At 46.6% G+C, this 70,693-nt stretch overlaps 1 protein-coding gene across 1 annotated transcript; it reads left to right on the plus strand.

The window, feature by feature from the left end:
* Positions 1-24,881: 24,881 nt before the first annotated feature.
* Positions 24,882-56,058, plus strand: GALNT15 (polypeptide N-acetylgalactosaminyltransferase 15). Its single transcript, XM_081105857.1, has 10 exons — positions 24,882-26,098; positions 34,637-34,803; positions 36,734-36,938; positions 42,286-42,453; positions 44,890-45,007; positions 46,966-47,160; positions 49,597-49,728; positions 50,092-50,196; positions 51,937-52,080; positions 53,990-56,058. Exons 1-10 carry the CDS (start codon positions 25,569-25,571, stop codon positions 54,134-54,136), a joined length of 1,911 nt encoding a protein of 636 aa, XP_080961983.1. The 5' UTR covers positions 24,882-25,568; the 3' UTR covers positions 54,137-56,058.
* Positions 56,059-70,693: the final 14,635 nt, after the last annotated feature.

Consider the following 70,693-nt stretch of genomic DNA (forward strand, 5'->3'; position numbering starts at 1 on the left):
GATGCCTTTTAAGACATAGACTTGGAAGGAGTAAATTTTACTTCCACTCACATTTTATTGGCAAATAGCAAGTCACATGGCCAAGCTCAGCATCAATGTGTGTGGGCTACCCTCCCTCCAAGGGTACAGCCAGCTGGAGGTTAGACTGATCAGTGGCTTAAAACAAGCTTATATTATTTCTCATAAGTCTGGGGGTGGTGGTGGTGGTCAGGGACTAGACGCTGGGCTAAGAGGAGTGAATATTTGCTCTGAAATAACCTAATCTACTACAGATATGGTCAGGGCAGTCCTGGAATGGAGGGCAATAGCCCGGGCAGGATGCTGGCGGCTAGGGTTCCATCAAGTAGGGGTGGGACCCCAGGGAAGTTGGAAGTGGATAGATCCTGAGAATAAAGCAAACCTTGTCTGAGGGAGGGGACAGAGAGTCAGTGTGGTGAAATCCAAAAGGTCAAGGCTGTATCCAAGAAGAGCAAAGCCTGAGGGAAGACATGATTTGGTCCAAGATTGTCACCTGGGAAGCCTACAGGTTTCTTACCGGGGATTGGTCACATAGGCATGGCTGACTTCACTGTATGACTGATTTTGGTTTCCAGCCTCTTCAAGGGTTTAGCTGATGCTGTGAATCCCAAGGCTCCCACATAAATGACATTGTTAGCATCACTATCTGTCCTGATCCAAGGACTCCAGGTAAACAAAGAGACTCTTGTGAGTCAGGATTTTCTGAGGGCTTAAAGATTACCTCCCAGGAACCAAGACCAAGCCTAGGGCCAAAACTTTCTTTGGGATGTGCAGAGATTGGACCACTCGACTTGCTGAGTTAGTCCTTTATTGCACACTGTCTCTTCCATCTCATCCTCTTGGTCAAAGCAAGTCACGTGGCTGAGCCCAGTCAGTGTGGTAGGGCACACAGTTTCATAGCAAAGAGTGTGGATACAGGGAGATGAGAAGAAGCTGGGCCATTAATGCAATTCACCTTGAGGACATGCATGATGTGAGGACTGGACCAACACAAAGGCAGCCATGGTGGCCTGTCATGGTCTCATTGCTCCTAGGTCACAATACATGTGCTCACATCTCTGTGCTTCCTGTATGGTGTTCTCTACTTTCCCACAAGCCTTCATCTACATGGAAAGTTCCAACTCAGGTTGTAAAATTTCCCTCCTCCGGAAGCCATCCATGACCACCCCCAGCAAAGGCAGCCTCCTCCTCCTGAAGTGAGGATGATAAAGCTAATGAATCATGGTTCCACCTTGCCTAATGCTCTGAGATGGGGAGACAGCTCCTTTCCTACTCTCTTTCTGATTCTTCCTCTTCCTCTTCTCCTGATTATCCCTGAACTCAGTTTCACACAGGACAACAATTTACCCAGCCCCACATTTGCTTTAGAGACTCCGTGGCCCAACCATCTGCTTATATTTCTGATAGACCTGCTCTCTGCCAGGAGTGGAAAATGATGATCAATTCTTCTGACGGCTGTTTCCAATCCCCAGTTGTCACATTACCTCCTTGGTTCTTCTCCTCCCACATGCTGAAGCTATTTCCACTGCAGCACTGAACGAGTTAGAATCCTTTACAATCCACACCCCATTGCCCAGGCTTGTAAAACGCTTTATGAGCAAATATATTGCCTTCTCCTTGGTGCCCAAGGGTGTGGAAGTGGGGTGGCAGTACACATGGCCTGAATTAAAGCAACTCCTGGGCCTGTTTTAGAGAAAAAACAAGCCACCTGATTCTTTTACCTGACCCTGGAGATGTGAATGGCTTCTTCCCCAATGCTGCCTCCTTTATGTAACCTGGTACCATGTTTGCAGGGATCAGGTAAGGCATGGAAGAAGCTCCCAGGTGCTCTAGAGTAGTGCGGCTCAAACTTTAATGTGCATCAGGGGATTTTGTTAAAATGCAAATTCTGGCTTCAAGGTCTGAGGTGGGGCCTGAGATTCCACATTTCTCACAAGGTCCTGGGTGATGCTGCTGCTGCTGGTCCGGGGACTACATCTGAGCAGTGAGGGGCTAGATCAGCGGTGCTCCCAATGCTAGCTGCATGTTATAATCACACAGTGGCACTAAAGCAAATGAGAGAATAGATGCCCAGTTTAAAGCTCCAGCTTCCAGCTGACTGTGACAAGAATGTGTTGTTCGTGTTGCCCTCTGTTGCCAAATCCTTCTCTCTTTTTTTGAAGAGACAGCAAGAAATCTAAAATTTTCAATCTTCAAATTTTAAAATGTTGATGACTTACTAAAAAAAATATTCAAATACCATATAAACTAAACAAAACATATCTGGGGTAGTGGTCAGCCTACTGACCACTCATTCGAAACCTCCGGGATGAACTCAGCTAAATGACCAGGATACCATGAAAGCCATGGTTCAAAGGGTTTTACATCTCAGAAGCCCAGAACCCACTGGTGCTCTAGAATATTTTTCTTGGATGGCAGTGCCTCTCACTCACTGGAGCCATGACAGAACAGCTGGAAAGTGGCTTGCTGAGCCTGGGTTGGGAGAGCAGGAGAACTTGTGTGGACAGTGCTGTCATTCCAAAGGGTTTCCCCTCTTCTTGGAACTTTCTGTGGCTCGCAACTCAACAACCATGCCACCTTCTCATAGACCCTGGGGTACAAGGCTCTGGTCCCAGAAACTCCACTACCCTGCTGTGTGAGCTTGGGAGGTCAAAGAGAAAAGGGACCTTGGATGGAGTCTAATCCTGCATTATATGACCTATTCCAACCCATGACCTCTTTCTGATAGACATAAACATCTCACAGACTAAGAGTGTTTGATATCATCCCCACCCTCTACTTTGAGAAATCTTTTGTCCAGCTTTTCTTTCTGTAATTTATATTGTTGTTTTATGTTACAAATAAAAATTATATAACAATACTATATTATTGACCTTTCTTTTTCCAAACCACACACATGCCACATCAAAGAATGTGAGATACTGCCTCCACTCATTCATTGAGAATAAATGACCCAATTCATTCTTCCTCATTAACGCTTGAGCCTTGGTTTCCTCAACTATAAAATGTGAAGGCATAATATGGAGAGTGTGCTGGGGGTGGAGGGATTGATGGGGGTATAGATGAAACAAGATTAGCCTTGAGTTGATAATTGTTGAAACTGGGCGATTGGTGCATGGAAATTCTTTAAATGTTCTCTCCACTTTTGTATGTTTTGAAATTTTCCATGATAAAAGGGTTAAAATGAAGATGACATTACATACCGGTGGGTTAAAATTACTTTACCCAGTTCCAAACCTAGAAGCACTTTGACCAGCTTCTTTGTGTTTGCAGCCGTATCTGGCCTTGGATCCAATACTGAGTCTCCGCTCCCTGACTCTACCCGTTTTGCTAAACCAGAATCTCACACTGCTCCCCCTGAGGACAGATGAGGAACTGCAGCGGCCCAAATCCCAGATTGGAGGAAGCCCCTGATTCTGGGTGCCCTCACTCACCCTCTTGCCAGCAGCAGATGCAGCGGGTCCTGGCCTCTGAAAGTCCTCCCTAGCCCTTAGCACAAAAGGTTAACACTCTGTCCCTGAAATGACTGGGTTTCCATTTGGTCAGTGATGCCATTCAGGCTCTTGCCTTCCTGATGACTCTGTGCAGATCAATGTGACCGTGAGTTTCTGGTTCCTGAGAATATGGTAACTGACTCACATTACCCCTTCAGGAGAACTTATGACATCTGACTTCTCCATCCAGGTTGAAATAGCTAACTCACCTGTCTCCTGAGTGGTGGAGAAAAGGCTTCTGCAACACTGGCTGCTTCAAAGGATGGGCAGTGTAGCTAAAAACAACAACAACAACAAACCAAAGCCTGTGCTAACTAAAGAATCTTGGGGGAGGGCAAAGGAAGGAAAAATGGGGTACATCTGTAATACTGTCAATAGTAAATAAATAAATAATAAGTCTTGGGGATGTAATGTACAGCATAGGGAATGGAGTCAATAACATCATAATAGTTATGCAGGTAACAGATGGTTACTAGACTTACTGTAGTGGTCACTTTGGAAGGTATATGAGGTTGAATCACTATGCTGTTCACCTGAAACTTCAGTAATATAACACTGAAGAAAAAAGATTTAAGAAGAAGAGAAAAAAAGAATCTGTGGGACTTCCCCTACGGAGGGGAAGAGACAGGGCAGAACATGACTAATCCCATCTGTGACAAAATGGCTTCCAACTAATTAAACATAGAAAAACCTCTTTTAGAGAAGATAATCCTATTGGATCAACTTGCAAGATTTTTCCAGCCAGCGTCTGCCTCTTGGAGCTTCAATTAAAAGCTGTTTAGCAGATGGCAACTTCTGAGTCACAAAGTTAGGCTCTCTGGCAAGCATGTGTGCTTTCGGTATCCCAGGTGATCCTGGCCACACATGGCCCAGGAAGAGGTGTGAGAGCTCTTTCTTGGCACACAGTAGGGACCTCCACTCCCACCTTCACGGATGACGGGCCTTTCAACATAACCCTCAAGAGGGAGAAGAGGGATGTGCAGAGACACTTTCCAGATAATGCAGGAATTCAGGGGCTCTGGAAGTCAGAACGGATCAGAGCTAGAAGAGAGCTTGAACATTATCTAGTGCAGCCTCTTTTTTATTCTTTTTTTTTTTTTTTTTTTTTTTTTTTTACAGAATGGGGAACCAAGCTCAGAGAGGTTATGCAATCTGTCTAAAGTCACCCAGCAAGGGAGAGCAGAGTCAGGATCAATCTCACTTTCATTTGCTACAGAGACAATTTCTCTATTTACTTTGGGGCCATAATTCATTGCCCGAGCCTTTCCTTATACTCATGGAGCTCCTAAAGGATATTTTACCACTGGTCTAACACACTGGTCAGGAGCGGGGCTTAAAGGGACTTTATCCGCCTCTGCTTCATTGCAGGACAAAACCAGGACCCTCTGAAGTGGAACTTCATTGCTCTTCTCTTCAAAGCTTCCTACTGTGGAAGTCACAGCTTCCCTTAGGTGCTGTCAAAAAGAAACAAAGCCAGATACTTCTTAAAGGCAGTAAGAGAGATTTTATTCAGTACTACTGCAGCAGGGGAGAGACCTCAGCTGAACTCCACTGATTCAAAAGGCAGGAGGCTGAAAGGCTTTTGGGGTGAGGTGGGATGGGGGGGCGGTGGTATTGCTGTGACTAGGCCACCTGTGTTTGAAGTTAGGCTCCTACCCTCCCGCAGATACTGGGAGACAGAGCCCTTCTTCCTTGAGGATTACATTTCAAAGTGATGGCTTCCAGGCCTTTGAAAAACATTCCTCGCTTGTACAAGATATATAATAAAAGGCCAAATAAAAGATTTACAATTTCAGCCAGGCCAGTGTGGCTCAGTGGTTGTGCATTGACCTATGAACCAGGAGGTCATGATTCCATTTCCCGTCAGGGCACATGCCCAGCTTCCAGGCTTGATCCCCAGTAGGAGGCATGCAGGAGGCAGCTGATGCATGTTTCTCTCTCATTCATGTTTTTTTCTCTCCCCCTCTCTCTCTCTCTCTATAAATCAATTTTAAAAAGATTTATAATTTCAAGGTGGCTTTTTTTTTGTTTTGTTTTGTTTTGTTTGTGTTTTTGCAATAACACTTGTCAACTCCTTATCTCACACTGCTGGTTCGCATGTACCCATTTTCAAACAACTTTTCCTCTATGGAGTTTAATTTGGAACAAACAGTAAATTCTTTTGGCTGTCTTGAGCTTTGTCAGGCAAGAACTTAAGGGAACTGAGGCCATCATTTTAAAAATGTGCCCTTGAGCTGTTAGAAGCTATGCTTATGTTGTTCAAGTTTCTTAATGTGGAGGGTGGGGAAAATCATTTGGACTAAGGCTCAGAGGCCAAGGTTGAGGCCTAGTGGAGAGGCGGGCTCCATCTGGTCACAGACAGAGCTTCTGTCAGTCCTGATGAGACTTCCACTGCCTTGACAGTAAGGAAGTTCATTCAGAAATTTCCCCAGGTTTCTCACAATAGTTTAAACCTATTCTTCCTGTTCTTTACTGTGGCTGGAAGTTGGTCCATGTTCTACTTGGGATGACTCGTCATGTATTTGTAATCAGTCTTTCCCAACCTGGATATTTAAGTTGTTTGAAGGTAGGTCCTGCGTGTTTTAAAAAATAATATTCCATTATACCTTATCAGTAACTAACTTGATAATCATTCATTGACCCACATTCCAGACTACATTCCATTTTCAATGGTGCTAGTCAACATTCTAGGGCCCATATCCTATTTCTATAAACCTCGTTGTGATTTTTTTTCTCAACCCCCTTCCAACATGGGAGGCCGAAATAAGATTTGTCTATTTATCTCTGTGGATTTGACCAGTATATTCTCTTTCAAAACGTCCCCAAGAATTCAACTCATCAGACTGTTACTGAGTATGAGGTATAAGCCAGACCAAGTGTCCTGGGAGCTGGGGAGGAAGACATCAATAGGTCAGAGTTTCTGCTCTCAAGTAGTCTAATGGGGAGACTGACGAGTAAGTCCATGAGTCCAATACTTAGTTAGAAGCTTAGTGACAGAGGTGTGTGCATGAAAGAGGATCCTTAATTCAGTTTGTGTGGGAAATGGGTCAGGGAAAGTCTCCAGAAGAGATAACATTGCTTGGGTTGGGTTCCCCTAAAACAGAGCCTGAAGAGGGGAAATCTTAGACAAGTGATTTATTGATGGAGATCAGAGGAAACCTGTAAAGAAATGAGGGAAGCATAGAGCAGGGTGAGCAGTGAGGCAAAGATGTGGCTTCAGCTAAAGTCCAGTCTTAGTCTGATCCCATGGGGATATCTAGGGGAAGTGTGAACTGCACCAGGGTTGTCCCTCTTTGAGTCAAGGAGGCCCACTTTTGTACTCCTTATCAGTCAGTCATTGGCTACAGCCTGCTCCCCAGAAGGAGGGCGCCTAACCTCTTAGATACTTCTGTAATCTTCCTCGCCCAGAACTGGAAGTATGTAACCAGCTAACAGGGATCTAGCGAGAGCCCCACCAGCTTCTAGTACAATAGGCGATACATAGGAGGGAGGATGAATTCCTTCACATACATACAGTTCTGTGAAGAGGCATTTGATTTGTCCACCTGCAGCCAAACACCCGAGAAGCCCAACTATGGTCATTCATTACTCTGCAGTTGTTTACCCAGGTTGTCACTCTCGCTGGAGGCCCGTCGTTAGCTGGCCCTGGCCCTGAATCTATCTTCTTCTAGCCAAGCTGGGTGCTCAGGAGCTCAAGTCCCAATGGAATTTGCAATTTGATAAATTGGTGTTCTGTTCTGTTTTTCTCCTTTCTTAAGAAGTTATTTCCTTTTGAAAATATGGGTGCTGCGGTAGCTTTTTTTCTCCCCTCTGGGAACTCAGTCTCACATGTTCACATGTTCTCAAAAATAATAGCTAAGTGTTTTGCAATAACACTTGTCAACTCCTTATCTCACACTGCTGGTTTGCATGTACCCATTTTCAAACAACTTTTCCTCTATGGAGTTTCATTTGACACACACCTCTCCACATACCAGAGATAATAGTTATTTTGGTATGAGATTTAGTTAAATTATTTATAAATGCATTAATGAAGCTCATGAACCAAGAATCTACTCTGAACCTAACTCTTAAAGGTGACAAAAGATTATAAAAGGCCCTTGCTGGGATCGTGTGTGTTAATGTACACCCAAATGTGATTGGATAGTTGATAAATGCAAAATTACAAAGTAGCATCCAAGCTCCACAGATGTCTTGCTTAAGCAACATATCCTTCCTCACTTTTCTAATAACCAAAATATTTTTTGTATCCTCAAGAACTGTTCTGATTTTCATTTTCACATAGATGGCATTTCCATGTATTTTTCAGGCCGTATATTCATTCATTCATTCATTCATTCATTCATTCAATGCATATATTTCAGCATGCCTGTTGTAAAGCAGCCACAGTCAAGTGCTGGAAATACAATGATGGACAAGGCACTCAGGGTCCTGGATCTCACGGATTTGATAGTTTGCTTCGGAAGAGAAACAAACATTCAGCAAATCATTTAAAATTGTTTATATAACCACAATTGGAACTATTTTAAGAAATAAAAATATAGTGGTGTTCCTATTATCTATTGCCACATAACAAAGCCCCCAAAACATTGTCTTAAAACAATGACAATAGACTGCAAATATCGATGAGCATTCACTCCTACTCTGTTGGCATCGGCTGTGGTGGTGCAAAAGCTGGGCTCTGGAATCATTTGAAGGAAAACTCACCTGTCTGGTTGTTAATGATGGCTGTCTGCTGGGCCCTCATCTGGAGCTATCAGATCAAACACATACACCTGGCCTGGGCTTCCCCACATGTGGCCTGGGCTTCCCTACAGTATGGTGGCTGAATTCCCAGGGCGTGTGCTCTGAGAGAGAGGGGGTAGAAACATATCATCAAAACAATCATGGAGTCTAGCACAGTTTCAAAGGGAGGGGATATAGACCACACTTCTCGATAAGGAAATGACAAGGTTTTGAAACAACATGTAGAATCAGAACTATGGCTGTGGTGATTTTTGGAAAATGCAATCTCCACCTATGAGTGACCTAAGACCATATTCGAAGGGGTTTTAAACTGAGATGCGGGGGCTGGGGAAGGAAAGATGAGGCAAAGAGCATCAGTGGGTCTTGGCTCAGAAGGAGCCTGACTATAGGGATAACTGAAAGGAGGCCAGCACATCTTGCAGGACAATGAGTGAAGCAAAAACAAACAAACAAAAACACTTACAATGACATAAAAGTCCTCCGTAGGGGCCTTAAAGTACTTAACCTATACTTAGCGTCTGGGTTTTCTATTGCTACAGTGGTGGAATAACAAACCATCTCAAACTCATTGACATAAAAGAGCAACATCATTTCTCATTATTTTCTCTCATGGTTCTGAGGGTGGCCTGGGCTCAGCTGGGAAGCTTGCTAGGCGTTTCCCCTGTGGCTGGAGTCAGATGACAGCTGAAGCTGGAGGCATCTGAAGCCTCCTTCACTCACGTGCTCAGTGCCTGGACTTGGGAAACACTGGGGCCAGCACAGCTCAGGTTCCTCAGGCATCTCTTGCTCTCTCACTCTTGCTTTCTGGTTTCTCCACGTGGTCCCTCCAGTGGAGCAGCTCTTAGGTGCCCAGACTGCTTACGGGGTGGCTGATGGTCCCAAGACAAACCAGGAGAAGTTACATGGACTTTTCTAACATAGACTTTGAAAGTCAGCAGTGTCTCTGCTGTCACACACTCTTCACTAAGCAGTCACAAAAAACACACACCCATTTTCAAGGGGAAAGGACATGGACTTCTTGGTGGTAAGTGTCAAAGAATCTGCAGACATGTTTTAAAACCATCACACCTACGGTGACCATGTAACTCACTGTCCAAAGCAAGACACTTTCAAGAGTGAAGACATATGGTTGCCCTGTTACAAGGTCCACCAAGTGCTCTTAAAATCCCTTTGCCTTTCTGACATTCATTGTGTCATTTTATTTTATTTTTTATTTTTTAAATATATTTTATTGATTTTTTACAGAGAAGAAGGGAGAGGGATAGAAAGCCAGAAACACTGATGAGAGAGATCGATCAGCTGCCTCCTGCACGCCCCCCAGTGGGGATGTGCCCACAACCAAGGCACATGCCCTTGGCCGGAATCGAACCTGGGACCCCTGAGTCCGCAGGCCGGAGCTCTATCCACTGAGCCAAACCGGTTCAGCTCATTGTGTCATTTTAAAACATACTCATCAAAAGTTTGTGCTTTAAACTTTATTTTCTATTTCTTGGTAATTTCTTACCTGTAGATCATATATATTGTCTTGAGGTTGCTTTTCCATAAAGAATCTAGACCTTGATAGTTACAAACCTTGTTCCATAATATTTTTCACACAAACCGGGGCAGCTTCTGGCATTGTGGCCATACGTGCACAGGGTGCTTCCCCTCTCAGATGAGAGAAACCCAAGCGATGGAAGAATTTGCTTCAAGAAATGCTTTTTTAAAAACCTCACTTTTTGGCTAAGTGGTGCAAAAACACAACGATGACTCATCAGTTGAAATCAAATCCTTCATCCCCAAAAAAGTGTTTTTATAAGCAGTGGGTGTTTTTCTCTTTTCCCAAAGGCAGGCTGTGTAATATTTGCTGCTTCTCTTTTCTGACTAATAAATTCCACCTCAGTGGAAAGTGACAGTTTCAGACTCGAGTCAATAACATTTTATTTTCAGACCCGTGCACGATACCCCCTTATTTGCCTCCTACCCTAAGGAGAGTTCACCCATGGACCATTCCACATGGACACAGTCCCCCTTTCCCTCCCTTCCTTTCTGCCAGCTATTAATCTGCTTTTCTGAAGCACCTGGGGCAGAGTGAATGCCTAGGGCAGGGGTGGGCAACCTCTGGCACGCGTGCCAAACATGGCATGCCAGTAACTTTTGCTGGCACGCGAAACCCTGTCTTATAATCTTCCATTTACAATGTTTTTCTTAATATCGACTTTTTTATTTTTCAGATAAATTCAGTGCAGGTGCATCTTAGATAAATACATAATTTTACATAACAAGTTATGTTAAAGACCATAGACATGGATTGACGAGAGAGGGGAAGAGCAATTTCTGTGCCTCTGCCTTAACTCTCCCTGCCTTCCTAGATCCGACCAGTGTTTTGGTTTCATCCACATACGCTTGTGAATCTTTGTTCTCAGAGATGAATTTCGTTAAGTCTCGTAATAAGAGTAGACTGATGGATGAAAGTAGTAGCTCGTGCATATCTCTGAAGGTCACGAAATGTAAACCTGATGTAAAATCTCTGTCATCAGTGATGCAGCAGCAAAAGTCCCACTGATAATATCAAACGGAGTCATAAAGTTTTCTGTCGAACTATCAGTGTACATGTATACATTAAAAAATAAATGTATTTTTCATCATCATATACTGAGTTTTTGTTGCTCGAATGAATTTTATTATTTCTTCAAGGTTCTTCACATACGTACACCTTAAGAGATATCAAGTAGGTGTAACATGTTCTCAAAAAATTAGGGTTGGCACGCAGAAAAATTTTGAGTCAGAAGTTTTGCTGGTTTTGGCACGCACTCACAAAAAGGTTGCCCACTCCTGGCCTAGGGAGAGCATTTGGAAACAGGTGTAAATCAGCCGGACAAGTCTATTATCCTTCAAGGGTCCCACCAAAGTCCATCTCTCTCCTAAATGCCCATTCAGGAGCCTTCATTCCTTCCACAGAGCTCCACCAGAACACATTGTCTTTCCTAAGATTCTACAACTCTGAGTCACTACTGAGAAAAAGCAATGCGATTCATCCCTGATCCGTGAAAGCAAACATCCCATTCCGCTCCATTTGTCTTTTTGGAAGCTTCCACAAATACCTCCTTGCTGGAAAACAAAAATGCAAAACTTGTATCCACTTGGATTCCAGACTGAAATACACAGGAAACTTGGATGAGTCCTGGGGTGCCCTAAGCTTCCTAAATTAAGAGGGTATTTAAGAGGAGACAGCAGCCCTGACCGGTTTGGCTCAGTGGATAGAGCGTCAGCCTGCTGACTGAAAGGTCCCAGGTTCGATTCTGGTCAAGAACATGTACTTTGGTTGCGGGCACATCCCCAGTAGGAGGTGTGCAGGAGACAGCTGATTGATGTTTCTCTCTCATCGATGTTTCTAACTCTCTATCCCTCTCCCTTCCTCTCTGTAAAATATATTTAAAAAAAATAAATAAAGAGGAGACAGCAGAGAGTTATGACAAGGAGAACTAAGGGGAAAGAGCTGAAAAATCCACTATGGTGGGAACAGCAGCTCCAGGCCACTGCTCAGAATACAGATGGAACTGAACTTAGGGTGATCAATCGTCCCAGTTTGGCCAGGACTAAAGGGGGTCCCTGAGATGTGTCTTTTCAATCTAGGAAGTCCCAGGAATACCAGATGAGTTCATCATCCTAACTGGAGTTCTCTTTCTTTTTTCAAAAATATTTTTTATTCATTTCAGAGAGGAAGGGAGAGGGAGAGAGATAGCAACATTAATGATGAGAATCATTGATTGGCTGCCTCCTGCACTCCCCTACTGGGGCCCCAGCCTACAACCCCGGCATGTGCCCTGACTGGGAATTAAACCCATGACCTCCTGATTCATAGGTCAATGCTCAACCATTTGAGCCACACCGCCTGGCTGGTGTTCCGTTAATCAGACACTGCCTCCACTGATCTGTAAAAAGCCAGGTTCTACTCTGGAACAGGGGGAGGAGGCAAAGCTGATCCCAGGCCAGGGCCTGGAGGGGGAAAAGCAGAGCCAGGTTGGGGGTACCACGGGATGTTTGGGATAAGGATGTGGCGGAGGTGAGGGTGAACAGTACTGTTCAGAGAGTGGAGGCTGATCTCCACTCCATGAGGAAGGGATCACGTAACTTTGTCAAATGAACAGGTTCCACCTGAGCTTGTAAGGTCCCTCCCAGGCAGCCTTTCACTGAGAGCCCTTGGCAGGTGAGTGGTCAGGGCCTCAAGCCAAATCTCACAGTTCCTGCTCCTCTCACAGGCTCTGGGCTCTCCCGCTCAGCCCATCCTCGGAGGTGGGGCATTCGTGATCCAAGCTTCCTTTTTGGTTCTCACTGTACCCCAGGGTACTTCAAACCAAGAGGACAATCTCCCTGTACTGCCCGCAAGTGGAAGAAGTGAGGGGGAGGTCAGTGTCACCGTGGAGTCTCCTCTCTGGGTCGCTTCTCTCTTCAAGAAAACAATGTCCAAATCAGATGCCGGAGTGATATCCAGCATCTAGAAGGGTTCAGGAATCTGGAGAAGGCGCTGCAGCGTACATTAATTAAGAGACTAGAAATATAATAGCAATTTGTAACCCATGGGGAAGCCAGAGGAGGGCTTAGCTTCAGTAACCAAGTTCTCTGAATCTCCGGACCCCTTGCTCTTTATTCACACACATTGCCCTAAAGCAAAGTGGATATACATATCCAAAGGTAAGGCTTCCTATACAGTAGGCATTGTTAGTTTTGCATTGTTAGTTTTTTGGAAACTGCTTTCGGTTGTTCAGGTGTTTGGCCAACAGGAGGCAATAACATGTAGATTAAAATGCCCTCAGCTGTCTGGCAATAGGCAATAATATATGCAAATCTTTAGGTGTGGGGAAATGCCCTTAGCCCAGCGGTGGGCAAACTACAGCCCAGGCAGGATCCGGCCCTTTTGAAATGAATAAAACTAAAAAAAAAAAAAAAAAAAAAAAAGACCGTACCCTTTTATGTAATGATGTTTACTTTGAATTTATATTAGTTCACACAAATACTCCATCCATGCTTTTGTTCCGGCCCTCCGGTCCAGTTTAAGAACCCATTGTGGCCCTCGAGTCAAAAAGTTTGCCCACCCCTGCCTTAGCCATTCCAGCAGCAGGAAATATGTATTCAGCCCTGCTGAATCCCCAAATTCCATCAACCTTTTGATGAAACTTCTTGCATTTATGACATGCTGGAATTAGCTTCCGGCAGTCAGAAGTAAAGCAAAAAGATGCACGACCTTTATTGTCAAGCCCGCCCCAGGGTCATTCAACTTTCTAGTAGAATATAACTTTTACTTATTCTTGACTCAATGTTTTACAACTCTCTAAGCTTAGCTATTAATTTGTTGAAACCCATTAAGCAACACCTGTTGTTATCCAACAGGGAAGCAAATAATTTTTTTTTCCTGTGGAGGTAAAAATGAGCTCTGTTTGATAGAGAAGATAACACTAAGGTTATAGCCTTACTGCCTTGAAGAAAATGAACCAGTTTTGTATCTAACTTAGCAATCTGGCTCCACATTTTTTCTTCTAACCTTTTATACACCAGTTTCTTTTATACACCTGATTATCTCATTAATTAATTAAAATAAAGCTTTGACATATACTCATTATGGATTTGTATGAAAATTATGCTTTTTAACACTTGAAAAATTATACTTAGGGCAGTTCCTTCCATTGCACTTCCATTTTTAGTTCCCGTTGGACTCACAGAAATGCAGTTCTAAGTCACAAGTCCTCTTCATCTCTCTCATCTCAAACACTGATGACACCCCAGGCCTCCCACAGGGCTGTGCTAAGTGCCACCTCTGGGTAAAAATTCTTTTAAAAGAAATTACTCAATTGCAGAGTTACAGGTAATAGCAAAATCTGGACACTACACTGTCCAGCAATAGAAAACTATGGTACATCCACATTAATTAAATATTATGCAGCTATTACGTGTAACCATTGTCAAGACTATTACAGCAACATGAAAAATACTCAAATGAACATGTGAAAAAGTGTGTAACTGGAAAGTAAGATGATTAGGAAGCTTTCTTGTTTTTTCGCCCCCAAATTTTATTTAATATAGGTTTTGTCCTTTCAATTAAAAAAAAATGTAAAAAAGGAAGTTTAAAACCTAAGCAAGCAGAACGTTAACATTATGTGAAATTATTGGTATTATGTGGATATATGGTGTCCCAAATAGTTGTGTATACACACTTTAACAGCTGATAACTCACTTAAATTTGAAAATGAACTGTATGTTAATAAATATTGACTTTACAAACTTTCAAAGTGTGTATGCATTTTTGGGGACATCCTGTATGTAACCACCATGGTCATAAAACTAAGAGTGGGATATTTCATTGAATAACTCTCCTGAAATCCCCCCAAATTTACCCATTCTTTCAGCCTTTCACCTCCGAGTGCTTAGGAACTCCAAGGTCATGTTCAGCTCTGTCATGCTATATGACCAGGGCAAGGAAAGGCAAAACCTGAGACATTAGATGGAGTTTGGTGGAGTAGGACTTGGGGAGGTGAGTTTCCAAAGGGTTCTGAGGACACTTAAGACCTCACCTCTCAGACTCACAGACAGGGATATTAACAGCTCTGCCCACAGAGCCTGGCAGGCTCTCAGGTCCCCTTGGGGTGGGGGTTGCTGCCCCTATGGTACTGTCCCTGGAGCCAAAAACTCTACCTAACTCACCCACATACACCCTTGAACTAGAGAAGCTGAATACGCGCTCTCTGGGTCTGAAGCTAGGACCCAGGACTCAGATCCCTTTGCTCATACTGTTTTTTGTTGTTGGTTTTTTTTTTTAAAAAAAGGTATTTTTATTGATTTCAGAGAGGAAGGAGAGAGAGAGAGAGAGAGAGAGAGAGAGAGAGAGAGAGAGAGAGAAGAGAAACATCAGTGATGAGAGAGTATCATTGATCGGTTGCTCCTGCACGCCACCTACTGGGGACCAGCCCACAACCCAGGCATGTGCCCTGACCAGGAATGGAACAGTGACCTCCTGGTCCATAGATCAGTGCTCAACCACTGAGCCATGCCGTCTGGGCTTTGCTCATGCTGTTTTGCCACCACCTGGAGCATCCACACCGGGCCACAGAGAGCCCTTCCTGACCGTGGACATGGCGCCCCGCTCTCCTTCTGAGGACAGGCCTTTCCCTCCCCGCCCTCTTGGAGGAAACCACAAAAACAAGGCAGGAGCCAGCTTTGTTCCGAGGGCAATGTTGTCAGCCAGCTCCCATTTCATGAAGCTCTTTGACCCGGAACCCAGGCGGTAAAACAGACCCCAGGACCTGCCAGCTCTGACCTCACTTGTAGCTGCTTTTGGTTCTCTGGCAGCTGATGTTTTCAAGCTGCCTCATCTTCTAAATGCCTGTGCTTACAAACAGACTTTATTGACGTTCCTCTAAAAACTCCCTCCTTCTGAGTCCCTGACCTCGTCTCCATTCAGTGAGTCAGAATCATATTTTGTGTGGTATGTTGGTGCATTCTTAGCTGTTTTCAAAGCACAGATTCCAAGCGTAAGCTCCTAATGGGCAGGGCCATACTTTATATTTCTTTATAGCCAAGCAGGTAACAGAATGCGCTACACAGAATAAGTATACCTTGGCAAACTGGAAACAACCCAAATGTTCAACAGGAGAACAGATAAAGAAATTGTGGTTTATTTGTATAAAGGAATACTACTCAGCAATAAAAAGGAATGGATCACTGGCACATGCGACAACGTGGATGAATCTCAAAAATGTTGCACTGAGCAAAAAGAAGCCAGACACAAAAGACCGTATACTGTATGATTCCATTCACATGGCATTCTAGAACCAAGAATGGTAGTCTATGTGATAGGTGATGTCCCTTCAAAACTCCTATGTTGAAGACCTAATCCCAGGATGTATTTGGAGATGGAACCTCTAAAAAAGGAATTAAGGTTAAATGAGCACATAAGGAGGGGCTCTGATCCTATAAGATAGTGTCCTTAAAAGAAAAGACACCAGTGGGCTTCTCTCTCTCTCTCTCTCTCTCTCTCTCTCTCTCTCTCTCTCTCACACACACACACACACACACACACACACACACACACACACACGCCATAAGAACACAGTGAGAAGGCAGCCATCTACGAACCAGAAAGAGGGCTCCCATCAGGAACTGAACTGGCTAGAACTTTGATCTTGGACTTCTAACGTCCAGAACCAGAAGAAAATAAACTTCAGTTGTTTGAAACACCTAGAGTATGGAATTTCATTATGGCAGCCCGAGCTAAAACAAGATCAGAACAGTGGATACCTCTGGGGAAGGTGGCATCGACTGGAAAAGGACACGGGGAACTTTCTAGGGTGAAGGAAATGTTCTACACCTCGATAGAGTGGTGGTCACATGAATATTGACATGTATATGTAAAAATGTATTGAGCTGATGCTTAAGATGCATTTAATTAGATATAAATGTTAAGTCAATAAAGACAAAATGAATGAATAACACAAGTGGAGAAAACGTCTGTTAGTAAGAATGTCTCTTCACTGACTCACACCCTCCATCTGATCCGCTGTGGACAGATTCTTGCACTCACCACAGGTATTGCAGAGAGGGGAAAAGGAACCCGGGTCCCTAGCTGTCAGGGAGCCTTTTCCAGCTCCAAAAGCAATATCTGGAAGTCCTCAAGTCACAGCCACTAAGCCAAATTGTACCAAATGCTAACAGCTCATTAAGAGACTTTTTGACACTTGGAAAGACACATTGCCTCCTTCCTGCTTCCACTGAGGCAGCTGTGCCTGGCCCCTCCGAGAACCAGCCAGTCCACAGAACCCCTCAGCTGCTGACAGCGTACGCACCAGGAAAAGCAAAAGGGAAACGAGAAAGCCAGTGCAGAAAGTCTTAACGAGATATTAAACTGTGCAGTTCTGGCCTTAAAGACTCCCTCTACTCAAGGAAAAGAAGCTGAAAGACTGTTCACGCCCACATTTCAGCAGCTGGCTTTTCTGCAGTGCGCAGTACTGGAGCTGTTAGCACCTTGGGAACAAATGAGACGTTCTCCCCCAGGTGGTTCCCACTCCTTTCTTTCCAGGACTTTGGAAATGCCAATGAGGTGCAGTCAGATGCCACCACAGAAGTATTGTAAACTGGGAGCAAAATCTGTGTGCTCCCTGCCAGGGAGAAGTGAGTCATTTCCTTTGGTGATGCCAGGCTCTTTGCATTAAAAATAAAAGTTGTTTTCATAAAATCACTGGCATTCTAGAAAATGTAAATATGTGGCATGTGAGCCACCTGTCTTCCCTTCTGTGTCCTTAGCAGACATTGCTAATTGATCCCAGCACTGTTAATCATTGAGCCCAGTTCCAGAATCAGCAACGGGCTGGAGATGGCGGCTACTAGCTCATGAGAGCCAATTGTTAAATTCCAGGAGTCTTGCTAACTGGGTCTTAAACATACTCATTCTTAAAATTAATTATATAAATGTTTATCTGAAGGAATTATATTAAGAGAAAAGGTAATAAATATACACAATTCATCACTTCCCAATTATTTTACTACACTTTGCTATTATTTATGTACCCGAGAATATTTACATATATGGTATATACTATAGTATAGTATAGTATAGTATAGTATAGTATAGTATAGTATAGTATGGTGTAGTATATACCATATACTATATACCATATACCGTATACCATATACCATATACCATATACCATATACCATATACCATATACCATAACAGACAGGTGTGTTCAACAGCCCACTTACCCTCCCTCATCAGGACACAACTCTCTTGGCTGGTTTACAAGCTCAACTCTGTACTCTAGCAGTGACTTCGCTGCTGGGTTGGAGTGCAACCACACTCAGTTGTGCTAATTAATTTATTTTATTTATTTATACTGTTATCCTCATGGTCTTCCTACACTTGAATGTCCACCCTTCCCCTTCCAAGTGCTGCACGGCTTAGGGCAGTAATGGCGAATCTATGACACACGTGTCAGAGGTGACACGCGAACTCATTTTTTTGGTTGATTTTTCTTTGTTAAATGGCATTTAAATATATAAAATAAATATCAAAAATATAAATCTTTGTTTTACTATGGTTGCAAATATCAAAAAATGTCTATATGTGACACGGCACCAGAGTTAAGTTAGGATTTTTCAAAATGCTGACACGCCGGGCTCAAAAGGTTCGCCATCACTGGCTTAGGGAGAACTGGGTGCTGGCACGAGAGCATCTGGATCACATCAGCTCTTTAAATGTCAGGCTAAATGTATGTTTCTAGTCCTTCCCTGGGGGCTAAGATTGGACTGTTGATAATTTCATCTCATCCTATCCACTTGGCTTTCACACTGCAATCGTTCACAGATGAGCTGTTTCCAGTGCCTTCCCGTCTCAAACGGCAGATAAAAGTGGAAGAGCTCAGGATCAGTAAAGCTGCCAAGAAGTCATGAGCTATAGGCGTGTGACCCATTATCTGGGTGTTCAAGATTATAGTGACGTGTGCCGAGCCCGCACAGCTATGGGTGAACCTGAGAGGGGGGCAGTGAAGGATTTAGAAAAGACAGACAAGAGGATAAAGCTGGGTGCTAGGTGGGATGCTGCCCTCTCTGATGGAGAGACGGTACCACAGCCTGCAAGTCAAGTCTTTATTTTATGGCCATACTCCACGAGGCAAAGTAAGGGTGTGGTTACAACGTTCTCATGGGTTTCGAATCTACTCAATTACAAGCACCTGAACAAGCTTTGTTTACTTGCTGTACCTCCCGGAGCCCATATCACTCAGCCACGTGGGGCTACAGGTTTGGACCATAAGGTCAAGCTTACCACTGTAGCTTTTGGCTATAATTGTGCTGGGACTTGCACGTGGCTTTGCCACGAGAGGATCGTGTCCTCTCATTAGTCCCAGGCTTGAACTTTTCCAAATTCTGTAGCCGCTCTCCACAGTAACGCTGCCTGGAGTTTATTTCACACATCCACCCTGCTGTCCCCGGCCCTGATCCAGCCTATAGAAGGGAGGCAGAAGCTTTTAAAAATGATAAACAATGAGGTCAGAGCTCAGAACATCCCATCCCTTCTGGGTCCAGCCAAGAAAACATAATCTTAGTGGCTGCAGAAGCCCTATGGGTCCCTGTGAGTCAAGGAATCATGTCTGGAAAGGCCAGGCTAGGACTCACAAATTGGGAGATTCATTTAAGAGTAATGGCTTAGAACTGAGGAATCCCAACAATGGTCCCAGATTGTCATCTATCCTAGGTTCTAATTTCTAGCACTTAATACAGTGCCTGCCACATAGTAAATGGTCAATAACCTCCTTTCCTATTAGGCTTTAAATGTCAGCACCTAATGCAGTGCCTAGCACATAAATTCCAGAACCCAATATAGCCCCTGGCTTATGCTAGGTCAGTGGTCGGCAAACTGCAGCTTGCGAGCCACATGTGGCTCTTTGGACCCTTGAGTGTGGCTCTTCCACAAAATACCGACTTCTGTGATGGGTCACGAAGTTTCAATCCCACTGTACATGCGTGCCCGCACGTGGCATTTTGTGGAAGAGCCACACTCAAGGAGCCAAAGAACCGCATGTGGCTTGCGAGCCGCAGTTTGCCGACCACTGTGCTAGGTAGTCAATAAATTTTGGTTGAATAATTGCATTTATAAACAAATAACAGGATGGACAGTACATGGACAAAAGGAAGAAAGGAAGGGAGGAGGAATAGATGGATGGATATTGTTAAATCTTTGCTTAAAACCAACAAGTCAAAAACTGGACTCAATTCCCCACAAGGAAGTCCCTTCAGCTGTAGAACCATTACTCTAATTCAGGGGTCCTCAAACTTTTTAAACAGGGGGCCAGTTCACTGTCCCTCAGACTGTTGGAGAGCCGGACTATAGTTTAAAAAACAAACAAACTATGAACAAATTCCTATGCACAAGGCACATATCTTATTTTGAAATAAAAAAACAAAACGGGAACAAATACAATATTTGTATTTGCATGTGGCCCGTGGGCCATAGTTTGAGGACCCCTGCTCTAATTGTTATAAAGTTCACCATCTGATTGAGCCAAATCTGTCATGTTATAACTTGCCCTTGGCAGTTCTAGCTATCTCCTCTATGTCTTCAAGCACCCACGGGGGGACTTGGAACGTATACCCTGTGGATAAGTGGGGGACTATAGTATATATCTCCTAGTGATTCTGCTTCTCCAGTTGACCCCTGACCCGTGAATGATTTAGATGCCCTGCCATCTCCTGGGAGCACAGCCCTATGGCCTCTCTCCCATCCTCTGCGTTGCAGAACATGCCAGATGGTAGCCAGTCTTCTAGGCTCCATTTCCACACATACTGCCACTCAACTTGCAAGCTCTTATGACAGTCTATGTTGCGTGCAGTGGAAGGCTGGGCAGGCAGCCCTGTTCTCAGCTATGGAGTGGGCTGATAGGCTGTGCAGACTAACAGATAGCAGACGAACAGCTCAGTAGGTTTGGCTATTTCCTCACGAAAGGAAACGTGCCAAAACAGTGACAATAAGTCACTGGAGAACTTCACCAGCCATGATGAGGAGTGGTCTTTGGCCACCTAATAAATCTCAAGGCAGGAGAGTAAAGTGCACTCACTAGACGGACACAGAGGTGTCTCACCATGTGGATGTCAGGACAGACTTCTAGGCAACGCTGGGCTCCCCCAGAATGCCTCAGAGTACACATGGGATAATGACACACTTTCTCTGGGCTCATACCCAGCAGGTGGGGTTTTGCATGCTTTCTATCAGAGAGGTTGCAAATTTGCAGCCCGTGGGCTGAAGTTGGCCTCCTAGCATGTTTTTGTTTGGCCTTAACAGAGTGTTAAAAAATATTTTTGAATTTGTTGCTAACTTTTCACAAATTGGGGATTTCACATTTTTAAAAAAACCCTGAATTTCCCATCTTTCTTGAAAAATCATATTTGGAAAGTACAGACCTATGCAGGAGAATAGGTCTGTATTTATTCTCCTGCATGGCAAAAGCTGGCCGAAGCTGAGTAGCAGCTGTTCTTGCTAGATAGGGAAGGAAACCCTGCGGCTCAGGAAGCCCCACCCAGCCTGCTGCTCTCTTATGTTACCTGCCTAGCTTCTGGAGGCATCTACGTGTACAAGCCTGGTCATCCCAGCTGTAGCAGATGCTATATACTTTCCCACTGTAGTAGAAAGTCAGGCTGGACTTCAATAGCCAGTGTCTATACCTCTTTGCCTGAAGACTTCCTTTGGCAGCCAGTCCCTCTGCTTCTCAGCCAGCCATGAGTGCCCCTTCAACTGATGGGAATTGGTGCATAAATATTCCAGCTGCCCTGCCCCCCTTGGTTGGGGTCAGTCTGAGGCATATGCTATACTCTGGTCCCAGAGGTCCCCAGTGATAACAAGCTCTAGTTACCCACAGTGGAAGTTGACATGGCCTTTAAAGGCTGCCTTGCCCTCCCTATCTCTTCCCCTTTCCCTTTTTATTCACCACCTAAATTAACTATTTGTACAGTTTATTGTACAAAAACAATTCTATACAATTGGCGTGAACACTGAATTAGGGAATACTGAACCATTGTTCCCAGGGGAAATAGGAGGTTAGGTTCCTGTCTTCTGGTCACAACATTTCATCAGCCAATCAATACATAACCTTGTTTTATGTGTTTATGCTCAAAGACACCTTATTTAATATGTATTGTCGATTCATTAACATTGAACTCACAGCTAACAGCACTATGAGTCATGCCTGAATGAAGCTCATCTAACCCATGGGCAGTTGATCCTTGAACAATGTGGGGATGGGGTGCCAACCACCTGCCCAGTGAAAAATTCTCAGCCCTCCTCATACTCGGATTCCCAATTGCAGATATAAAATACAGTTGGCCTTTGAACAACATGAGTTTGAATGGTGAGGGTGCACTTACATGCTAAGTACAGGTTGTTATTATTATTTAAATCCACACATAAGTGGACCCACATGGTTCAAACCTGTGCTGTTCAAGGCCAACCGTATTTTCTCCATAAGGCACGTCACAGCCTTCTTGCTCTTGGGAACACTAGGCAGCAGTTCAGCAATGCACTTGATGGCCATTTTAAACAGAAAAATGACCAACACGAAGCACAAAAATGCCAGAAGCATGCACTAAATGGAGGCGGAAAGGACCTTGTTTACAACAAAAGAACTTAATAAGGAAGCAGAGTGTTGCCTTGTTGGACCTCAGCTGGGAATGTGCACATCTGGTAACTCATATTCTTGTCGCTCTGTGCATGTCCAAAAGTGACTGTGAAAGTGACACAAATATTGATTTTGAGGTTACAAATATATTGTAGCAAGTAGGCAAATTCACAAATACAGAATTCAGGAGGATCAACGATATCCCAGAGTCTGCTTCTAGGGAACCCCAAATGAAGAAAACATTACAGAAGTGCTTTCCTCCTCAAGTAATTGAGCAACAACTAAAAACCCGAGAAGAAATATAAAACAGTGGTTTTCAGGAATTGGCCATCAGGTAACACAGGATAGTGATCCCCAGGAGAGGGGAAACTAACAAGGTGAGTCCTCTGACTTCCCTAGTGCATGGCCTGGCGATGTTTCCAGGCTGCAGTGCAGGAAGGACACACCCAGGTGGAGTAGCCCTGAGTTGAGGAGACAGAGCTGGGACACTGGGGAGGCCACGGTGGTTGGAATTTGCAAGGAAAATGCTGGAGAGCTGAGACCTGTGCGTAGAGAGAGCTCCAGAGATTTGCAAGGATCTCTCTTAGCCTTCATATGAGTTCTGATCAGAGCATGCATATGAGTAAACAGCCCAAGGCCAGGAAATTAACTACCTAAAGGAACGAAGGGAAGAATCAGACTTCACACAGGGATGGGAATAGTGTTCCCACCAGCCAGAGTAGAAAACCTCATGGGAAATCAGGCAGAGTCCTCCGGAGGTTCTTGCCTCAGTAGGAGGGAAAAATTGGCCCTCAACTAAAAACTGCTCAAAAGATCAAGCTGCCCTACCAGGTTTTGCTCAGTGGATAGAGCATGGGCCTGCAGACTGAAGGGTTCGGGTTCAGTTCTGGTCAAGGGCACATACCTGAGCTGCAGACTCCTGGCCCTGGTTGGTGTGCATGAGGTAGGCAACCAATCAATGTGTCTCTCCCACATCAATGTTTCTCTCTGTGTGTCCCCCTTCTCCTTCCACTCCCTCTAAATATCAATGGAAAAATCGCCTCAGGTGAAGATTTTAAAAAAATAATAAAAAAATAAATAAAGCTGTGTCCAAGTGAGTAAATTATCTTCCAGGAAAAAAAGCTAAACAATATTTATAGAAATACAAAAATATCCAACAAGAGAAAATTCACAACATTTGGCACCAAATTAAAAATTAGGAGGCTTGCAAAGAAACAGTAAAAAGTGACCCATAATGAGGAAAAAATTAATAGAAACAGATCAAGAAATGACACTGATGATAGTATTAGCAGACAAGGACATTGAAACCATTGCTATAATTACAATCCTTATGCTTGAGAAAGCAGGGAAAAGACTGCACATTTTAAGTAGAGTCATGGGAGATATAAAAAAGAGCCAAAAAGAACTTCCAGAGATCAAATTAGAGTGTATGAGATGAAAAATGCAAAATGCATGGGATGGGAAGAATAGCAGATTAGATACTACAGAAGAAGAGATTCGTTAACTTAAAGACATAGCAACAGAAACTCGGAATCAAAAATGGGATTCCGAGAGGAAAAGAGTAAGCTACTAGTAAGTGAGAGGCTTTATTAGAGTGTGGCTTCTAACTGCAGGTCCTTTAGGTCTGCCCCTGGAACCTGACTGGCATATGGGACCACCTTTGGAATTTCCTTTCCTTTAGGGCAGTTTTAAACTGCCATCCCATGATTATGTGCTGGGTGGAGTTCTTTTAGGGCTGATGCAAACTCTAAAGCAGTGGTTCCCAACCTTCGCTGCACATTAGAATCACCTGGGAATCTTTTTAAAATCCTTATTTCTGGGCCTCGTCCTCCGGAAATTCTGTTTCTTTGTTACTAATGTTGTAGCCTCACCCCATAACAAATTCGAACCCCTGGCCCATGATTCCCAAGCCCTTTCCCTGCTACATAGATTTTTTCCTCAGCACTTACCACCATTTAACCCACTATAGATTTTAATGAATTATCTGTCTCTCCCACTAGAATATAAGCTCCAGGAGGCACACATTTTGGTCTGTTCTATTCATTGCTGCACTCCCAGTCCCCGGAACAGTCTGGGCACATGGTAGGTGCTCATTAATATTTGTTGGTTGAATGAAGTTTTACAAATGAAGGAGCATGCCACCCTGCTTCCAATAGCACTCCCCCTCAGTGGCCAGCACATATTAGGCATTCAGATGCTCTTGTGGGCAGGGGAGCATCCCCCCTAACACCCCCCCCCACCCCCCCACCCCTCGCTTTCCTCATTTTCAGAAGGAACAGGTAACAGCTGTGTCTGGGAAGGTAGGGAGAGTCCGGTCTAGCTTCCCAGATCACCTGTGGGAGGCTGAGGGTGCAAGTGGACAGCTAGCTCTTTGCATGTGCAGCCTTTCTGAAATCAGGAGGGAATACTCTTTCCTGCCCCTGTGGGTGGGGCAAGAAGTCTTCCTAGGAACAGGATTCAAATCGGTGCCCCTGGCATGTTTCTGTTTGGGTCTGGTCCTAGCAGTGACGACTTTAATGTTCCTCTGGAGCTGTGTTCCATGGGGTGTGCAGAGCCTGGGAACAGTGAGGGCATTAGGACCAGGAGCGAGGCGCATGCCTGGCTCGGGCTGTGTCTGGCAGAGGGCTCCGGGCTGCGCGCGGAGCTATGTGTGAAAGGAAATCAGGCACTGCCTGCCGGCTTCTCATCTGTTGATCTGACCTGACTTGAAGCGTCCAGCACGACCGCTGTCAGCACTGCTGGAGGGAGGACTCACCAGCTCCCCCCCGGACATCGCGTAGCAACCTGACCACTCGTGCAAGGGGGGAAACGAAACACACGGGATTAGACACCTGAGCAGAATGGAATCATTGCTTTTTCCCAAGGAGAAAAGGGGGCCAAACAGTTTAATTTGAAGTCCCCGTGAATGGGCTTTTCGAAGGCAATTAAAGGAAATCCACGCAGAGAGGACCCGGGGTGGGCCTTGGGTCCCGAGGCTTTCAGACTGTAAGTGGGAGCTGGCCTTACACACGCTGTTGGTACATGGCAGACGGCATCAAAGGAGCAGGTGAAGTGATTGTCCAGAAACTTCCAGGTGGAACCAGGAGCCCGGTTCTGCTGCAAGCTCACAGATCCTGGGGCAGGAGGCGACCGCAAACTTGAACATGACCTGTTGCATTTGGCAAGTTCCGGCAACATGCTCCTAAGGAAGCGATGCAGGCACGGACCATGCAGACTGCAGTTCCTGCTGCTCTTCCTGATGCTGGGGTGCGTGCTGCTGATGGTGGCTGTGCTGCACCCTCCCCCGCAGGCCCTGCACCAGGCCGTCACGGCCCAGGCCGCCCAGCACAGCCCTGACGCTGGGTACCGCCTGGACTTTGGGGAATCCCAGGAATGGGTGCTGGAGTCCGAGGATGAGGACCAAGAGTACGGGCCCTTGGAGGGCCTGCCGCCCTTGATCTCACTGCGGGAGGATCAGCTCCTCATGGCCGTGGCCTCACCCAGGGTCCGAAGGAACCAGAGCCAGGGCAGGAGAGGTGGCAGCTACCGGTTCATCAAGCAGCCGAGCAGGAGGCTGGACCAGGAGGCCGCAGAGAAGGACTGGGGGGCGGAGGAGGTGGACGAGGAGGCATCTGAAGAAGATGCGCTGACCACGCTCAGCCTGGAGGAGACTCTCAGCGCCCGCATCCCCCTGCAGAGGGCGCTGCCCGAGGTACGGCATCCGCTGTAAGTAAGGCCCCTGCTTGCCCTTTGCCAGGTACTGGGGTGCTATCAGCAAAGGCGGGGTGCAAGCGTTCTGCACTCGGCCTCACTGCCCCTAGGGCAGCGCCTAGGGGTGGCCCCTGGACCAGCAGCGGCAGCATCACCAGGAACCTGTTAGAAAAGCAGCCTCAGACCCCGCCCAGACCTCCCTGAGTCAGAAACCCTGGGTGGGGTGCTGGGATCTTATCTAACCAGCCCTCCAGGTGAGAACCACCTTCCTAGAGAGCAGAAAGGGGGCAGCTCATACTTGCTCGTCTCTTCCCCACCCTGGGTTCTAGTCCTTCTGTCGCTGGATTAGCAGGTCAAGCAGCTTTATCCACAGAACGCAGAGGGGCCTGGGGCAGATGTTCTCCAAGGCACCTTCCAGTTCTCACACTGTGGCTCCTGTCCATTTTGATATTATGATTGTTGTCCGTGTTCGATTTTATTTTGGATCAAAACAGCAATTGCAGCTAACACGTGGGTGGGTCTTGCCATGTGCCTGGCTTTAACCTAAGAACTTTTCACATATTAACTTACAAGGGCCTTATAGCTCTGTTGGATGGGTGCTAGCCTTACCATCATGCCTATTGTATAGGTAGGAAAATAAGGCACAGGGAGGCCAAGTGACTTCCCCATAGTCACACAGCCAGCAGGTGCCAAAGCAGGCCAGTCTGCCTGAACCGCCACTCTATGCCACCCTCCTTGGTCCACTAGACTATAAAGGGACGATTCCAGTGCCCGGGAGCACTGATGCCATCTAACCCGGCAGGGGGACCGCACCCTAGGAGCAGGGTGCGAAGTGAGATGACATGCTGGCTGTGCCCACAGAGATGATGGGCTCATCTTGTACATGCCTGCTTCCTCCCCCGCTTCCCACCATCACCAGGCTGGCTGCAGAGAGGGGAGCAATGCAGCTGGTTAGTGTGGGTGATCTAGGTCCCTACCCTATAAGCCACAGGTCTTCCCAGAGCCCAGAGAGTTTCCTGGGAAGCAAGCCTGCCCCCCTCCACCCCTCCTAGTGAGAGGAGCCGCGTAGAGCAGCCGTTGGGAGCAGGACCACGAACTCCTCGATCCCTCATGGGGTCCTCTCTGCCTGGCTACTCGGCCACTCACTCTCAGGATTGCGCAAATGCAAGACAGCACATGGGAGTGACGCCTCCGTACACTGTGTGCCTGGGTGTCACACTCACCTCCCCCTCATCCCAACCCTGCTGTTATGACTTCGGGTCTTGGCTTTAAAAGCTCTTTTCAGGAAACTCCCAGGCCCAGCCAGGCCCAGCCCCTTGCAGTTTTGTGCTCTCTGGAGTGTTAACTCATCATACTCATTACATCTGAAGCTGAATGGGCTGTTCAGTGCCTGCTTCCCCTGCCATGCAGTGAGCCCACAGGTCCCAGCACACAGTAAAGAAATGATTGCTGAGTGAATATAGTTTTAAAATTCTGTTCATACATGTTTTCACTGGCCTAGAGCAAGAATGAGTATCCTCATTTTGTGGAAAAGAAACATTGTCTCAAACAAGAGGTCTCTGGTTACCAAAAGGGTGTGTGTGTGTGTGTGTCTATGTGTGTTGCATTGTGCAAATGTGCTGTGCACATGCATATCTGTGAGTGCATTATGTGTGTCTCTGTGCATGTGTTGTGTGTGCTTTGTGTGTGCGTGCATGTGTTGTGTGTGTATTATGTTGTATGTATATTGAATGGGTTGTGCATAGTACATGTGAGTAGCACAATATGTGATGCTGTGTGTGTTGTGTATGTGTTGTGATGTGCACAGGGATAAGCTGTGCCATATGTTATCATGTGAGTATGTGTTATGGATGAGTTAGTATTTATATGTGTTGCAACATTTATGATACATGCATGTATTATGTGTTGTGACGTGCACGTGCGTCGTGCATACATGTATGTTTTGCAATGTTTGTTTTTCGTGTTTTTGTGCTATGTGTGTACATGTATGTTATGTTGTGAGCCTGTACCAAGTATATGATGTGCTTGTGTGTATATTGTGCAAGTGTGTGCATTGCATCTGCTTCGTGTGTGTTACAAATGTATTGTGTGAGAGGTATATGTGTGCATGTGCAAATGTGCTGTGTGTATTATGCATGTGATGTGAAGTGCACAGATGTGTTGTGTGTATGGTGCAAGTGTGGGCAAATTTATGGTTTGTGTGTGTGTATAAAAGTGCTGCGTGTGTCATGCTGGTGGTATGAAGTGTGCGGGTGTGTGCTGTACATGTGTGTGGTGCAAACAAGGGTACATTTTGTGTTGTGTGTGATGTGTACGTATGTATGTGTGCATGTGTGTGTGCGCACCATTTTAGAAGTTGCTTCTTCAAGCCAGGTAACCAGTTCATTTCAGTTTGCCTGGGACTTTACTGATTTTAGCACTGAAAGCCCCTACAGGTCCCAGGTAAACCCGGACAGTTGGTCACATCACTCCCAGCTTTCCAGGGTTCTCGCAGGACCACCCCACCCCCAACCAGCTCTGTCTGGAGGTGTGAGGCGCCCTCTGCTGGCTGCAGCTGGTCCGTGTAGCCTGTGCTGCCCAAGACTTGGCTGCACTTCAGGCACTGGAGCCTCCCCTTCCCAGCAGCCCTCTAGAACACATAAGGGATTCTCTGTAAGGTGAGACAATAACCAACCCCCGCCCCCCACACACACACCCCCACACACACACCCGACACACACACCCTCCCTCCAGGGTGACAGGACTCCCCTCCTCCCACCTCTTTAAAACCAGGCCAAAATAGACCCATAAAAGAACAGATGTATATTGAGCACCTACTATCTGCAGGCCCCGCACTGCTGCTTTCTCTCCAGAACCAGAACACTAGACATCCCACAGCTCTGCCCCTGCTGTAGTGAGCCACGAACCACCATCAACCGCAGAGCTTCTTGCAAGCCCATCCTGACTCCTAACCCAGACAAGCTCCGCTGACTTCAGTTCCCGCACCACAAGCCCAAACGGGCCCTGGCCCTTTCTAAGTACCAGTAGGGGTCATTGCTGGAGGTCAATGAAAACGGGGCACAAGGAGAGTTCCCAATAATGCAGAACCAACACAGAAAAAATCAGTGTAAAAGATCAAAAGGCAGTCTCTGGAAGGAGAGGTAAAACTATAGTGAACATTTACTGAGCACGTACTATGTGCGAGGGATTCTACCAAATGGTGTTCATTTGTTTAATGTTCATGGCTTGTCATTATTACCTATAAGGTAGGTAATATCCTCTCTGTTTTATGGATGTGAAATCTGAGGCACAGAAAGGTGGAGGGACTGGGGCCAGGTTATGTGACCAGGTGTGTCTGACGCCAAAGTCATACTCTTCATCTCCATGTTGTACTTTCTGGGCAAGTCACTCGGGCCGGAAGCATCTCAAGTTTTTCCATCTTATAGATGGGGAGCACTCACACCGACCGGTCCCACAGGGAGACACAGCAGAGTATGTTTATCACTGAGGAGTTGGGAGCCACCTGGGCGGTTCATCACGGGGCACGATGAAACACAGTGGGATGGCTGTGCTGTGCGTGCGGAGGAGAGGGTCCTGGGGGCAGGGGCAGGCATGAATATGTAGATGAAATAAAAAGAAGGGCCCAGGATGGAGCAGGCTGAGGACTAAGATAGGCGCCGCCCTTCAATGCTGCTATCAAAGGTGTTGACAGCTCTCAGCACTCTTCCAGGCTTAGCTCTCCTTTGATCGTCCGGGCATCCAGCGTAGGACAATTGATGTCCTGGATCAAAGAGGCTCCCGATGGAGAAAGTGCTTTGTGGTCTCTCCTCCGGGCAGTGGCTCTCACACGGGAGCTGCATTAGAACTAGAGGCGTGGCCTCCAAACAGATTCCTGGCCTCCACTCCTACAGTTTCCGACTCAGTAGGTCTAGGGTGGGGTCTAGGAATTTGACTTCTGTGAGTTCCTGGTGAGGCTGCTGCTGCTGACCTAGGACACTCTTGATGCTGAGCAGGTTGGACAGAGACGTGCTTCTCAAACTGTACGGTGCACGCAAATCACCCGGGCATCTTGTTCGAACGCAGGGTCTAATTTGACAGGCCAGGGGTGTGGTTCAAGGTGCTACATTTCTATCCCGCTCCCAGTTGGTACCAGCACTGCTGGTGCACAGACCATACTTTTGATTAGTAAGGGGCTACATCACCGGTTCCCGAAACTACATGTGTGTTAGAGTCCCACAGGTGGCTTGTTTAAAACATAGGTTTTCAGACCCAGCCGCTGCAGACTGCATAGTTGTGAGTTGGAGCCCAGAGATCTGAATTTTTAGAAGTGATACAAGACAGTTTGGGGAACCACTGGTATACGAAGTGAGTGAAAGTGAGTGGAGAGGTAGTAGAGTTCTGGTAAGTTCCATGGAGGAAGTAGTGCTGGGATTGGAAAGTGGAGAAGAGAAGCAGAGAGGAAGATAGACCCCCTGCTTACCGGGGGTTTTGTACTTGAACATACATGTCCTACCTGCTTCCATCAACTCGTAAACTTGTGTTTATGGTTGGGCCCATGTTACCCTGGTTTATATACTCACATTGTGACTAAATCAAAGTCACATGGAACAGTGGGCCTGGGGTTGAGTCCTGGCATCACCCCTTCCTGTGTGACTTTGTATAATCACTCAACCTCTCTGAGCCTCAACTGTAAAAGGGAGGTAACACCCTTGCATGAGGTTATAGCTCAAATCAGACAAAATGTTTATGAGTTTTCAGCCAGGATTCAAGTCCAAACAGAAGTTGCCCTTATCGTATTCTTGGGCATAGGACCCAGGAGTGGGCTGGAAAGATGGAGGAAGGTTGAAGCAGGCATCTGTGGGCTTCACATCATTGTCCTTTCTCTGACCAGACAGTTATGTTCTGCCCCTGGGGCTGCTAAATAAATCACAAACTCGGGGGCACACTGGAATTATCTGGAAAGTCGTAGAAACTGCTTACATATTTCCAGGGGGCCGGGATCAGAGCAAGACCAAGGATAGCCGGAGTCCCTTCAGAAAGGGGCTGTGAGACTTCAGAGGAGGGGATTTTGTGCCCCTTACATGACTTGTCTCCACTGTGGGGAACGCCAGGCTGGCCGCATCAGCCTCAACTGCAGGCTCCAGCCCTCCCCACACTTCTCGCTCATCCGTAAGCTCCTTTGTCCATCCCTCTAAGGCAGGGGTAGGAACGTCAGGCCCGTGGGCCGTATAGGCTCACGAAATCATTTGGTTTTAGGGGTGAGTTAATTAAATGTTTGACCAAATACCAGGCTAATTTTTAAGTTGATAATTTTGTATGGCCCGAGAATGATGTTATCAATATCCAAATGGCCCTTGGCAGAAAAAGAAATCCCTACCTTTGCTCTAAGGGATCATCTCCAGGCTGGGTCCCAGCCCTTGTCCCCCAGGCCTGGCTCAGAAGTTGGTGTTCCCAAGATGAGCCACATCAACTACAGCCCAAGATGGGCTGCACATTTCCTCAGAATGTAGGAAATTGTAAGGTATTACTCTCCTGTTGATATCTGCAACCAGCCTATACACTCCTTGAGAGCAAGAACGGTGTCTTCTTTCATTCACTGAACAAATATTTATTTAGCAGTTATTAAAGGTGAGAAGGTGAGCAAGACCCAGGCCGGCCCCAAGGAGCTTGGGGGACATGGGGGGATACAGACAAGCAGCCAGGCCTTTACATGGTGAGCTCAGAACTGAGATATGGAAGTCCCCTGAATGAGGTGCTCTGCTGATCTGATTAGGAGCTGGGGGTCAGTAACCCCAAAATAGCTTCAGAAAACCGTGCAGAAACCTTTCTACTGTGTCCTGGCAATGGGAAGGCGGGGGGTGTTGCTGCCACAGCCAGGCCATCTGGTGCAATGCTGTGACTCACTCTCTTCCAATCACCATCCAAATGCGTTTTCTGAGCTCACAGGGGATCCTGGAGCCGCATGAAGAGAGGGCAAGCATCTGTGCGTAAACACAGCCCGTGATCTGGGAGAGTGAGGATACAAAGCTAACATTTCCTGAGCAGCTCTCTTGGGCCAGGATGATCCCCTTTAATCCGGGCAGCACCCCCGGGCTGCAGAAGGGTATCAGCATCCTTGTGCTGGCTAATTAGGGAGTGTAGACAGCAGAGCCAGGATTCAAAGCCAGGCTGATTTGATTCCAAAGCCCTAGATCTTTCCTCTCCCCTGCTGCCACTCAGAAGATGGACAAGTGAGGTCAGACTGGGCCTTTGGACACGTGGGTGTGTGTGTACAAGCTGAGGTAGTAAAATATGCACCAGCTATCTGGTTGAAGGACAAAGAAAGTAGCTAGCCCCATTGTTTAACAATGAAAGTACATATTTCTCCGTGGCTCCTCTCCATGGTCCCATGTGCACACTGCCTCATTGATTCTCTCAGCAGAGCTGCAGCCCACATAGAGCAGGGGGACCATGCACCCCCACCTGGCAGAGAGAACCTGAGGCCTGGAGACCCTCAGGCAGGGCCAGTCTGGTTGTCATTCTGCCTGCAGGTCCACCATCACAGGTGCCTTTAGATGTTGGAAGCTTGGAGTCCTTGAGACAACCCCTTTCAAAAGCAAATACCCCTCTGAGGAGAGATGTGGTTTTAACAGCTAAAACCTAGAAAGAAGCCCCTTGGAAAGATATTTTAGGGAAGTGCCCTTTGTGAACAATTGCAAGCCATACCCAGCTCCATGTATCAGGTTATTATACTGTGGACTCACTCAAAATCTCAACAGACACGATGCCAAGCAAGTACAGAGCTTCCTATTCACCTGGATAAAGGAGGGAACCAGCCTCCTGGCAGAGGTAACACCATGCACCCCTTCTACCCAGCCATGAGCCAGCAAAGCAGAAAGTGCATGACAGCTCTGAAGGGAAATATCCAGCTTTGCCATCTATCAATAATGTGGCCTTTAATGAGTACTGCCTTCTAACGAGGCTCAGTTTTCCCATCTGTAAAATGGGGTAAAGTAGCCCAAGCCACAGACTTATTACAGGGTGAACATGCAGTTAAGTAAGTGAAGGGCCTAGCACAGTGTCCGGCACGTTGTTGACATTCATAAATGTCTAATCCTTGTCCCTTCTTCAATAATAATAATAATAAACATTTATTATGTGCCCGGTGCTGTGCTAGGTTTTAGGAATACAAAAATAAAGAAACATGTCTCTGCCCTTAAATGGGTGACAATTACTGTTCATAGGACACTTATGTACGCCATCCTATGTAGGCCTCACAACAGCTCTAAAAGATTGGGAACATATCCTTCTGCTGTAGGCGGCGAGAATGGCACCAGGTATTAGACTGGTAGGGTAAGACCAAACCTTGGTGCAGCAACCTCAATACTTGGGTTCTGGCTAGGAAAGAACTCAGAGTCCAGACCCAAACCATAAGAAAACATTTACTGGGTAAATTACAGGTGCAGACAAAGTAATTCCTATAAGAAATAGGCTTAGGAAAGAAGTTACAGAGGTAAAGGAAGGGCCCTCGGAGCTTGGGACTGAGGAAGCTAAAGGTAATGTGCCTGGACCCAGGAGGGGGAGGGTAAGGAAAGGGGGAAGGGAAGGGAAGGGAAGGGAAAGGAAGGGAAGGGAAGGAAAGGGAAGGGAAGGGAAGGGAAGGGGGAAGGGAAAGGAAGGGAAGGGAAGGGAAGGGAAGGGAAGGGAAGGGAAGGGAAGGGAAGGGGAGGGGAGGGGAGGGGAGGGGAGGGGAGGGGAGGGGAGGGGAGGGGAGGGGAGGGAAGGGAAGGGAAGGGAAGGGAAGGGAAGGGAAGGGAAGGGGAGGGAAGGGAAGGCAAAGCAAGACAAGGCAAGGCAAGGCAAGGCAAGGGCACACTGGGTCCTCTGTCCTAAGGGTTTTAAGGGTGGAGATTTTAGGGGACGTCCCTGGCAAAGATCTCAATAGACTATTCTGCCACTTTCCAAATGTGTCCTTTCAGAGTTGTGGTCTCCACTGATGGATTGGTCAGCACTAGGCCAGGGGTCATTATTCAATGCAGCTGGTCCTGATGTCAGCCATGCTGGTTTTGTTGCTTATGTGGGCCTGGAGCTGAAATACAACTGGGGCCTAGATGTTATCAATAGGGAGAAAAGGTCACCCTGCGGGGAGGTCCACCCTACAATTGACTGTCCATCGCTAGGCACCTGGGACTTTCCATCCTGGTGACCTTCTGTTCCTGGCCCATTGTCCTTGCTCTGCTCATGTCGGTCTAACTGCCTACGGCAATTCATTCCCATCTTTACAGATTAGGACAGTCATCTGCTGAGAATGGTGGCAACACCGCTCCACTCTTCTGAGAAAGGCATGGATTAAACACTGGAAAGGAGCTCTTGGGCTCCGAGGACTGGGAGGCTGGGAGGTGGTACACGGCACTGCTGTGGGGCGACCTGGGCTCTCTGTGTGGGGATTTTAAGAAAACTCAGGGAGAGCTGTAGAGTTGGGAGGCGAAGCATGTGGTTGGAGCAGCCACAGCCAGGGCCTGGGAAGTGAGTTCGAGGATGTTGAACACTTTCTATGGCCTTTCTTCCCATGGTCCCCGGTTGTTGTCCCTGCAGGTGTCTGCAGCAGCACCCTGAGGACAGCCTGCCCACGGCCAGCGTCATCCTCTGTTTCCACGACGAGGCCTGGTCCACCCTCCTGAGGACGGTGCACAGCATCCTGGACACGGCGCCCAGGGCCTTCCTGAAGGAGGTCATCCTCGTGGACGACCTCAGCCAGCAAGGTGGCTGTGGGCTTCCTCCAGGCTCCACCCGGCGGGAGGGAATCCTGGGCGGTTCCCATGGAAACATGAGGGTCTGAAACCTGTTTAGGAAAAGTTCCCAGAAGCGGACCTCCAGATGAGAATTCAAGTGCAGGTAATTCATGACTTCTGAGCCCCCCAGGCCACCAGTTCAGAAATGGGGGAACAGGATAGAAACCGTGATGAAGACGAGCAAGGTGAGAGTCTCGGGAAGGTCGTTCCAGCCTGGGCCCCTGGGATCTCTCCCCCGAGCCCTGACCTCCTCACCGCCCCACTCGCTTCTCAGGTGAGGAAACTGGGGTCTAGAGAAGAGAACTGACCATAGCTGAGTTATGCCAAGTGCAGCGGAGTCAGGCCCAGAGCCCCAACCTGCAAATTCTGCTCGAATGCTTCCACTGGCAGGAAACTCACGAATGGGGACCAGCCACAGCATGGCTGAGTACCTAAAGGAAGATGGAGACAGAGGAACCCCCTCCCTGACTTCCAGGGCACTGGTTCTCAAGAATTGCTTGGCAAGCTTGTTAAAACTGCTTTCCGGGCCCACCTGAGCTCCTGGGCCTGCTATTGGGCTCAATACTGTGTAGTTCTAACAAGCTCCCAGGTGATGCCGATACTGCTGGTCTCTGGACCAGACTTTGAGAGCACCACTGCTCTAGTCGTTGGCTGGGGCCTGAGGACTATATTTCTGGCTCAACTAAATGGCCTACAGAGCCCGTCCTGGCCTTGTGGGGAGGTCAGACTGCTCCAAGGGAAGCCAAGCACTTGTGAGGTCTGCAAAGCGCTTTCTAAGGGGAAAGACGGAGGACAGGACAGAGTGGACAGGTGCCTTTCAGTTCTCCCGAAGTTCCTCATGCTGGGAGTTCAGCCAGTCTGGCCCTGGCAGGGAGTCAGATTAGCCAGAGGCCTCAGGAGTGCCCAGGGTTACTGAGTCCCATCAGCTGCAGAGTAGGCAGACGAAAGAGCAGGTCCTGGGCTAAGCTGGGTTGGCTGATGAAGGTGCCCAGAGTCTCTAAACCAGCGGTTCTCAACCTGTGGGTCGCGAACAATGAAAATACATCCTGCATATCAGATATTTACATTATGATTCATAACAGTAGCAAAATTACAGTTACGAAGTAGCAACGAAAATAATTTTATGGTTGGGGGTCATCACAACATGAGGAACTGTATTAAAGGGTCGCGGCATTAGGAAGGTTGAGAACCACTGCTTTAAACCCTCAGCTGGGGCCGAGTTCTCTCAAGAGCACACCTGTGGTCCCTCCCCCGTCAGCTGATGAACTGGGGAGACTTTTCTCCTCCCTTCGTGTGTAGAGGCAAAGGAGCTGGGCCCTGGGCGTGTGAGCTACCTCCATTGTCCTCAGCTCCTCCTGCTTTCCATCTCCACATGTGGAGTGTGGCTGTTGGCCTCATCATCACAATGATGCTGCTCTACTCTGGGCATCACATTTATATTTTGGGCAGGAAAAGAGTGAAAAGGCAGAGACCAGCTAAGTTTAGAAAAATTCGGTAAAACAATAGTTTTTCCAGAATCCTCTTATTTGTATATTTTTACCAGAATTGGATCCAAAGGCTACTTACTAGCAGCAAGAAGTCTTGGTAGGTAAGAGCTTCTAGGTGCTCTGAACAGAAGCAAGTTTCTGTTAATACAGTGGAGGAGAGAATGAATGTTGGGGAAAAGGACGAGCATCGCTCAGTAGAGGGGCGTCACCGAGGGGCCGGTTCTCAGACGTCCACGTTCAGAAATTTCAACAGCTTCATGAATAGAGAGCCTTCTCTAGGGGGTGAACTTGGAGCTAACAAACTTACCCAAAAAATTAATTACAAAGGAATAAATCAGCACAACATTTACCACTGAGAAATGCACCAGTCCAGTGGTGAGATGTTGCACTGACCACGGCCCTGTCGGTTCCAGGACAGCTCAAGACCGCTCTCAGCGAGTACGTGGCCAGGCTGGAGCGGGTGAGGCTGCTCAGGAGCAGCAAGCGCCTTGGTGCCATCAGGGCCCGGATGCTGGGCGCCACCAGGGCCACCGGGGACGTGCTGGTCTTCATGGACTCCCACTGCGAGTGCCACCCGGGCTGGCTGGAGCCCCTCCTCAGCAGAATAGCTGGTGACAGGTAATCACCCACTGGGGTTTGGGGAGCCAGAGGTGGGAGGAGGGAGAAACGGTCTAGGCGTTAGCCTGCGGACTGAAGGGTCCCTGGTTTGACTCCGGTCAAGGGCACATGCCTGGGTTGCAACTCGGTCCCAAGCAGGGGGCGTGCAGGAGGCAGCCGATCAATGATTCTCTCTCATCGTTAAGAAGCACAGGGAAGTCAATAAAAATAAAAATATCTTTAAAAATATATTGAGATATATTTTGAAATCAATAAAAAAGTTATTTTTTAAAAAAGTACTGAGTTCAGGGAGGGCAAATGAGTCATAGAGATAGCCACTTGACAGCCGGGCTGTTCCCTCTGCTCCTTTATTTGGACATTTAGGAAGTCAGTAGTTAATATCATTAAGCCTTCTGTATACTAGTAACCCTACTGGACTCTTTTCAGATGCCTCAGGCAGATATTTTGGGCTCCATTTCACAGGGCAGCGGGGGCTCAGGGAGGCGAGCAGGTGTGTGAGGCCTGCACACACTCTGGAGCTGTTGGACACACTCCGGGTCTACTGCTCTTTTTATTGTATATGAATTTTTAAAAAAGAATTGGAGAAGTGGATCGGGGAGAAACATTTAGTCACGCCCACCCCTGGTTGTGAGACATGCGTTAAAACAGTGGTTAAAACCAGTCCCTCGTGATGTCTGCTTCTCACACCGGCACCATTTTCCCAGAGCTGGAGATTTCTCACCCTAGGCGGAGGGGAAAGAACTTGGCAATGCCCCTGTTTCCTCAGCTATAAATAAAACGGGGCTTCCTGAGAAGGCTTCCATAGTTAAGAGGTGGTGAGTCCATAAAATTCTAACTTCCTGGCTCTTCCTCTTCTCTCTCTCTCTCTCTCTCTCTCTCTCTCTCTCTCTCTCTCTCTCTCTCTCATCTCCCCACTCCCCCATGTGCATCTGGTTCTTGACCCATCCTGGCGTGGCTCCCTGCTCATGTCCAGTCTTCTGTGATCTGACGCCTGTGGGTCGCCCCACACCCCGTCGCTGCTCCCTGTGCGCTCGATCTTCTCTGGCCCCAGCGTTAGGCTTGCAGGCCCTCACAGGTGAGGCCTGAAAGAAAAGCCACCCAACGGGGTCTGAGTTCTCATCTCTTCCCACTGCATGTAGTGATGCTCTGTGTGCTGTGGCCTGGGAGAGCGTCCCCTTTCAGGGTCTGCTCTACTCCCCCAGTGGCCTTGTCCGGCGTTTCCTCACCTCCTCTCAAGCAGAGCAAAATGGGAGAACCCATCAGGTGCAGCTCCTAACAGCTGCTGCTCTTTGAGAGAGCAAAGGGCCCAGCTGCCTCTGAGGCTCCAGGCAAGAGGCGTCTGTCACCAGGCGAGGACCTGTTGCCCCCAAAGCAAGGAGAGGTCTTTAAGAGCTTTCATTAACAAGGTGGGGTGGGAATGGTGAGCAAACAGTGTAACAAGCCACAAATCAACTCTTTCAAAGTCATGGCTCTCTCAAAACCCTGGCCAGAGAATTCAGGGCCTGGCGACTAGCCCTGGTTCCCCTGCCCACAGAACAGGCTGAGAGCCATATGGCAGTGTGGTCTAAACTAGTAAAAGGAGTCCCTTCCTCATGACCCTTTACTCCTATCCCTCAGAAACGTGTCATAATATTCTCCTTTTGCTAGAACAAGACACCTTAAGGCTGCCAGAAATTCAGAAGTAAACATGCAAATGCACAGTGCCTATGGTATTTGAGGCGTTCCTTAGGCGTGGGCATGCACAGCCTTCATAACTGCACCCAGCCCCAGACAGTTTCTCTAGGAGCAAGGCTTTTAAGGCAGTCGTAGGATGTGGTGCTTGGGAGCTGGCTTCTACATAAAGGAACAAGGATAAAAATCTAGAGTAGCTGTCATTCTAGCTGCCAACTGCGTTATGCTGACTGCCCTCCGGTACCCACGCCAAGGAATGAGAGTCAGGGCTCGAGAACAATGAAGATTTCCAAGGAGGAAGAGGCGCACCCTAGCGAAGTGCTGAAAGGCAACGCCATCTCAGGGGTGATCCTGGCTCAAGAGTCTGTCCAACGCTGTTTCCCCTGTGAAGACTGGGCTGGTCCCCTATCTTAGAGACACCAGCCCTAAGGCCACTGAGTGTTCAGCCAGGGCTCAGCCTACTCAGTGGGGAGAAGCAAGCCAGGGCAGGGTACAGACCACCTCCCACCTCTCTGCCCTTTGAGGGGTTTACTGACAGAAGGCAGCCTGAAAAATCCCAGGTGAGTGCGTGTGCGTGTGTGCATGAGTATGTGAGTGTGTATGAGTGAGTGTGTGAGTGCAGAAGTGCGAGTGAGTGCATGAGTATGAGTGTATGCTGAGGAGCAGGAGCGGGTCCGAGATGCCTCCTAGCCCAGCAGAAGAGCAGCCTTCTGTGGGTCTTATGCTCCAAGCCCTATCTTACTCCACACATTTTCCCGCCCCCTCCCCCCGCCCCCCAGCATGACAGAGTCCTGAGGGGCTGGCACCCAGTCCTGGGATCGCACCTGAGCCACAAAGAGCTCTGTGTAGAGAGAATTCAGAGCCTCTGCTTCTCAGTATGAGAAGCTTTTTACAAACACCAAGCATTTGAGTGAACTTCCCAAATGGCTTCACATATCGTGGGCTTGGAAGAACATCAAGGCCCAGGAAAAAGGGGAAGGGATGAAATAATAGGGTTGTTGCTAAGGTTGCAGTTAGCTCTTGACTATCTGGATGGTAGTTCATTAGTTGACCTGATAGGGACTGTTGGTGCCCCCCACCCCCATTCATATGCTGAAAACTGAACCCGAACACTGGGACCCAGGGAAAACCGAGTGCACAGGAGGCTGTGAATGAGGGAAGGGGTGACCCAAGCACCGTCAGATCACAGGAGACGGGACATGGAGAGGAAGCCAGGCCAGGATCGGGACTTCAATTAACCAGCCCCGGCGGACAGCTCAGCTGCCTCTGTTTGTCTAGAAATTGAAACACTTGACCTCCTGGAGCTTACAAAGGCTTAAGAGAGGACCCACCTCGTACCTTCCTGAGGTTAAAACTCAGTTTGCAAATGAGAGAATGATGGAGTAAGCAGACACTTCTAGCTCCTTCCGAGTCAAACAGGGTAGCTTTGCTATTTTGCTTTAAATGAATTCCAAGCACACCAGACACGTTTGTAGGTATGAAACCCAAAGCTAAATATAAGGCTGTTTGGGTTTGTTTGTTTGTTTTTCAATCACCCTTTCTGAGTCACTAGACTGCACTACTCCCTCATTCAGCCCCGGTGAAGCAGCCGCTGTGATCCACGGGAATAAAACCAAAACAGAAAACGTTTTTTTTCACTTCCTTCCCTGACATTTTATCCTTCATCTCTATCCAAAATGTACTCAAAGAGGCTCCTGATTAATCACTACGTGTCTGGTTAAAAATAGAAGGAAAAGGAGACTTAACGGGGAAAGATAGCGCTGGGAATCAGTAATGCAGTTAGTAGTAGTGAGCTTTACACATGACTCCAAGCTTCCAGCAAAACCGAGCAAAAACAGGCATCTGATAAATTTTGGAGTTCTCATTTTCTGATAAAAAGTAACGTACACTTTGTCAAAAGGGCACCGCTCAGAGGTCTGGGACGAATTGATTGTGTGGTTGCTCAAGTGCAATGTCCTTTCTTGTCCCGTTATGATTACTAAGATGGCACAGATTTGATGGGATTCTTCAGAAATCAGCCACACGGTTCCCTGGCTCTTGATTCTGAAATTCCACAAAATGCTCTGCCAATGGCCAGATCCTTCCGTCTGCTCAGTTCATCCCCAGCAAGTGGAGACTGGAGAGGTGGGGCTGGGGGCCCTGCTTTCATCCTTGACCTTGCTTCTCAGTTTTCTTAGGTCGGTGCCCTGTGCCCCAGGGTAGTGGAGACCAAGCCGGATGAGGTTCCCCTCACCTGCCAGAGGGAACAATGTGCAAAGGGCAGGAAAAGCATATCGAGATCCTGGCTTTAAATCGAAATCCCAGACTCCTCACGACAACATCAGTCACTAAGGCCTCAGATTAAAGCAGATAATTGAATCTCAGGACCACCCTGGCTCTCTCTGTGGCCCTAGGGCTTACGCCAGCCCTGGCCGTCTCCGAAATGCAGAGGACAGAGATGGAAATTGATGGGAGTGTAAACCGCGTGGCTTCCATCTCTCCTTCCAGGATCCTCACGTTCCTTAGAAGGGCACCTGCCAGCCACGCCTGAGTTGGGGCCTGACCCATCCCATGGCATAGATTTTAGAAGTCAAAAGAGGCCAGAAAAAAAAATGTGATCTTGGTTAGGAGAGCAGCTCCTGGTACATCTGAGTGATCACCTGTTTTTTTTAAACAGGTGAAGTTTGTGACTTGTACCAATTTCCCACATCACCCTATCTGAGGTTACATGCCAGGCTGTGCAAAAAAAAAGGGGGCGGGGGTAGGGATAAAATATAATCACCAACAGCATCAGTAAATGAACAAATAAATCTGAACTCAGGACCTTGGCTTGCTGGTAGGTACCACGTGCTCATATACACATACACTAACACCAGGGGCACTTCTGGGGCCTGGCAATCCTCAGCCCTCAAGCCAGTCAAGTATTGTAATTACAGGGAGGAACAAGAACAGACCCTAGAGCAGAAGCCCATAGGCCCTCCGAATCTGTGTGCAATATTTGTATATGTGCACTTGATTATTCTTCTGAGGAGGGGTTCATAGTTTCCCCCTAATTCTTAGAGATCAAAGACCGCCTAAACGTCAAGAGTCGTAGTCCTGGAGCACTATAGCGGAGAAAGACCTCTGTGGGAAGCAGTTCAACCTCTCATTTTACAAACGAGGGAACTGAGACCCAGAGAAGCTCAACAGCTGTCCCAAGGCCACACAGCTCATTAGTGGCGAGCTGAGTCAAGGACCCCATTTTCCTGATTCTCAGTGCTGTCCACAGAGGTTTTCAAAGAAAGAAAGGGGCAGGCGTGCTCTTTAATGAAATGGGCCCCCAATTTTCTATGGAAAAACATATTTTCTAGAACATTGCTGACCAGTAACATGAGTCACGTAGAATTTAAATGTTTCTAGGCGTCATATTACAAAATAAAAAAAACCATGAAATTAATTTTAACGTATTTCACTAAATCCAAAACATTATCATTTCAATATAAAAACTACTGAGATTTAAAATTTTTTTTCATACTAAGTTTTCTAAATCCAATGTGTATTTTACACTTTTACCACATCTCGATTGCATATTTTAGGTGCCCAATAGCCACATGTGGCTGGTGGCCGCCATGTTGGGCAGTGTGTGTTTAGATGATATTTCTATCCCCCTATAAGGGAATGGTTTGCCTTCCTTATTTGATCCTACAATTCTTTCCAGGAGCCGGGTGGTGTCTCCAGTCCTAGATGTGATTGACTGGAAGACTTTCCAGTATTACCCCTCCAAGGACCTGCAGCGGGGTGTGCTGGACTGGAAGTTGGATTTCCACTGGGAGCCTTTGTCGGACAGTGAAAGGAAGGCCCTCCTGTCCCCCATCAGCCCCATCAGGTGAGGCCCCATCATGGAGCCTGCTTCTCCTTTGCTTCCTCAGGAGGGACTTGGCAGCCAGACTGTCTGGGAGCTAATCCAGGGTCCCCCAGTTTCTCAGCAAATTACTTAATTTGTGCCTCAGTTTCCTCATTAGTAAATTGAGGATAAGAGACTGACTGAGCAAGTTCAAGATAAAAGCAAGCTACCTATCCTCACCTTCCCAGAGGGAACCTGCATCAATAATCCATCAGTGATAAAAAAAAAAAAAGAAAGAAAGAAAGAAAAGAAAAAGAAAAAATAATAATCCATCAGTGATGATTATAAACCTTATAGGGTCGTTGTTAAGATTGAATGAGTTAATATAGTTATTAATCCTTTCACCTTGAAAAAGGAAATAAAAAATGCATATAAAAAAGATTAAATGATTTAATATATAAAAAGCATTCAGAGAGTGCCAGGCACTCAGCTGTGTCATTATTGTCATGTTGATGGAGTTGGCAAAGCTCTTCCAGACACCTTCAATAAATCCCAGTGTGAGACTGTGGCAGAGCCTCAGCTGGGATCTTAACCGAGCTCTGCCTCACCAGGTAACACTGGAATTTCCCTGGCTTCAGGTCCTTTCTCAGTAAAAAAGAAGAATTCAGCCAGGTGAATGTTAAGGCACCATAAGTATTAAAATATATCTGATTTTATGTGTTGCTTCTCAAGTATTTGTTTTTTGGACAACCAAGTAGAGATCTTCTGGTACAGAACAAATCTAACCCAAACTGAGTTCTGTGAAACAACCATTTTATTAAGCTCTTGGACTCTGTGGGTCATGAATTCTGAAAGGGAGCAGCAGGGTTGGTTGCCTCTGCTCCAGGGTCTGCTGAGCAGGACCATACTTCACTAGACTAGACGGGCTGGAAATGACTCAACAGAGAGGCTGGAGTCCCCTGAAGGCTGTTCACCTGTCTGAAGGTTGATGCTGGCCATCAGCGGGGACTTCAGGGGGGACTTCTTCACCGTTTTCTCCATGAGCTCATTGCACTGGGTTCTGAGAGCAATGAGCCAGGTGAAGCAAGCGATATCTCCCTATCCACCTTGTAACAAAGTAATTCATTGAGCTGAAATTCATATAGCATAAAATTAATTTTTAAAAAGCGAACAATTCAGTAGCATTTAGTGCATTCACAATATTGTGCAACCACCACCTCTCCCTATTTCCCTAGAGTTGATTTGAGCCCCAGGCTTCTGTGGGGAGGGAGTGCCCCATCTCGGCTCAAGCTGTCCTGCATGGGTGTTCACCACAATGCACCTTCCCTGGTCCTGGCCTCTGGGGTGGGGTTGGCATGCCTGGCCTACTGCAGCCTGTACCCTCCCCGCAGTGTCTGCCGAAATCCCTCATCCGCTCCTGGCCACCATGCCACAGCCCATGCTTTCAGGGAGCTGCACCCACCACTGCCGGTGCCCCATGCTGCTGCTTGGACCCTGTCTCCTGGGGCAGAGGGTGGTGAGGGGTAGCTGGGCTCCCAGGGCAGCCACGTGGAAAGCAGGCAAGGTGCCCGCCTCTCTCAGATCCCCAAACAACAAGCGCTGGGCCCTTCTCCTCCAGGAATTAACCCTGATCTTACAAATAGTTAAGTGGTACAGTTGGAAACTGTATTAAGTAATATTCAATCCTGGTTTTCAGTATTCTGGTATAATTAGTATTTTTAATAACCTAAGTTTTGTTAATGCAATGCTGTTTTCTTGGTTATGAAAAAAATCTGAACTTTGAGTCATTTATATCTTGAGACATATCCAGAGTTTAGCTGCATGAATATTTGTCCCATTAAAAAAAAAATGTTCCTGAATGAAGGGACACACTTATTCAAAAGCCTCTGGCTACACCTCTTCCTGTTTATACTTTTCTGGGAGATTTTATTGTTCTCTTAATTCCCTTACTCTGGGCTTCTAATTTCCTGTGTTTAAGCTAGCATTTACACATTCAACACATTTAAATGTCATGTGTATTTCCCCCAGGGTGGGCGGGACCTCACTACTTCCACAGTCCCTGGTGGATTTATCTTAGAATTGGGGTGGATGGTCATGGGTCATGAAGCAAACAGAATGGGTGAGGGCAGGGGCGAGGAAAGAAAGAGGAGGACAGAGCTGGTCATTGCCCTTTGTCCAGGCCTAATGCTCCCTGCCTTAGGGCATATTATTTTAACCAGGGCCTTCTTCCCAAAGGTCTCAACAGAGGGCCTCAAGCCAGATGGCAGGGGATCCTCAGGTGTGGCCCTATAGGAGCAGTACCTGAGGATGGGTATACTAGTTAAAGGCCCAGGCAACCACAGCTCTTTTTTCATAAAATGCTGGGCTTTCTGACATGGTTGTTTTGTTCCAGTCTTGCCATTAAAAGCATGAACTCCCTCAGCCCCTGGAGCCCAGCAAGCCTCCCTGATGTGGTCTGTTCCTGTCTTCTCCCTCCAGGAGCCCTGTGGTGCCAGGCGGGGTCGTGGCCGTGGACAGACATTACTTCCAAAACACTGGAGCGTATGACCCTCTCATGTCACTGCGGGGTGGTGAAAACCTCGAACTCTCTCTCAAGGTATGCCCTGCTCCAAGGGCGGACCCAGGAACCATGAGTGGTCACAGGTTGGAGGCAGTCAATAGAAATGCCACTGATTGGGGATAGGCTGAAGAGAAATGATAGTCATTATAGGTGGTGCATCAAGCCTCCCGTGTCTTCCCCTTCCCCATCTCTCATGCCCTACCTTGATTTTGCCCCCAGCCTCCCCCATGAACTTGACTATCAAACCTGCCCACCTTATCAGTCATCCACACCTTAGTGCAGACATCCCCCTGCCTTGTCCACTCACAGCACCCTGAGCATCTCCGTGATTTTCACAGCACTCACACCAGAGCAAACCCCAGGCATTCTGTATATTGAGTAGTTTGGTCCAAACAACTTAGTAAGTATCTGTTCTAACATCTTAGCACCCGCTGGACACTGCACACTTCCCTAACTGTGGCATCAGACCGGACACCACCACCCTCATTCCCTGTTCCACATGGATGTTAGCACGATATTTGTTTTTTTCATCAAAGCAACTTCTGAAAACCCAATCCAGTAAAGATATTCTCCATCGAAAGTACAGCGATAGAATGCTGAAACCATGAATTACCTCGGGCTTGTAGTTTGTGGGACATCAAACAGATGTCACTATGTTTCTCTCAAACATTTAAACTATACCAAGGGGCCCTTTGAGTTTGCTGGGGCATCCTGGGGTACCTGGGCACACAGTCTGGGAACCCCAGCCTCGGTATGTTTCAGTTAATAGGCTGCCTCTGCTAGGAATGTTTTCATTTTCACCTTTATTCCCAAGTGTGCAATGCAGGCTTCCTGTCAAATGAATTCTAGGCATTTGGGAGATGTGAGAGTCAGAGGAGGGGCAGGGAGAGGGGACTTCCTGAAGTAGAAGAGGCTGTTCAAGGAAAGCTTGCTTTGATCGCTACACAATAGTTTCCCTTGCCTTTGCAGCAGGAGACTTCACGAGCCACTAGGAACCCCCTTTTCCCTGAGGAAGCAGCCTTTGGAGAATAGGGTGCTGCCCTAGCTGGTTTGGCTCAATGGATAGAGCGTGGGCCTGCTCTAAAGGGTCCCAGGTTTGATTCCGGTCAAGAGCATATGCCCAGGTTGCAGGCTCCATCCCTGCGGGGGGGCATGCAGAAGGCAGCCAATCGATGATTCTCCCATCATTGACGTTTCTCTCTCTCTCTCTCTCACTCTCCCTTCCATTCTGAAGTCAATAAAAAAAATATATCTCTATATATAAAAGGCCGAGTGACTGTCCGACCACCAGACCATCCAACTGGCCAGTACCTATGATGTGCACTGACCACCAGGGGGCAGATGCTCAATGCAGGAGCTGCAGAGCTGCGGTGACTTGGCAGCAGCGGTTCTTGGGTGACGCAACCCGGAACCTGAGAGGAGGGAGCCCGATTCCTCGAGGGCTGCATGATTCCACCTTTGCAGTGGGTTCTGTTGTTGCTGGGGCACTGTTGGCCCCAAATCTGGTTTACTGCCAAGCTATGGTGACTTGGCAGCAGCATTTCTGTGGTTACTTAATTTTCTTTCAATGTGCACGAATCTGTGCACTGGCCCACTAATATATATATATATATATATATATATATATATATATATATATATGGAGAGGGAGAGAGAGAGAGAGAGAGAGAGAGAGAGAGAGAGAGAGAGAATAGAGTGCTAACCCATGAGTGCCAAGTCTATGTGTGTGATTCAAGGGAGAGCATTCAACTAGTTGCATGGGTGTGGCATCCTCACCCCACCAGTTCCATCCCAGGACAACTACGCCCATTCTTCCTATTTTGTCACTTCCCGGGACTCCACCTGGAAACTCTGCTGCACCCTGCCGACTATACTTCCCTTCGCCATCTTGTGCCCATGATTTCCTGTGCATGTGGCTGGCCCCTAGCAGGCCCCTTATGCCCCATGTTCTTAGAGTGGAGTGCAGAAGTGTGTCTTTTGTCCTTTTGTGGCAGGCCTGGCTTTGCGGTGGCTCAGTTGAAATCCTTCCCTGCTCTCGGGTGGGGCACATCTACCAAAATCAGGAGGCTAACTCCCCACCTGACCAGGAGGCCACCCTGCTGAACAAGGTTCGCATTGCTGAGACCTGGCTGGACTCATTCAAAGAAACCTTCTACAAGCACAGCCCAGAGGCCTTCGCCCTGAGCAAGGTAAGGAGAGCCCAGCAGGGGCTTCTGTGCCTACTATAGGGCCACCAGCTAGAGGCTGGGCCAGGGAGCGTCTCTTCCTCCTGTCTAGAGGGAAAATAGAAGCTTCTGGCTTGTGCTTCCCCCAACCCCAAGTTGTCCCTCTCAAACGGCTCTTCTACCTGGTGGGGCTGTCCTCTGTCCCTCTCAGCATTTTCTTGGGGCTTTACCGTTGGTCTTGGCCTGGAACCCCCTGGTGTCTGTGGGATGACATCTATGGGATGCGGTCCTTCATCGTGGGCCCAGAGGAGAAATTGGGAAGAGAGTAAGGGATGGAACAGGTCTCAGAGGGCCTTTTAATGCTGGGCAAAGTGCTCAAGGCTGTAAAAATAAACACAAAAGATCCAACACAACCACAGGGGGAAAAAATTTAAACATTGAATTAAAGTCCACAAACATTGTCTCTTCAACTGGTCAACTGTTACTCAGCTTAATTCTTATGGAGTGACACAAATGCTATTTCATGTGGGACAGGGGTTCATATTAATGTTTCCTGTGCTGGGAGTGGGGGCTCCAAAGGTAAGATTTTTCAGGACCCATAAAGGTGCTGTAACAGCTCCCCCAAGTCCCTCATCAACCCGCACTGCTGAGAGTGGTACATTCTCTGATCAATGTTCCTTTGATGACTTTCATAAGAACGACACCTCCTACTGGTAAGTTAGGAGAACTTTTTTCTGACATTAAAAAAATTAATTTCTATTCATTCATGTTCTAGAAGTGTCCTATTGCTTACTTTGATATCAAGATTTCAATAATATCACTGCCTCCCTGAAGGTGTTTGATAGCATGCATTTTCTTTAAATCTCAATAGCTAAAAATTAATTTTGCTCTAATGATTTCTATCCTTCCATCTCCTTTCCTGCCTCCCTCCTCCCCCCTTCCAAAACCCTCCCTTGAACTTTGAGATACAGAAATCCCACACACCCAAAGACAAGGCCAGGGTTTCAGTGCTGAAGGAGTTGACATTCTCTGGTTTTCTCCTCTGTAAGACATGGTGTACAGGGCAAAGTTTTCTGTCAGCATGCATCCACATTTGATTCGGGTAGATTTGCCAGTTTGTTTCACCACCAAGAAAGATGAAGGTGGTGGAACTCTTATGAAGGAATGTTTTTGCTTTACTAGCAAAGTCCAGCCCTGGAGAAGAGCTGGGGAGGACTCAAATGGACACTAAGAATGCCAAGAAACTATCAAAAAACCTACAGTATTTCCTGACAGGAAAAAAGTGACAGTCCTCTTTGGTTTAATGGTGGGTAAATATGCTGAATAAACAAGAAAATCCTGACTTAGAGAAGTTGCTCTCAAAGTGGATAAATGGTGGATGCCGATTAAATGCCCTGACCTACTGTGGGACAGGGCCCAGGGATGTGAATTTTAAACAAGTTCCTTGGGCATTTCTGACCCAGGTGCTCAGGGGTCACACTTTGAGAGGCATATAGAGAGCATTTCTGTATGGCAGACTCAGATCCTACTCTTCCCAACATTTATATCTGAGGACTAAGAGAGGGAAAGAGTAAAAGCAAACTGAATTCCCTTCACATAGCCAATTAGATCAAAGTCTAATTTCCAGGCTAGAGGCCATCAAGTTAGAACTCTGACACAGACTTCCTATTTCAGCTCCCTCTCTTCTCCTCACCCCAAGAAATAATTCTCTCTTTCTTTTTGTTTGTTTTTGGTCTTTTGACTCTCTCCTTAGCACTTCTCTCTTCCCTAAAAATATCCAGGATTTAGTACTAAAATTCTGGGTAGGGTTCTTTGTATCTTATCAATATAGCCCAAAACACTAATTTATACTAAAATCTTAAGGACTTACCTTGATATACATCCTAGGACAAATGCATTGTAAAGGAGAACCTCAGAAAGGGAAGATAGTGTAGCCCAAGGAAATGATCTGTTAATGGAGGAAATTGGGCATCTAGAGGGGACGAAAGGTAAATTCCCTTTGTCCCCACCCTCACTGCGTGAATTCCCACTTAGTTCACCTCAGTCGCCTTTGGGTCAGGCTCTGCCTCCTCGAGGCCCATCTTGATGTTGTTCCACACCAACCTAGGGTTCAAAGCCCCCTCACATTTTGCCAGCTGCCTAAGAAAGGTCGTCAAGCATGGATCTCGTCTTTGTAGACTGAGATGTGAGGGCTTGTGGGAAGGGAGTGACATCACCTACCATGTTGCTGGTTCCACAGATGTCTCTAAGGAAGATCCATCCTACTCTATCCTGTCCAAACCCTCTTCTCCTCACACATGGCCCTCTCCCCTGTCTGCAGCCCCGGAGAACTGTGATCTTGGTCTCCTCATTCTGTCCTAATCCTCCCGCTTTAGCCACGTCGATCCCTCCTCCACCATGTAAGTTCTGATGTACAACAAGATTTCTCTGTCTCACTGCCGTGTGTTTCTCCTCCCCCAGGCTGAGAAGCCAGACTGCACAGAACGCCTGCAGCTGCAGAGGAGACTGGGTTGTCGAACGTTCCACTGGTTTCTGGCCAACATCTACCCTGAGCTGTACCCATCCGAGCACAGGCCCAGGTTCTCTGGAAAGGCAAGGCGTGACCCAGGGAAGAAGAGGAGGAAGCGGAGGGGTGGGCTGCTTCCCAAGACAGGACGTGGATGTTCCGATGGTCTTCATGACCCTGGCCAACCAGCCCAAGCTTGGCAGGGCCTCGAGGCTCCCAGGCCTGCCCTGAGGGAGGTGACTGGATTGCCCCATAACCCATCCCAGAGCCCCTCACCAGGACAGGTGCCGCCTGCCTCCTTCAGGAGGCCTGTCCCTTAGGATCAGTGCCTTCAGCTTGTGGCCTGAACATGGCACCTTGAGCTACACTCCAGAGAGGGGAATGGCGTCTGACAGAGGGTGTCTTGCACGGAGGGCAGGATTCACTTCCGTATGGATGTCCACTTTCAGCTCCACAACACCGGACTTGGCTTCTGCGCAGACTGCCAGGCAGAAGGGGACCTCCTGGGCTGTGCCATGATGCTGGCTCCTTGCAGTGACAGCCGGCGGCAACAGGTGGGTGGTCAGAGTTCTCAGGGTCGTGATCAGGGAAGACCTGTAAGTGGTCTTGCCCAGGGCCCCTCACTTCTCTTTGGGGCATCTCCTTTCAGTGGTCTATAACCCTGGATGGCTCTCAGTTCCCCACTGTGATGACCCAGCCCAGCCCTGCCTACCCCACCCCCAGCTGCAAGCACAGACATGGACCATCATCAGAGAATGCAAGAATCTGAGCTCAAGGGAAATGGAGAGGCTGCTGAGCCAATGCTTTTATCTGACAGAGGAGGAAACTGAGGCTCAGATGGTGGCCATCAGGGTTCTGGCAGGTAAAGACATGAGTACCTTGAGCTGGGTAGAGAGGGGCTGTTGTGACGAGGAGCACATGCCCATATGAAAGGACAGCTGCACCTGCCCCACCTCCATAAAAGGTTCTGTTTTGTCTGAAACTGGGTCCAGTATTATTAGGTCATCCAACATTCTCAAAGACACTTGAAATCCAGCATTTATGGAAAAGCTCCCTATTAAAATTAAAAACTATAATCAGAGGTCAAAGAAAAGCTATATGCAGGCTGATTTCCACCAGGGCACAATGAGATCATTAGCCAACTAGCACCTGAAGTGGGGAAAGTGGGTCACCCGAGTGGGGCTGTAGGCTCAGCAACACTGACAAGTGTTGCAGTGGTGCCTCAGACCCGTGACTCATGACTCGTAGTCTTAGGTCGCAAGTTCTCTGATGCTGAATCCTGCCCAGAGGAGATGTGCTGTGTCTTCCCGGTATTTCATGGGGATCTGTGAGAGCTGATATGTTTAGGGCACCACGGGAGCCTGGTGCGTGTGTGTGTGTGTGTGTGTGTGTGTGTGTGTGTGTGTGTAGGGGAGGGAGGGCTGGATTTGGAGCAGACAGGCCTCATGTCCTCTGGTGACCAGATGCTCCTCTTGCCAGAGGAAGACTTACTCACAGAACAGATGGAGTCATTGGCTTGCAAGAGCACTGGCCTCACTCAGAACATTTCCCATGCTCGGAGCAATTTGGTTTGTGAAATTCCTGCCACAGGGAGGAAGCTTGCACAGCAAGAAGGAAGCAGAGAGTACAAACGCCCCTGGGGAGAGGTGGGAGGCAGCACATCAGCTCTCCTGAGGTGCCAGGGCTGGCAGGAGCCTCTCCCTGGAATAGAGGCTTGGATGACGTGTGTGGGGAGCATTGAAGACCAACTCCATAGATTGCCCCGAGGCCCCACTCTGCGGTGTGGCTGGAGTCCTCAGAACCCAAAAGGAGTAGGGCTGCCCTGAGACAACAAAAGGTTATGGCCCAACAGACATCCAAAGAGAAATGCTGAGCATGACTGGCTGGCATGCTACCCAGAGGGAGAGGCCCGGCCTTGAACTAGGGGTGTTGCTCATGGGTATATATAGCCCATCACAGGTCAGGCTTTTTGAAATCCACACTGAGAAATCCAGGTGGCACCTGGTTAGAATCCATGCCCAGGAAGGATGGGTCAGACTGGTGACTTGTCTACTCCCTGGTTGTGGTTCTTAACCTTTTTAGGTTACATCTTGTGGCTGCCGTACAGGGGGCAGGATCAACCCCTAACCCAAAGGTTGGTTCAGATAATGCAACTGATGACTCCACACACCTCCCTCCCCAATACCTGAAAATTGCCCCTAGACCTCAGGTCTATTGTGAGCTCTGCTTCCCTCACCTCCAGCTTGGAGAACATGTCCTGCTGGCTGTGCTAACACCTGCTCCCTCTCTCCCAGCACCTGGAGCACACCGGCAGGAAGGAGATCCACTTTGGAAGCCCACAGCACCTGTGCTTCGATGTCAGGCGAGAGCAGGTGATTCTTCAGAACTGCACCGCGGAAGGGCCTGCCATCCACCAGCAGCACTGGGACTTCCAGGAGGTAAGTAATCCATTCAGAAAGAGCTTGGCGGTGCCGGTGGTCAGCATTACGTCCCAAGCCCTTCCAAGAGGTCAAGTATTACCATTCAGACCTGTGCCTCCATTGCTTAAATTAAATGCTTGGCACGAAGGCCCCGGGGAGGTAAAGCCAACTTTGCAGAAATGTTGGGTATGTATTTGAAATGTACTAATTTGCCATGTTTCTGTACAGCTCTGACCTCGTTGTGGCAGAGAGTGGAGAGAGCCCCCTTTTGAAGTTTATTAGCTCAGCTCACAAGTAGGACTATGGAGTGCATGATAGCAGCAGTCCACCACCTTGTGAGGGCGCTTTTAGAATGGAAAGGCTCTCCCCTCATCCACTGCCAACATAGATATCGATATAGGCATCACTTTCTTCCTTTTCAAATTCCACGGTGGGCATGTCATCATTTTATTAAGACTTTGATTAAAGAGAAGTTCTAGATCCTTTTCAGAAGTTATGCTTTAAAAAAAAAAGGAAATAAATAAAATTTAAGTACTGAGGGAGAGTGCATGGGTCCCCCATACAGAATTAGGACAGGAAGATGATAGTATCAACATGAAGTATTCACACACAGCTTTTTCTCTACCTCACATCCTTTTTGGAACAAGTTAGGGTATAAATATACAAACATGGAAATAAATACACACATCCTCCTTATTTCCTTCAACTTCTTGGGAACAAAGAGGGTAAAATAAGGAGAACTCTATGCATCAGTATTCTTGAAGAAGAACATCATATGTTGGAAACGTAGGCTGAACGCACAATAAGCTGTTGAGAACGAACCTTGAAAATATTATGCAAAGTGAAAGAAGCCAGTCACTAAAGGCCACATATTACGTGATTACATTTACAGGAAATGTCCAGAATAGGCAAGTCCATAAATAGAGAAAGCATATTAGTGATTTCTAGTGGCTGGAAAGAAGGAGGAATTGGAAAAGAATGCTAATGAATAGCAGTTCTTTTCACAGTGATGAAAATGCTCTGGAATTAGATAGCAGTGATGGTTGCATATACTCTGTGAATTTACTAAAATCCACCAAGTTGTATACTTTAAAAGAATGAATATTATGATATGTGAATTATATCTAAAAACTACATAAATAATAAATAAATGGACACTATTAGCATTGCTGGTTAAGGATGTTTAAGTTTTCATAAAGACATTGATTTTTCCTTGTGAAGGGCATAGCTAGATTCAGTATTAAATTTGGTAGATTTGAGATAGTCTTTCAAATACGGCTGACTTAGGCCTTCAGTATATCCTTAAAGCCTTACTCTCTACTGTAACCTGGTGGCAGCAGTACTAAATTGCAGGATCAATAGTAGGACAGATTAAATTAAATCATTTTGAAAGCAGAAATTTACAAGTCACTGATAACAATGAATATCACCAATACAACATAAAGACTGAACATACTTTTTACACTGATCATTCCACTAACCAGAACACTCTAAGATATGGTATAATTACCCAACCACAGTAAAGATAACTAAATTAAAGGCCCCAAGACTCTGAATAATATCTACATTTCAGAACTACCTGAACTGTACTACATTTTCACCAAAATACTATAATTCCTCACCAGGCCAGTTTGCATTACCTCTATTATTCTCTTAACTAGAGGCCCAATGCATGAAATTCCTGCAAGAGTAGGCCTTCCTCCCCGCCCCCCGCCAGCACCGGCTTCCCTCTGGCACCCAGGACCCAGGCTTCCCTCACAGCCCTGGCTTCCTCCAGAAGATCGTCCAGAAGGACGTCTGGTCTAATTAGCATATTATACTTTTATTATTATAGATGATTAGTACAAAACTTAGAAATTTCCTTCTTTGCTGACTGACGGAGGGGGACTGACTGGTTGTTGTTTTTTTCCCCCTTCTCACTTTTCAGAATGGAATGATTGTTCACATTCTTTCTGGGAAATGCATGGAAGCTGTGGTGCAGGAAAACAATAAGGATTTGTACTTGCGTCAGTGTGATGGAAAAGCCAGCCAGCTGTGGCGATTTGACAATGTCCGCGCTGTGGATGAACGATGAATGCCAGTGTCTGAAGGAAAAGAGAAGATTGGTCCTCACAGTTCAGTGACAAGAGAGCTAAGAAAGCATGTGTATCCCATGAAGCACATCCTCTGTGTTTGTACTCCTGTGATAGCAGAGAAGAAGGCTCCATGAATGAGTGTAGAAAGTCTTTCCCTTCTCGCACCTATGCCATTGACTGCTGGCTATTTTTGAAAAAGAAAACTATACACACACACACACACACACACACACACATATACATACATACACACATTGTCTTCATCACTGGTAGATGATCATTACATAGTACAGAAGATTCTTCATTTTCTCCATTGGGCATGTATGTAATAATTGCTTTTATCTCTAAGAAGAGAGGCCTGGACATTCTCTGCTAGCACTTCCAGGATGCATAAATCCAATTGATCAATTTATTTAAAATGGCCTTACCTTGGATTGTCTGTGTAACCAACTATGGAAATTAAAGTGTAAAGAGAACATATGGCCTGGCATACCAAAAACTCTGGATTAAGCCTATTAGGACAGGGAAATTTCATGTTTCCTGGTTGAGCCCTAGCTCAGAAGAAGGAAGGGAAGCTACGCAGAGAAGAGCAGGATTGGAGAGAAGATAGAAGAGGGCTTTGAACCAGACCTCCAGCTCAGCCTAGCAGCTGAAAAGCAGCAAACCTGGGATAGGACGTTTTCATGTTAATGAGAATTTTCTCAGAACTTTCTACCTCCATTCACCCTGCCCTAGCCCTTCCCCAATTTAGTGAACCACAACCAGCTTCCCATGCAATATACTTCTCTTTAGTCCTTGGTCTTTAGAAGCGTCAGCTCAGACTGAGGATTCCCACGAACAAAAGTGCATACACTTGAGAAACTGTCCCGATGCTCTGTTACAGGGTTTGTACTGACCGGATCAGAAATAGCAACCTTTGCAGAGAGGCAAACCTCTCTGAGCGGAAATACCAGTGTCTGAGCCAAAATTCTTATGAGAGGAGCCAGAGTTGGGTGTTAATGTTTATGGGGGGGGTGGCGGTGATAGAGCCATTTCTGGGCCTGTAGGAACTGTCTGGGGACCCCTAAGCATGCCCATAGGTTGAACATTGACAACTGTGGGAGGAACACACCTCCACTAGAGCAGAGCCACTGGCTCTCCTTGCTGGGACCCGGCCTAGTGTGACCATACGAGTTGATGAGTGGGGTTGGTTCTGCTATTCAGAAGACACCATTCATGCCCATTTCTCCTCCAGAGAGAGTTCCCTCTTCACATGCTCAGCTTAGAAACCTCCCCTCAAAGATGCTGGTCTCCTTTGGGCTGCTTCAGAATGCAGTATGTTTCAAATAAGGAAAACTAGATAGGAAGTGAGGGTTTCTAAACAATGCCTATCGTAATTATGTATTCCTTCTCCTACTTCAGTCAATGATTCACTCACTGCATTTCTCCTTCCTCGGAAGGCACTTTAGACCTGTGCTAGTAGCTACTAGCCACCTGTGGCTATCTATTTGTACATACATTAAAATGAAAGAAAATGTCAACTCAGCTCTTCAGTTGTACTGGTCACATTTCAAGTGCTTAATAGTCACATGTGGCTAGGGGCAACTGTTTTAGAGGGCACAGATATAGAACAATTTATCATTGCAAACAGTTCTATTGGATAGCACTGATCTACGTAAGTCCATCCTCCCATCAAGGGAAGAAATCTCAGCCATCGACTTCTTCTTTCAGGCTTGTCTATATTTAAAATGAATTCCTCTAATATCTTGAGGTGGAGACCAAGCTAATAAAGGGTATTATTAGCTTGTAAAGGGTATTAATGATTGAAAAAAAATTTAAACAAGACCTTTATTTTTTTAAAGGAACTTTATTATTGGTACTGTGGGTATTTGAAGTTGCTGGGATGAATTAATATAATTAAATAAAAGGCTGAATTCAATTGAATAAGTTGTGTTTGACAGTAATTAACAGGAAGACCCAGATGGCTTATTGCTTAATTGGTTAAGCAAAGGAAGAATGTGGTGTTTCTTGCTTCCTTAACGATCCCCATGATTTATTACTTTATTACAGGAATGGCTGTCAACTTGGTCCCTGACTGGTACTTACAGACCCTTAATTTAAACAAAACAGATGCCTCCATTCAGTTCTAAAAGAAATTCAAGCTTTCCCCATAGTGTAACCGAGTGTTCAAATTCTCTTCTTTAGGGCTCAGCTCTGATTTTGTCCAAAAAATCAATTTAAAAGTAGAGAAACCTGACAGAAGATTTGATTCTCCAGTTCGATCTTCATGTGTCCCCCTGAATTTTATGATTGAAGTATGTTATTTTTTTTTAATATATTTTATTGATTTTTTACAGAGAGAAAGGGAGAGAGATAGAGAGTTAGAAACATCGATCAGCTGCCTCCTGCACATCTCCTACTGGAGATGTGCCCGCAACCCAGATACATGCCCTTGACCGGAATCGAACCTGGGACCTTTCAGTCCGCAGGCCGACGCTCTATCCACTGAGCCAAACTGGTTTCAGCTGTTATTTTTTTTTTTTAAGATTGAATTCATCACCATCACCATCACCACCAAGTTTGCCATTATTAAGTATCCTATTGGGAAGACAGAAGTATTCAGCCAGCAGTCTAGAGTCCAATAGTCTTTATGCTATTTCACAACAGTGAAAGCAGATGTCATACATGGAGGGGCCCTGAGCTATTTCCTCTTTAGTCTCAATGCCGTTGATCCCACCAGCCAACTCAGAATTCCAACTCCTATAGACATCAAAGTCCCCCAGGTCCATGATGATGGACATCTCTGCACCAGAGCTGGGCATTATCAGAGGTCATTTTGATGGGATCCATTTTCTACTGAAAGGCCATGAAAAAAAGCCAGTTGGCCACCAAGTGACCCATGAGCAGTCACCAAATCTGGACAAAGGCAACCCACTGACACGGGGCTGCCTTGCTGGGCTCCATGCTACACATTGTGTATACTCTCTGTGATTGTTCTTTAAAAGCTCTTTTTGAAATGCAACTTGTGACCACTTTTGACACAACCCCAAAGCACCTACCAGCCCTGCCCTGATTATCAAAATGCCTTGATTCAGACATATTTCAATGATGATGCTAAGCACAATAGCCAAAGAGGTGATAGTTCCAGGACTCTAGAACCCTCTGCTATTTCTGTGTACAGAATAGGTCTTCCAATCTCCTTGCCAGTTTCAACCCCTTCCATGAGATGTGTTTTTTGGGATATAGGAGTGTGCCCCTCGCTCTGTTTTAACACTGTGAGGATCTTTGCTGGTGTGGTAGTTCTTTCCATTGGTCTGGGATGCTTATATTTCCTCATCACCAAGAGATCTATGTAATACCAATACACTATGCTATCGCAGCATATAAGCAGCTTGCCTGACTTCATTTGGCTTAAAAATAGTCATCACGATCACTTCTCCCCTAGCGTGACAGTTTGAAAGCTCAGACCTAACAGATCAGACTCACCTTTGAAAATTAAAGTTTGAGCCTGGCTGGCATGGCTCAGTGGTTGAGTGTTGACCTATGAACCAGAAGGTCACAGTTTGATTCCCTGTCAGGGCACATACCCAGGTTGCGGGCTCGATCCCCAGGGTGGGTGTGCAGGAGGCAGCTGATCAATGATTCTCTATCATTGATTTTTCTATCTCTCTCTCCCACTCCCTTCCTCTCTGAAATCAATAAAGATACGTATTTTTTAAAAAGCGTTTTCTCCAGCATCCATGTTCTTGTCGTGTCTTTCGTTGCACTCTCACTCTTCCTCTAGCTGGCCCTCTATGACCTTCCATTACCAAGTCCAGTTGGCCAATATTGACGGAATGAACAGCATCAGTTTCTCCAGAGGCTATTTGGAGCACTGAGCAAGTCAATTAATTGCTTGAATTCTCAGCCTCAGCTCCTCTCCTGGTAGAATCCATAGTACGAAGGCACAGGAATGCCATTTAATGTGGATGTGGGATGAGAGGGCTACTAGAGGTGCTGCTGGTAGTGGTGGGAATATGGCTCTGGTTTTGAGGAGGCGGCTGGAGCCGTGGCAGGGAGACGGCCCTATATTGAGGATACACATAGAGGCAGATATAGGGAACCCTCTGGAGATGGGTTCGGACCTGAAAATAGACACATCTAAGAGCCAAACATGAGACGAGATGATTAGAAAATAAATCCTGCCAAAGCCCAAAATATGATTCTATTAACCCTTATCTTAAATCCTACAGTAAAGCTAAAGGACAATTTCGAAAGGGACTTCAAATTCACCCTTCAACGCCAGAGTCTGTGACACAGTGTTCTCGCCGGCCCACCCGCTCTGGTCTTAAAGCTTTAGTGGCTCCTAGAGAACTTCCTTTCCAGCTGTCAGTATCTACATTTCTTTGCCTGAGGATTTTTCCCATAGCCAAAGAAGGTTGCTTTCAGATGTGGGCGGGTCAGACGTGCCTTGAAAGTCACCTGCAGGAGCAGCCTTCAATCAATGACTGACAAGAGTTGGTGTGAAAATACCTCAGCTCTCTCATTTCTCTGGTAGGGTAACTCTGAGGTGCATGCTCTACACCATTTCCAGAGTTTACTGTGGGATTTAGTTCTAGTCATTCCTAGAAGGAGCTGGCTTGAGAATGCATCTTGCTGCTCGCCATCACACAGTGCCAATCAGGATAAATCCACGTAGGTGAGATAATATTTTAGAATGATACTGACTATGAACTAGAGTAGAGGTCGGTAAACATTTTCTATAAAGGACTACATAGTAAAATATTTTTGGCTTTGTGGCCCTACAGTTTCTGTCACAGCAGCTCAACTCTACCCTTATAACACAAAAGCAGCCATGGACAATAATAAACAAATGAGCACAGCAGTGCTGCAATAAAACTTTATTTACAAAACCAGGTGGCTGGCCAGACTTGTCCCACAGCCATAGTTTGCTACTTCCTGGACTAGAATATTTGGCCCAACTGCAGAAAGAGATAAATATTACAGATTCTTTAAAAACAAACAGAACAGTGTTACCAAAGAAACTTTAAGCTTGAAAAAAATAGAAAAATGGTGTTTCTTTAATATAAATAACAAAAAGCAAAGAAAAACAAAAGAGGGAACCAATATATATATATATATATATATATATATATATATATATATATATATATAATATAATATAATATAATATATACGGTGTCCCCAAAAATGTATATAAACATTTTGAATAATTATAAAGGCAGTGTTTATTAAAGTACATTTCATTTTCAAAATTGAGCTATCAGCTATTGAAGTGTGCATACATATTTTGGGGACACCCCATATATAATATATTATAATAATGGTCTCATTGTAAGCACACTCTAATCCTTTTAAGAAAGAAATAGGAATAAACAAAAAATAAATCATTTAAAAAATCAAAATGTAAAATGTTGACACTGTAGCCCATAGCCTTTTTATTTTGGAGACACAGAATCCACAGGCCTTCACTGTTAATAAAGGTTGAGCAGAAAAGGTTTTCTTAATGAGACCACAGGCTACAATAAGAACAATATGGAAGGGCGGGCTGCTAACTAGCAGAGTAACTCTCAGCATTTTAGCCAAGCCTATGGGATTAAATTGCACTAAGAGATGAAATGTGACATCCTAGTTTTTACGAAGACACAAAGGCCAATGCACACACTCCCTCCACACAATTCTTTTACAGTTGGGATATGAGGACAATCTGATATAGGCTCTTGTGTGGGGCAAGAGCAACAAGTCCTGTGTATTTATATAAACTCTGATCCCTGGCTTTCAATTTAGCCAGATTCCAAAGTATAAACAGTAAGAGGCCAGCCAAGTAGAGAGACTTCCAACGGCATAGCTTGAGGCCAGGGCTGTACCAGGCCAGCAGACCTCACTCTTGTGTGCCTAAGCCAACATGAGCCCATAAAACATGTTTGGAGGCCAAAGCGAGAGGTGCCTCCTGCCTGGTACAGTCTATCTTTGAGGCTGCCAGCCCAATTATGCCCTTCAAGTGTCAGTACTGGTATGTCTGAGGCTGGCTCCAAATAAAACGATAGCCGGAGGCACTTCTCCTCCCCACACTCAGGGACAGTGCCAAAGCTGTCCAACCCCATCTCCACTTTGCATCCTGTTGCTCTACTCTCCACACTGCTGACCCCACTTGTCATTGTAGAGTGAGCCTTCACCATACACCAGGGACAAGCAGCTCCCTAGCTCTGAGTACCCAGGTGGAAGCCACAGTGGAGGCCTATCGACTTTTATTTTGAGAGATCTTATTTTCCCCCACGTTGGGCAGATGCTCAATAATGAGAAGCTCCTGTTCTTACTGTTCACTGGGAATGTGATTTTCCTTCCCAGTCCACTCTTTGAGAATATCCTTGACTACTCCCCTTGTACAAAGCTCTAGGTCAGAGGTCCTCAAACTACGGCCCACGGGCCACATGAGGCCCGCCCAAAACATTTATCCGGCCTGCCGGGTGTTTTTGCCTCCGCTGCCTGTCCTGCTTAGCAGCCAACTCGTCCCGGGCCCGCAGTGTGCATGTGTGGAATGTCTGAGGGACAGTGAACTGGCCCCGTTTGAAAAGTTTGAGGACCCCTGCTCTAGGTGGTGAGTTGGTTTGACGGGTAGTAGAGTCCCTGACAATGACATCCCCTCACAGATTGGTTTGGGCAATGGTCTACCAGTTGACCAGGCCTCCAGCACCCTCCTCCAGCCCATCTGCTACTCCCTTGCATAGCCTCCTTACCCAGCTGGCCCTAGCCTAACAGGAGTGATCCAAATAGAAACGTGACACAGGTTGCCTCAAGATGACCCTATGACCCATACTTCCTTGTTTCCCCTTATCACTTACCACAGGGCTGGATGCTTCATTCCATGGATTCTACCATGAAGGAGAAAAAAACAGGATTTGAGATACAGATGAATGACATTTCAAGAGCTGGTGAAAAATCAAGTTGAAAAACGCTTTGGACACTAACTGGGCAATAGACAATAAGACCTGTATGAACAAACATATGTACCCACTGACAGAAAGAAAAGTAATAACAAGCACAAGGGTTGAGCCCTTCACTCACATTATTTCTCCTTTTCTTCACAACAGGCCAATTAAGTAGGTACCAATATTATCCTTGTTGCATTATTCCATTCTACAGTTGAGAAAAGTGAAGCTTACCTACCTAAAGCAATTTTCCCAAGGCCATACAATGAGAAAGGGATGTGACTAGATCACAAACACAGGTCCATCTGGGTCTAAGGCCTTTACTTTTAATCTCCACATGTTATTGCCTCCTGGTGTTTGTGAGTGAAAGAAATGAAGTGAGACAGTGACCTTCCTAAAAAGAATGAGGTAAAACAAGGGCTCATTGTTTTAGGATCTACCAATATTAGATGCATCAGTTCAGATGAGTTTAGGTGCAAATAACAGAATAGCCGACTCCCAGAGGCAGAGGAAACACTGATTTTTAGCTCTCTCACATGCCCTCTTCACAGCTAGGTAGCTCCATGTTTGGTGCAACAGCTCAGACATCATCCATAACTGGGCTCTTTTTAACCTTCCAGCCATCATCCCTGTAAGCTCTGATTCTGGTACCTGTCTCTTCCTGGGTGCAAGATGGCCATCACAGCACCAAGTGTCACATCATTGCCGCAGGATCCCAAATAGGAAGGGAGGCAGCAGAAGGAAGCTCTGCTCAGACATCTCTGTCTTTATTGAGAAAGCATGCTTTGTTCCTGAAGCCCCCCAGCAACTTCCCCTACTGTCTCATTGGCCGGAACTGTGTTACATGGTCATCTTTAGCAGCAAGGGAAGCTGGGAAAATGTCTAGAAAGATACCCTAGCAAATGGGGAGAGGAATGAACACACTGGGGGTTCTGTGAGCCAAGAACATGGGAGGTTGACTGAGGGATGGCCAATAAGTGTCTGTATACGGAGATGACTCCTCTCTCAGGCAAGACTGGGCTCTGCTGCTATTTTTTTTTTTTTAAATATTATGAGATGACAATGGCAGGACTCTGAGACAGAGACTTATAAATTCCCATGCTAACAACTCCCAGATGTTATCCAATCAGCTCCCGCCCTCTGCTCAAAGGCAGGAATCTTCCACTGCCCCAGAACCAGCTCCGTTTACTCAGTTTGGGGTACAGGCAAGGTATAGAATGCCTGCCATTCGTATCTCACCCACTACCACTAGCGTTAGTCAAACATTCTAAGAAGCAAAGGAGTTTTGGCCTCTTTTATTATGCACCTTCTGGGAAAAGATGTGACCCCAAAGCACCATCCAATAAAATTCTTTTTCCTTTATTTCTGTGAAAAAGCTAATAAGCGTGGTTTCTAAAAGTGAGAGGGGGGAACTTCCCATGGGATCTAGAATGGTTTTTCTTCCTTTATTGTATGTCACATGGGAGTATCTGATATAGGAAGTTGCTTGGGAATTTTGCTTAAAACCACGGTTGCAGCCTGTTAACCCCGTCTGCTTCCCATAAGCGGGAGAAGCCATTGCATGACAGTGTCGAGGGGCCTCTGGATTTTCTCAAGGCTTTCCCACAGGGAAGATGCTTAAAACAAAATCCTCCAACCTCTTGGTTCTAATCCTCCCCCTCTTAGTCCGGTCAGTAACCACAGAAGGTGACAGAATCTGGCTGATACCCGGGAGAGCTGAGCTGGAAGAGTGACAAATTCTAAATTTCAAGCTGGGCTGGAGGAGGCCTGCAAAATGCACAAAGTCAAGTTTCTGAATGATAAGCTTACTATTAGCAACCCAGATGATACTGCTCTTTCTAGAGCGAATCCTAGACTCTGAGGGCCGCTTTCCAAATTAATAAAAATACAACAACAACACACCTGTAAACATTTATTAAACATCTATGATATACCAAGGACATTTCTAGGTCCTTGTCCCAAGTGTTTCCTGAGGTCTTAGCTTGGATGACCTTGATGAGTCACCCATGAACCATAAAATTGCAAAATATCATCTTCACTGCATTATGTCAGCACAGACTCAGACAGAGTTGGATATGTGCACTCCGGTTTCTGGGAAGGCAAAGATATTTCAAAAACAATTCCAGGAAAGCCAACGAGTATGTCTTTTGATACATTTTCCAAGTGGGACACAAAATAGGCCGAAATTTGTCAACAATTATTTTTCTAAAATTGCTATGGGAACATGCCCAGCATTCAGTGACCCTTAAAATACGTATTTGTGAAACGATAACCCACCTATTTCCCGATAATTCCTAGCCTTGACTCCTCCCTTGAACCTCAGGTTCATTCATTCAAGCACCTTCAATCTACAATCAGAGCCCAAGGGATCTGGCTAGAATGCTCCCCTTCCAGAATCCCTTCCATGCTCCTCACCACCTTCAGAATGATGCCCCGGCTCCCGGACACAGACTGCCTACAAGGTTCGTCCTGGCCTGGCCTTCACCCTCTGGATTCACTTGTTGCCACTCATTGCACATCTCTAAATACCTAGCCCCTAAAACAACACTCTTTTTATGGTCTCTGCTTTTGCCATGCTGTTCTCGCTGCCCAGAATGCCTTTTTCTCCGTCCACTATCACACTGGACTTAGTTCATGTGTCATCTCTGCAAAGTCTTCCCCGAACGCCCAGGTTGGCTTAAGTGTCCCTCTTCTGGTGTCTGTGTATGTAGGTCCGCTGCGCATGGACCACTCTGGATGAAAATGATCACACACGCGTCTCCTCCACTAGACTAAACAAATTCTACACATCTTCCCACCCAGAGTCCCCAGCACAGTATTGACACTTCCAGCCGTGGGCAAACTACGGCCCGCGGGCCGGATCCGGCCCGTTTGAAATGAATAAAACTAAAAAAAAAAAAAAAGACCGTACCCTTTTATGTAATGATGTTTACTTTGAATTTATATTAGTTCACACAAACACTCCATCCATGCTTTTGTTCTGGCCTTCCGGTCCAGTTTAAGAACCCATTGTGGCCCTCGAGTCAAAAAGTTTGCCCACCCCTGTGTTAGACACGTAAAACATGCTTCTTGAACTTGAACTAAAGTGACAACATTTTTTTGGCCTGAAGTCAAGTAGAATGAAAGCAAGAAAAGTTACAGACTTTAAATTCAGACACGCCACAGCTCTTATTTGAGGTCAAATTTAGGAGGACTTGGTCACTTTTCCTTCTTCCAGAGTTTTTAGACTAGGGAAGGAGAATTCTCAATAAGTTAAAAATCATGTTTTAAAAGAATGCACAAGTCTAGTTCATTGAGATCAAAAGAAACTTTTGCAAAAGCAGAAGCATATATTTAAAAAATGATGCATAGACCCAAATTGGGTAAGTCAGAGTGAGCTGCCTAGAAATGGACGCTGAACAATTCATTACATAAGGAGACTAAGGGGAAACCGTTCCCAGCCCCTGGAGCGAGAGCCATGGAAGCTAGCAGTGCAGAGGGCAGGGAGTAAGCCCCACCTCCCACACAGAAGGCTCCGCATTCTACCCGGAGCCTGTGGGCTTCGAAGCAAACCAGGAGGTGGGGGCACGGTGAGGACACTGGTTACAATCTGGGAGGAGTGGATTCAATATGAGGCGTGTGGTCTTTATACTGCAGCCGGAATGAATCCAGTCCCCAAAGTGAACGACACTTACATTTTGAGCCACCTGCGTGCTCAGTGCTGGGGAATGCAGAGCTCCTTTCCTGCACTGGGTCTGAGCCTGGGGCTCGGACAGTGCCAAGGCATTAGGGGCCGTGTGGGCACCCTACTCAGGTGCCTGCAGAACATGTTCCAGCCCTAGCCGGTTTGGCTCAGTGGATAAAGCATCGGCCTGTGGACTAAAGGGTCCCGGGTTCAATTCCAGTCAGGGGGACATGCCTGGGTTGCGGGCTTGATCCCCAGTAGGGGGCGTGCAGGAGGCAGCCGATCAATGATTCTTTCTCATCATTGATGTTTTTTTCTCTCTCTCCCTTTCTCTTTGAAATCAATACAAATATATATATATTTTAAAAAGAACATGTTCCAGATCTGTTTGCCTGGGGGGCAGCAGGCTGGGGCAATTTCCCACCAGCTCTCCTCCCTCACTGGTTGAGAGCTACTCCTGGGGGCATTAACTCTCTCCAGCCCACCCTGCAGGCTGCATTTGCAAGAGTGACCTTATCTGATGTTGGTGTCTGTGAAACTGGGTTAAGTAGGGAGGGACTCACAGCCGAGGTGCGGGCGCCAAGCCTAATGGTGCCTTTTTCTTTCTCAGGCTTCCCATGATGCAGGCTCCGTGCCCTCATAAGAGTGGCAGGTGCCCTTGTTAGTCCAGCTGCATAGCTCTAAGCAACATTCAGCTCATGAGTGCAAGGGGCAGAATAGGCACAGACCGATAGGGCTCTTCTGTCTCTCAGATGCTCCTCCTCAGTGTGTCTGGAGACATTTAAGTAGATTTTCTCTACCTCCTTAGTCACTCAGGTGAAGTCAAAATTCCCTTGGTTGGACCTTGGAGGGATGCCAGGAGCAAGGAAACTGACAGGGCTCCCCGATCCATTTCCTGTCATTTGTTTGAGGGTGACGGAGCATGGTGGCGACAGCTCAGATAACCTTCCTTAAACCACACGGAGCCTGGCTGTCAGGGCGGAGAGTGACAGGCACTGCACATATTGCAGACCCTGCTGCTGGCTGCACACGTCACAGGAGAGCTTTTCTTTCTTTCTTTTTTAAAATATATTTTTATTGATTTCAGAGAGGAAGGGAGAGGGAGAGAGAGAATCATTGACTGGCTGCCTCCTGCACACCCCACCCTGGGGATTGAGCCCGCAGCAGAGAGGGGAAATTGACAATAAAGTTCTATCGAAAAAGAGGCGGTTTGGGGGAATAGCGTTGGTGGATTTTCAGAAGGGACAGTAGGGTAAAATAATAGTTTCTTTGAGGAGGAGGCATCTACCTCCCACTTTCCTCTCCTGTGCACGTCAACTCTCCGGACATTCGCTTTAAGTAGGCTGCCCCCTTGGGAAAGAGAACACAGAAGCCCAGAGAGGTTTTGGCAGCACATGCCCTTCTGCAAGCTGTCTTGCGCTGGGGCTGCCAACAGTCCGCCTAGTGGTGCTCTGGCTCCCCCTACAGGCCCGGCGCTGTCAGTTCACAATCATTCTAGAGAGGGGTCCTTTCTGGCATCTCTGGGTTGCCCCTTCAGGCAGGCCAGGCAGAACAACTTCATGGGAGAACAGGAACAGTCATTTGCCTGCTCAAAGGCACATCAGAAAGGAGCTGAGAGGGACCTTCAGAATGATTTCTTCAAACCCTCCTGCTTTACAGATGAGAGACCAAAGCCTGGAGAGTGACCAGTTCCATCCTTGGCCTCTTTGCCGGGGGCCCCGACCCACTGAGCCCGCAGATGGTGCAGGAGCACGTGTGCAAGGCACAAATCCCAGAGCCATCTGGCCGAGGTCAGGTGCTCCTTCTGCCTCGTTATGTCCACGTAGTAATTCCTTAAAATTAATGATGAATAAGGGGTATGTTTGGCAAAGAGAACCAAGTTGCCCGTCATTCAACTGCCAACACATACATTTGGGTCACTTACTGATTTTTTAAAAATCCATCCTGTTCTTCTAGATTCCCTGTAATATAATCCTATATTTTAAAATCCTCCCTTCCACAGGGATCAGGCCCAGTTCGCATAAACAAAATATTCTTGGACCATATTTGCTGATTGAATGACACTGCTTATCCATCTTTGGGGTGAGTAACTATTAATAATCTTTATAATTTTCCAAGCAGAAAGTCCTCCTTCACATCCAACTTTCTGCCCCCCCCCCCCCGCCCCCCTCAACACAGCATGGTGTAGAGCAGGGGTGGGCAAACTTTTTGACTCGAGGGCCACAATGGGTTCTTAAACTGGACCGGAGGGCCGGAACAAAAGCATGGATGGAGTGTTTGTGTGAACTAATATAAATTCAAAGTAAACATCATTACATAAAAGGGTACGGTCTTTTTTTTTTTTTTTAGTTTTATTCATTTCAAACGGGCCGGATCCGGCCCGCGGGCCATAGTTTGCCCACGGCTGGTGTAGAGTGCTGAGTCAAGCTGATGGGCAAATCCCGAATAGGCCACATTTTGCTAGGAACATATAAGCTATATTTGGCAGACTTGTTCAAAGTCCAAAGTTCAAAGTTCCAGATATGGCCATGCAGACCACATCAGACCTGGAGTGAGAGCTGCTCACCTGATTTGGAATAGTCTAGCTCAGCCGTGGGCAAACTACGGCCCGCGGGCCGGATCCGGCCCGTTTGAAATGAATAAAACTAAAAAAAAAAAAAAAAAAAAGACCATACCCTTTTATGTAATGATGTTTACTTTGAATTTATATTAGTTCACACAAACACTCCATCCATGCTTTTGTTCCGGCCCTCCGGTCCAGTTTAAGAACCCATTGTGGCCCTTGAGTCAAAAAGTTTGCCCACCCCTGGTCTAGCTACACACTATTGGATGCCACTGAAATGTATTAGAGAACTGCCATAAAAACACTCAAAATGAATCATCACAAAGTTCCAGCAACCTGGAAACAGACATGCAGTAAGGTGGGTAGTCAAAGTTCCTATGGGCATCACATCTCACTTTTAATGACACCGTATGAGCATCTGGCCCCATTTCTCTCTATAATTAGAGCTAATAAATATCTTCAAGTGGGTATTTTTGACAGACTTTGGAAATATGAACCTATTATTACTAGAGTTGTGTGGTTCTGAATTTGAATGTGAAAAACATAGCCGAAGCCTTACTCATCTCCAAAAGCAAATGTAGCAAAAATTAATCCCATGGGGCTAATGTCTGATGCTTGGCCAGCAAGATGAGGGTGGCTGACTTGTTTTAATGTTTCAACTGCCCCCATTTTTATCATTTGGGAAGGTTTTCTGTTATTCAAACACTGCCACACAAGGGGAAAAAAGGGATTTGGAATCACAAGTGTTAGGTGGAGATTCCAAGTGTGCCATTTAATGACTGGGATCGTAAGATTACTTTTCAGAAACATTCACCCCTTTCATCCCTCCACTTCCATGCGCCCTTGACTTTGGGTTGGGCCACGTGACTGTTTTGGCCAATGGAGTGATGCAAGCAAAGACTTGACATGTGCATGCACAGTGGGAATTGGTTCTTGCACCTCTGTTCTGGCTAGTCCCTTGGTCTGAGGACTGCAATTTAGAGCCACCCAGCCAAACCCACAGACACATAAGAGCATTTTTAAATAACTACTGTTTTTAAATTTCCAGGTAGTTCGTAATGCAACACTACCTGGTTGACAAATTGGCAGAGACTGGGTTTCAGTTAACCTGGGAATAAGAATATCAGCATTAGTGTGATCTAAATGCTGTCATGCTATTATCACTTTCCGTGTTTTAGAACAAATAGTGTCCCACCCATGCTTTGGTGACAATTTAGCTAAGCTCGGACTACAGAACATTTTCCAGAATCCCTTTCCCTGAGTGGTTCTGGGGTAGCTTTGACCAACAGAGGAATTTTGTGCGATTCAGAAGACAGAAGCAAAGCCGCAGGTATTTTTGTGCTCTGAAGGTTGGAGCAGGGCACTAGAAACTGGGTGCTTAAGCACGTTGTGGTTGATCCGCTAGCTTGCCTTGTTCTGGGCCAAATACTTATTTATACAACTCCAAGGGGAGGGCACCCTCTTCCCCTGGATGTCACACACAACATCAAGGAGGAGGCGAGAGACAGATGTAGGTTCTAGTTTGCATTTTCTCTCATTCACACACCAAGCTTTCTTTCCCAACTATCAGTTCGGCTGCACTAGAGCTACTTTAGGCTCAAGATCAGATGTAGGTGCCTTAAGGCCACCACTGGCTCCCACAATGATGCAAAGTTTAATGCTTTAAAACAAATCCTTCATTGTCTATCACGATTCTTCTTCTCTGGACTGGATTCTGACACATATGGCTGAGTCCATTTAAATTCAGGCAAGTTCTCCATACCATAATCTTGAGGCATTTCTGATGGAGCAAGATTAAATTATTGTTCACTGAGCCCTCACTACGTGCAAACATTCCTCTGCTTTGATTTTTTATCTCATTCAGTCTCATTAACTGGCCCAATTCCCCATCCACGCTCGTTCACTCTCGATATCATTACCAATTATTAGTTCAGAGATACCTGCTAGCTATAGTAATAGTTCAAGTTCTTCCACTGGGGATTGCAGACTTGGACCCAGTCCCCTTTGGGGTGACTCTGAGTGACCTGTGCTGTTCTCATGTTAAGAGCCTGAATCACAAAAGGTGCCCATGAAGGGTGTGTTTTCCCCCCTTCCCCACCCTCAGCCTTGGCATTAATCTTTGTCCAAAGGTCCATCTTTTGACCCTACCCAAGAACTCAGTTCCCCTCTAAGACTGAAGTCTGGCCCTAAATCTTTGCCTAGTGACTGGGGCCTGCTGCCATTGTCAGGTCTCAGATAGGCACTGCTTGTCCACCTCAGTCCCTAGTATTGACCCTCCTGGTCTGAAGCAGCGCCACTTACTAGACATTCACCCCTAATTGAGAGCCACTTTATATTGAACCTCCCGGTCCAGCCAATGCCCTTCATTTGCCATCTGCGACCAACGTAGCTGCCTTCTTTGGCTACAGCCCAATGGGCCCACCTGTGCCTCTGCTCTCTGCGCCGGAGGCCAGGCCAGTTTCCCAGCGTCTGTCCTTGCTCAGGAAGCAGGTGTTATAACAGGTTTGCCAGGTTATACAAAGATTAAATTTGCTGGGGCTTCTAACCAAAATCCTCAGGTGGGTTTGGAGGTGTTTCACTATCAATAACTCTGGTATTTTTGTGCTGCATCAACATGGCTAAGCTGGAACAATGTTTCCCAGCATTCTCTTCCTACATGGTTCTGGGTTGCAGTTGGCTCAAAAGGAGAGATTTGTGCAAAATTTGGAAGGCAGAAGGGAAGCAGCAGCTGAGACTCTGAAGACCACTGAGGTCAGAGGTGGTAAGACAGCTGGTGCGGGGGTTACCTTGTCCTCGTTCCTGCTGCAAGTCAGCTCTCCTTCCTGTCTGCCAGTCCTACTGACCAACAGCACCTCCCGCGCATCACCAAATGCTTGGCTGTGAGCTCAGAGGTGATAGCAGCATAGAAGCAGTGACCTCCCGACTTCTTCCTAGCCCCTCCCTGGCTTCCCCTCCAGCAGCTGATGTGTCTCACTCAGCTTTCCCTGCCAGCTCAAACTTGTTCCCCCAGCACCAGCGCTTGGGGAAGGCTGGTTAGTGACTTTTCTTCCCTAATTTTAGGGGCGACCATTTTTCTTTCGAAAAATGCGAACATGCACCCAGCTGGTGTGGCTCAGTGGTTGAGCATCAACCCATGAACCAGAAGGTCACAGTTCAATTCCCGGTCAGGGCACATGCCCAGGTTGTGGGCTTCATCCTGTGTGCGGTATGCCAGAGGCAGCCGATTAATGATTCTCTTTCATCATTGATGTTTCTCTCTCTCCCTTCCTCTCGAAATCAATAAAAATGTATTTTTTTAAAAAGAAAAATGCTAACATGCTTTCCTAGAATTAGACCAATATTAATCCTGAATTCTATTAGGAATTGTGTTTTTTCCCCCTGAGTTCTAGGACTCTTCTCCAAGTCCATAAAGAAAGGTGGG

The sequence above is a fragment of the Myotis nattereri genome (assembly GCF_964212035.1).
Source record: "Myotis nattereri genome assembly, chromosome: 14".
NCBI classification, from domain to species: Eukaryota; Metazoa; Chordata; class Mammalia; order Chiroptera; family Vespertilionidae; genus Myotis; species Myotis nattereri.

Coding starts and splice junctions, on each gene's coding strand:
- GALNT15 (XM_081105857.1), top strand. CDS start 25,569: ATGCTCCTAAGGAAGCGATGCAGGCACGGACCATGCAGACTGCAGTTC. Junction 36,939..42,285: donor AGCAGAATAGCTGGTGACAG/GTAATCACCCAC, acceptor AATTCTTTCCAG/GAGCCGGGTGGTGTCTCCAG. Junction 52,081..53,989: donor AGCACTGGGACTTCCAGGAG/GTAAGTAATCCA, acceptor CTCACTTTTCAG/AATGGAATGATTGTTCACAT.